The following is a 72,089-nucleotide window of genomic DNA, read 5'->3' on the forward strand; positions in this document are numbered from 1 at the left end:
ATGAATCAAATGTTTCCTCTCTCACATCATCTGGTAAGATATAGGTACCCTTCAAAATTAGAGTCTTCCATTTATACTTTGTTCCAGTTTTTAAAATTATTTTCTGCTTTTTTTGGATTGGAGATTTTCTGTGTTTTATTTTGTTATTGTTGTTGGGTTTCTTGGTGTTATTTAAAAATATGAATACATGATAGTTAAATCTTTGGGCACAGTAATTAGAATAATAGATTTTAGGGTTATGGCAAGAGACATTGGTAACATGAGTACAGATATGAAGACATGGTTCTGCAATCAGTTGTGGACATCTTTTTAATAGACCCAAACAATTAAATTGTTTTTAAAAGGCCCTGATATTATAGGTTGATGCATGACAAAATAAGGTGAGTTCACAATCTTGCCAAAGTCTGAAACAAAGGATAAGATATTGTTAGAAAGAGGACTTTGTAAAAAAAAAAAAAGATACAAATTATGGATATGGATAAAGCATAAAATTCTTATTAAAACTATACAGAGATTTAGGAATGGATTTGGAGCTCACACTTAACCCTAGTTCCAATCAAAGAACAGTTACAATATGCACCCTCAAGAAGGAAACATGGAAAATGCGGGTGGTCTAGCAAAGTGTGGTGAAGCATTTAGATGATGCTGAATTCTCAGAGAGAATAATGTCTGGGGCCTGAAAGGCTTGTTTTTAAGCAACCAGCCATCTAATGTCAGCTAAATCCACATGGAAGAAGCACGCCAGCATCAGGATTCAAGGATTATAAATGATACAATACAGATCTGAAGGAGGAAAGCGTGTCAGAGCTTCAACTGCAAAATTCTGTTTGCAGAAGGCTATAGATGACAGTGGAAGTGCAACCCATTTGCAGGCTCTGACAATAAGCGAAGGATGGGAATAACCTGGTTATCAGACAGAGTATTGGAGAGATAATATGGAAGAAAATGATACATCTGACTGGGATGGTTAAAACCTTGTCATTTGATCTCCCTTTTGATATACTTTGAGCTTGAACTAACTTTTACTATTTTGGTTTTTCCCCTTTAATTTGGGGCTTATCTCTGTTGTGGTTTGGTATTTGTTGGTCACATTCTTGACTCTGCTATGCATCTTTCTATGTTTTTCAGTATATGAAACCCAGCTTGGGTGAATTTATAGAGACAATAACTAGAATAAGGGGTCCTCGGCATTATTTCAAGGTAGGGGGTGGTAACGGGGATCTGAAGTCAAGGAGTACAAGGAGAGGGAACTTGTGTTGAAAATGGTTGTGGTAGCGATTGTACAATACTGCTTGAACTATTGAATGGTATGATGCCTGGATTATGTCTAATGCAATGACTACATTTTTTTACAGAGACTTCAGTGCTAACCTAGACCATTAAATTCCTGGCCTGAAGCCCCTGTAATGATGTAACCTAATGTATATTCACTTTGCAGAAACACAGCATCTTTGGTTAGACCCCAGCTTTGTCTCATCTTGTCTTCAGACAGAGACCCAGAGTCAGATACCTTGAGGCTGGGGAGAGACAACTGCAAAGTCTGAATAAGAAGAAAGCGGCGGCATCAGAATAAGTGCAAGTTTTTCTTTAAAAGTTTTTGGAAGTATGGGTGAGAGCTAATGCTGTGAATGGCAGCTCATGGAAGAAGTAAGCCAAAGACCATGGTAAAGAGGATTATCAGAAATTCTGGGTTTAATGTGCAAGTTTGGAAAAATGACCTCGATGGAGAAAGACAAGGCTTCCTACTCCTGTCAAGAGGTACAGCTTCAGAGACTCACAGGACAGTTCTAGTGTATCTATCATCTCGTATGGTTGCTATGATTTCACATTGGCTTGAGGGCAGTGAGTTTGGGTTTGGTGGTGGATTTAATATGTGCGGCTCAGTTACACACATGCACACCCGAACATGCGTGGATAATGGGTTCAGAGACCATCATTTTCACCAAGAGTTTCATAAACAAATTGGTCAGGGATGCAACAGCGTCCTTGGAAATCTCTTCAGTGGTTGCCCTCTGTGTGTCCCAAGAAAAGTGGGAGACGAAAACACTGAACTGGGTACCTTCTAAATTCAGTGGGGAAAATGGCATACTTAACTGATATAACTAAATCACCAGAGATAGGGGGTTTCATGGTCTATATGATTGGCAACAGGCCCAGTATGTTAATACATATGGATTAAACCAGAGAGATATTTGAAAAGACACCATTGTTGTTAAGATTCCTAAAAATTCTTATTAAGCACCCACGTATTCAGTAAAAACACTCTAATGGTAGAGAAAAGCAGTTTATCAAACTCAAAAATTTCTGCTATGATCTCTCTCTCTCTCTCTCTCTCTCTCTCTCTCTCTCTCTCTCTCTCAGGCAATTAATTATTTATCAGGATACCATACTAATTTTCAAATCAACCAGTAGCCCCTTTACCTGGAAAGCTGCGAGCAGGGTTAAAATGTAAAGGAGATTATTTTATTAAAATATCGGACACTAGCTCTGAGCCAACACTGATCTGAAAATGCCACTTTGGCTTGGCATCTGATCAGATGATGAATGAAGCATTAATCTTTTCTTTAAAATTACACACAAATCCATGAATCTATGCTGATTTTATTTCCTAGTTTCTAGGAGGCATGTTGGGAAAAGCCATAGCTGACAATTGGCAGAAGGTCCACATTAGTTGAGCACTGCATGTAAGACTGTTATGGTGTGATGGTTAAAGAAGATAATCTTTAAGTGTCTTGCTTATGCATTACTTTAAGGACCAATACACTCTAAGTGGACTCTCAGGGTCTGGCAATGCTATCACTATTGGAAGAATCAGGTACTGCAATTTCTATTACATTCCAAGTTATGTTTTAGACTGGGCAAAAGTTAATTATGTTTTAATGAGTGAATGCGGATTATTGTGAATATAATCAGTTGATGACTCCAAACACTTTTGCTAATCCCAATATGATCTCTTTTTGGAATTAAGTAACATAAATCCTGTCATGTGTGCCATGTTTGATAGGACAAATGAGTTTTCTTCAAAAACACATGATACAAGAGGTAGCTTCTTTCACCAGGCAGGTAAATCAGCACACAACACGTCTGTCCATTGTTCTTGTAGTTTTCAAGTTTCTAATGTCCTGCATTAAGTTTCTTACTGCTGAATTTCAATTAGTGGATTATTTTCTCTGCACTAAACCCCAGGACACAATGACAGAGATAAATCTTTAAACAAAAATACAAAAGAAGCAACAGTTTTTAATGTGCATAAAATTAAAGTCCTTAGCATTAAATTCTACAGATAAAGTGAATTCCATGAACAGACAAATGCCTCATTACTTTGGGCTTCAGTCTTGGAGCTCTGTGTAACATGATGAACTCTAAACTTGAGACAAAATAGTCTCCTTATGGAGAGAATTTTTCTAAGCTGAAGAGTTTTTTTAGAGCCTGCTTCATGTCCTTGTTTCTCAGACTGTAGATAAAGGGGTTCAGCATGGGTGTGATCACAGTGTACATCACTGAGGCGATTGCACTTTCTCTGGAGTTTTGGGTAGCAGCAGAACTAAGATACACCCCCAGGAATGTCCCATAGAACAAGAGAACGACTGAGAGGTGAGATCCACAAGTAGAAAATGCTTTCCACTTGCCCTCAGCGGTAGACATTCTCAAAATGGAAGATACAATCTTGCAGTAAGACAAAATGATACCAATGAGGGGAATGACACCCAGGAGTCCATTTGCAAAATATAACACCAGTTCATTGAGGAAGGTGTTAGAACACGCAAGTTGGATTACCTGATTCAGTTCACAGAAAAAGTGGGGAAGTATCGACTCTGAACAAAAAGAGAGTCTCAATATCAGTAAGTCATGCAGTAGAGAGTCTAGAATACTCAATAGCCAGGATACCAAAATCAAGAGGCCACAGAACTTGGAGTTCATGATAACTGTGTAATGCAGTGGGTGACATATGGCCACAAACCGGTCATAGGCCATCACTGTTAAGAGAAAGTTGTCTACTTGTCCAAAAACCATGTAAAAATACATCTGGCTAAGACAGCCTTTATACGTTATGACTTTACTTTGTGTCTTGATATTCAGTAGCATCTTTGGGACAGTAGTCGTGGTAAAACATATGTCTGAAAAAGAGAGATTAGAGAGAAAGAAGTACATGGGTGTATGGAGGTGAGAGTCTGTTTTAATGGCCAAGATAATGAGAAGATTCCCAATGAAGGTGACTAGGTACATGAACAGGAAAATCCCAAAAAGGAGGGACTGCAATCCCTCCTCTTCTGAGAGTCCCAGGAGGATAAATTCTGAAGCACGTGTTTTGTTTCTCGGTTCCATGTAGCTGATGAAGCTGGAGAAAAAGAGACAAGAGCAATGGAATTAAGCCTAAAGCAGGGATCAACAACATCACAAAATAGGTGTAATTGGTTTTGTAATATTAATTAGTAAATTTCTACACATGAGACTCTATATGAAGAAAAGAGCTGATCAGAAAATTTTGGAGGACAACTTGAAAAGACAAATTAAAGTATTATTATGACATGTGAAAAGACTTGCAGTTAGAAATCACAGAAGGAAGAATGTGCTTAGCATACCTGAAGCTGAAAGAACTGAAGAAATACATTCAAGCCTAGAGCTGTAACACAGGGCTTCTAAGGAATAAATATTGAACTGTGCAATACACATCAAAATAAATGGAAGCAATCCACAGTCACTGCACCCCAAAGAATTGCCCAACACTCAACCAGTTCCAGAGGCACCATAGAGACAAGAACTGATGATATTGAAGGAAGGAATCCAAGTTACACTCAAGGCATTAGCAACCAAGCAAGGCTCCAAGAATGAACAGGATACCGAATGAAATATAACAACAAACTAATGCATCCTGGGAAGTACTCAACGACTCAATGCAAGAATTTCTAGGAATTTGAAGACAGCTAGAAATTTGGAAAATAGCTACGTGGCCAACTTGGGGGGTGGGGATAGACACTTTTGCTCCTTCCAAAGAAAGATGACCCAGCAGGATGTGGAAATTACTAAACAATAGCATTAATAACACACCTAAGTAAATTTTTGTTGAAGGTAATTTAAAAATGGCTGTATCAGTACAACAGGAAGCTGCCAGAAATTCAAACTAGACTTTGCATCAAGCATTCCTCAAGAGGGAGAGGAAAGAGGGTTGGTATTGCTGATGTCAGATGAGTTATGGCTGAAAGCAGAACTATATTTACTTGTGTTTTATTGACTATGAAAAGGCTCTTGACTGTGTGAATCAAAGCAAAGTATTGATAACACTGTGAAGAATGGGAATTGCTGAACCTGTACATGACCTAAGAGGCAGTCATTTGAACAGAACAAGGGACACTGCAGGGTTTAACATCAGGAAAGGTGTGCGACGTGGTTGTATCATTTCATCATACATATTCAATCCACATGCTGAAGAAATAGTCTGAGCAGTTGGGCTTAAAAAAGAAAAGATTTTCACAGCACCAGGATCAGAGGAAGGCTTATTAGCAAGCTGTGATATGTAGTTGACACACCCTTGCTTGCTGAACGTAGGGACGACTTGAAGCAGTTGCTGATCAGGATCAAAGACTGCATCCCTCAGCATGGATTGCAACTCAATGTAAAGAAAACGAAAACCCTCTGAACTGGACTGATAGAAAATAGCTTGATAAGTGGAGAAAAGATTAAAGTTGCCAAGGGTTTCATTCGACTTAGGTAGACAGTTAAGGCTCATGGAAGCATCAGTCAGGAAATCAAATGATATTTTTCCTTGGGAAAATATGCTGCAAAAGACCCCTTTCAAATGCCAAGGAGCAAAGACAACCCTCTGAGAACAGGGGTGTGACTGACCAGGTTGTTTTCAATCCCTGTGTAAGCACCTGGAAGCTGGACAAGGAATAAGAAATACCAGGAGAGGTTGGGTGCATTTAAATTCTGGTGTTAGTGAACAATATTGGAAACACCATGAGCTTGCACAAGAGCAAACAAATCTGTGGTGGAAGAAATGGAACCAAAATGCCTCTCAGAATGGATAATTACGCGACTGCATCTCACATACTTTAGACAGTTAACAGGAGAGCTCAGTCGCTAGACGAGGGCATCATGCTTGGTGAAGGAGAGGGTCAGTGGAAACAAGGAAGCTCCTCCATGAGATGGTTGGTACTGGGCCACGCAGGGAGCTTAACCCATTTTTAAAAGATACTCCAACGAGACTAAGACAAGGATGTTACTCCAAGAAGGTGTCTGCAGCCACCCATGACCTCAGAGTAACAGAAATATGTTTTGTTTGGAATAAGCACATGCATGCAAGTATGAACCGGAACTGTAGGAACAATCTAGTTTTACTTACCCTTGTATCATCTCTAGATTTAGTGTCCTGTTGCTGAAAATGTCATGGCATCCCAAAGGGTGCATCTTCTGCTTGATGTTGAAACTGACTAGCCATCTTTGCCCCTAGTTCCAAGCATTTTACCAAGGCAATGTCATTTATTCCAAAGTTTCTGAGGCATCTTTTGGTTCATTCAACATATGTTTTTGACCAATTATTGTATGCCAGGCATTCTTAAAGGCCCTGAAAAATAGCAGTGAAATTCATTTTTAAAAATCATTTTTCTTAAATTTATTCTGGGATATTTGTGTGATAAGAAGAAAATAGAGTGTCAGTAAATTAGCAAGTAATATTTCATGGGAAAATTATTATAAGAATAAAACCATGTAGAATTAGTAACTTATAAGAGTAGAGAAGAAACTCTTCTTTATGCAGCCTCATTTGATTAAGAGGCCTTTGGATAGAAAGTAACGAGAGTGGTATACAAGAAGCTGTCTGTGAGAAAAGCATTTGTGAAAGAATAGTCACTTCTAAATTCCTGAGAGAGGAACATTTCTCAAAACATCAGGGAACAATAATGGAAACAATGTGACTGACTTGGATAAAACAATCAAATTGGAGAATGTAGACAGTGGGAGGTCAGGTCTCCTAACACATGGGGTCCCACAATGCAACTACTGTTTTTGGTATGTACATACTATATATCATATATATTAATGAGGGTACACATCATATACTATAATCAGTAATATAACAACACATATATGACACATACATTATAAAGATGGGTATTTGGGTTATTTAATCAATGTTGTTTTCACTGAGAATTTCCCGACATACCCAGACATACACATCACTATCACAACCGTCACCACTAGAGCCTGGATTATGATACTGTGTATTCATGAACTTGAGGCATAGCTGGTTGAGTCAGCAAAGAATGTTCAATAACTTTGAGTCAGTCAACTATCCTCCTTTCTGAGAATTGAATTTTATCATTCAAAAGTCCAATTAAGTAGTCATGGCTAGGGGCTCTCACGAACCAGGCAGACCTTGGGCAGTAACTGATGTGGTCATTTTATGCCATGTATATGGAGCAAAAGTGAAAGCTAGGCTACACAGAGAGAGCAAAGGGCAAAGGGTTGAGGAGGAAGAGATAATAGACTGAGTAGGGTTGTGAGAATGAGTAAGAGAGACTACACCCAGAAAATGGATGTTGTTATGATAATTCCAGATTATAGTTTTTGAGCATTAGGGTGAAAAAAATTAAATACTCATCTAGATATATATTTCCAAACTTTATAACTGTAAAGCACTAGTAATCATATAACCACACTGCCAAGATAACCTATAAATATGTCAATAAAACAATGAAAACTCATATATAAAAATGGATGGATTCAAAATTTTCCAATAATCTTTAGAAATACAACAAATATTAGAAGCGTTTTATTTTGTTAAAGAATCATTTTTAAGGTATTATTTAAATACTACTGGATTCTACAAAATAAGTAAGGAAGAAATGATGCCAGTTCTACACATACTCGCACCTCAAATAGATGCAAATAGAGATTAATATCTCTGAGTGTAGATGCAAATATTTCAACAAAATATTAGAAAATAGAATCCAACAATGTATGAAAGTTATATATTATGACCATGTTGGATTTATTTCAGAAGTTTGAGAGTGTTCAACATTCACAAATCAATCAATATAATCAATGATCTTAACACACTAACAAAGGAAAATCAAATGATCATATCAATTAATTTAGAAAAAAATTTAACACAATTCAACATCCACTCATGCAAAATTTTCTAAACAAATAAAAATAGAAAGGAACTTCCTCAACATCATTTAAAAAATTTTAATCTTTCAAAAGCACATCTAACATCTCTATTTTCTAAAACTAGATACTTTCTCCTAAGATCTGAAGAAGTAAAAGGTGTCCTATCCCACCACTCTTACTAATGGGTTTGTACATATTATTAGTCAGCAATTTTTTTTAATGCATGATGTCTCCCAGGTTCATTTCCCACTTCAAACTTCCACCTCCACCATGCTCTTTCCACTCCTAGCCAGCTCTTTATGACTTTAACAAGATAAACAATACGTTCTTTATGTTGATCTGCAGTATTTTTCTCCAGCTACCAACCCTGCTTGACTCACTGCTAATTTCAGAAGTAAGTAGCAACCCTGTAGCCACAATATAGTCCTAAACGTGCCTCAAAACCTCTTGCTGTTGCATTGTCTTTCTGGATGCAGACTGCCACATTTTTTATCTCATGGAGCACTTGGTGAGTTCAAACTACCAACCTTCTAGTCAGCAATCAAGTGCTCAGCCACCGCACCCCCGGGCCCCTAAAGTACAATTACAGGTTTATTAATCCCTACACTGACTTTCTCCTCCTGGAGCCCTTCTTCACCTTGAAGAACTCTGGCTTCTGACAACGTCAGACTCAGTATTGCTCTAACCCACTCTGTGAAACCCTTGTTAACCTCTAAGGGAGGAGGGGCTACTTTTAAGCCCAATTTGCCAGGGTCGCAGTGTCACATCGGGGTATAAATTATTTACAAAATAATCATTATATTAATTATTGCAAACAACAATATTAATACACAATGCATTAATAATATTAATCATCGATTATTATAAAATTAATTAAATATTGCATTTAACGGTTTCCATGTTTAATTCCCTGTATCAACTGTGAGCTCATCGAGAGATGGAAAATTATCTCACTCATTTCCTTATTCCCAGAAGATGACTTAGTGCCCTCACTTAGAATTTTTGAATAAATATTTATTGAATGACTAAAAGAACAAATATCTAATCAAGGTTAAACGGGTATTTCCAACAATGGAAGAAAAAGGAGAAGTCATGGAACAGAGAAAAATGACTACAAAGTGACAGAGATGGCATGAGATCAGAGAAACAAGATAGTTAGTGTATCCAAAACACTCTGCAGAATAAAGGGCTTTGCCTTAGTCAGACTTCCTAGAGCTTTTGTAACTTTGTGAATGCCCTTGAATTTAGTAACAGTACAATGAGTGCCATGCACTGTGCAATTTTCCTCAGGAGCAGTGAAGACGCAGCTCACCCAGATATTATCAAAGAAGACTCTTGAGTTCCCTGCTGCTGTTTCGTCTTGGATGATGAATTGAAACAGGAATTCTGTACCAGGAAAGAAAGGGAGATGGATCCACTCTGGAGAACTCTGGAAGATCCCACTTATTATTTAAACACATAAAGTTAATAAAGTAGACTTGAAATGATTAGGAGAAGCGTTTACACTGTTGAATTCTCTTGAGTCTCATTAATGAAGGACTCTCACCTCTTTGCTTCCTTAGAGATTTCTTTCTCTGGAGCATGAGTGCAAAACAAAATGCACACGTACGCCAGCTTCGACCATCGAGAGAGCACTAGGAAGCTCAATGTACATTTCTTATGCCATGGAAGCCCTTTTCCCAAGAGGAGGTCACTTTAGGTGTCGATTCTTGTCTTGCAGTCTGCCCATTAAGATGGTTCCAATTATTCTGAAGGAAAATTTGGGGAACATCAAAAGTATCTCTGGTTCTTAATCTGTTTGTTTTCTCTGGTGTTAGTTCCATGTATTGTCTATTGGTGCAATTGTGATGATTTTTGTTTTCTTTGGATTGGGTTGTAATTCTTAAGTGTGCCCAGTCCTTTTCATTTTTCACAAGAATGACTGTTAATGAATCATTCTTCAGTCGTACTGTGGAATTCTTCTTCATATAGTCCGGTTTGTTGGATTATATGATTACAATACAGATTGAGTACATATAATAGAAGGATAACCCTAGCAGATAACGTTCCTAATTTTAAAATTCATTTTTATTCTCAAAAGACTGCCTCTTGGTCTATGCATCAGTTTGCTGAAACATTTCCATTGATGTTCCATCAGTTACTGGAAGCTTTTTTTCCCCCAGCTAATACCTTCAGTGCAGCTGGGCCACCATCCCTCAGTATCATCATTCCTTGATCACTTCCTACCTCGTGGAATGGTTGATCATTAACCAACTGCTCTTGGTGGAGTGGTTTTGTGTATCCATTCCATCTTCTTTGACTGCTTCCCACATTCCCTCACTGTGTTTTCCATAGAGACTCTCCTACAGTTCATCCAGATGAGGAATTGATGAACTGGGTTTTTCCTTCTGTTTTTCAAACTCTGTGTCCTTGAACATTTCATTATAATACTCTACTTTTCTTCTGAAGCTGCCCTTTGAAGTCTTATTCATCTCCTTTATTTCATTGTTTCTTCCCTTAGCTTCAGCTACTCTAAGTTCAAAACCACATTACAGCTTCTTTTCTGACATCCACTTTTCTTCATTTGCTGTCTTTTTTTTCCTAAATTATTTTATTGGGCACTCATACAGCTCTTAGCCGAATGCATCTATCCATCCATTGTGTCAAGCTCATTTGTACATTCATTGCCCTCATCATTCTGAAAACATTTGCTCTCCCTTCACCCACTTTTTTGTTGTCCATCCTCCAGGGAGGATGTTATGTGTAGGTTCTTGTAATCGGTTCCCCCTTTCTACCCCACCCTCCCTTCACCCTCCCTGTATCGCCACTCTCACCACTGTCCCTGAAGGGATCATCCATCCTGTATTCCCTACCAGTTCCTACCTGTACCAGTGTACATCCTCTGGTTTAGCCTGATTTGTAAGATAGAATTGGGATCATGATAGTGTGTGTGGGGAGGGGTGGGGGGGTGGGGGGAGGAAGCATTTAGGAACTAGAGGAAAGTTTTATGTTTCATCATTGCTATATTGCACCCTGACTGGCTTGTCCCCTCCCCAGGACCCTTCCATAAGGGGATTCCAATAGTCTACACATGGATTTTGGTTCTCCACTCCATACTCCCCCTCATTCACAATGATATAATTTCTTGTTCTGATGATGGAATTCACATCTTGGTTGAAATCTGGAGCACTTGGTTGAAATCTGGTCCCTCTTTCCCTGTGGAGATATAAGCAGCACCCTCCCATTGGGTGGATTAATACCTTGTTCCCCTGCTAACTATTTATTATTTTTTCCTCTCCCCCCCCTTTTTAGTTGGCTACCAAATGTATCCCTGGATTTGGTCTGTCCCCTGCCATACTACCTGGTCCTCATCCCATGAATGTTTGTATACAGTAGCTTTTTCCCTATGCCCCTTATGAATTTTTTAAATAAAGCTTACCTCATATTTGCTGTCCTTTTATTGATCTTTCCCCCCCTCATGTATGATATTCCAATGTCAAGCATACTTGTCAGGTCCATTTATCATTGGTTTCAAGTGTCGCGTTTGTTCTTGTGATTCAACTATATTCAAGTCAGATCTAGTCAATATCACTTTTTGGTTCTCCTGGACTTGCTCTAATTTTCTTCAGCCTCAACCTGAACTTACATAATTGATTGTGTGTCCCACAGTCAGTCCCTGGCCTGGGTTGGGATGACTTTTCTAACCCTCTGAATTCTTTCTTAGGGTAGAGCCTCCCTTCTAATCTCAAATGGTTCATTATTATCAGTTAAGCACACCCTGCTTAGTCTTCTTGTGACTTTTATAGACTTAAAACTTGGCTGAAAATTTAGCCCTTGGGTGAGTTTCTTTCCATACCTGAAGCAAGAGCTATCATCTTGGGGGTTCCACTAGTCTCTACCCTTCCAGTAAATCTAGGTTTTTAAAAACTATGATTTTGAGTTTTGCTCCACAATTTTCTCTCATGGTTTCTCACACCTTCTAATGTGATTCCTTTCAGAGCAATTGACAGCTGAGCACCAATGCATTCTTCAGATCTCAGGGTAGTGGAGAGGGACGTTCATGTGGCCCATTAGTTCATCTGACTAATGGTTCCCATGTCTCCTGGTTCTAGCTCAGATGATGCACAAGAGGTGCCAATATCTGACCTCCTCCAACATCCTTATTGTCATGGAGCAGGGGTTGGACATACTCTCCACTCTCCAGCTTTATCTTATTCTGATACCAACCATTCCTCCCACAGCGTTCTACATCTATCCATTCTGGATCTGTTCATTCTTTTTAATGGCTACACAGAATTTACCAAGTTCACAATCAATGGGCTTTATTAGGGGAGTATTTGGGTCTTGGTAATTAATTCCCAGGTAAGAAGATATCTCATCATTGTTTTGATGTGTGTCTTTCTAATGACTAATGATCATAAACATTTGTTTATATATTTATTGGTCACCTAAAGTCTTCTTTGGTGAAGTGCTTTTCCATAATCTTTGTCAACTTTTAGTTGATTATTTTGGGGTAGTTTTTTCTTGTTGTTAAGGTGTTGCTGTTTTCCACGAATTTTAGAGATTAGTCAGTCCCTAGTTCAATACACCATAGACTATGTTCCTTACCTTATTTGCTCCTTAGGCAAATGGGAAAGGATCACCAACTTCCACGGCCCAAGGCCCGTGGGAAACACTGATGGCTCAACCACAGGAGCTGTTGATGCAGGGTCTGGTCTAACTCTCTGCCTGAGGTAAGGTGGACACTTTCCCTCCTGTTCCCTGGAAAACAGATGAAGCACAGCAGTCTGCAAAACATCAGTTACTCCCTGTTCCCGACTTTATCCTCCATCCCTCTCTGTCGACAACTTGGTTGATGTATTAATGTTTCTCGGTATACCTTCAAAGAATTGTCAACTGTCTCTTTGTGTGAGAACTTGTTACAAGATGCAGGCTACATGACAGGGAGTATACATAAACCTGACTCGAATAGGGCACACACCCCTGACCTCCGTGCACGTGCACTCTAACTGCGTATATTCTTTTATCTATACGTTTTCTCATAGATCTTGCCATCTCGAACCAGTTCATCTTATAAGAGAGTTGGACTCATTAATCTTACAATTGCCAACCCCCAGCTGCAGTTCAAGAGTTCTCTTTTTACTTTTAAGTTGAACTATGTTTATGTACATAGCTATCTATTTTTAGGAAATATCAGCCATATAGTTTATCTTCTACTGCATGTGTGTTTTCATTTATGTTTAATATTGAATTTATGCAAAGTAGTGTTGTAGGTACTATTGAGTTGATTCCAATACATAGATACCCTATGTACAAAGAAGGAAAAGCTGCTCAGTCCATGCTCATAATATGATGGGATTCAAATAATTTAACAACTGGTCACTGCCTTAATGACCATTTTAAGTACAAACATATATACACACATATTCACTGCAAAGTACTTTATTTCATACAGTTAATATTTAAATAAGAATAATGAATAAGAACCAAAGAGAACACAAACTAAATTATGTCAGGAGTTTAAAATATTTATGAAAATTTTAAGTAATACCTGAACCCCCAAATAAAACTTAGTTAAGATATTTCCATATTACTTATTGAATGGCATCCTTACTTGCAATGTTCTCCACTTGTATATGAGCATCATCAGCTGTGTGATTTACCTTCACCATCTTTTCACTGTAGGAGTAGGATCCTAGTCCTTTAGAGGTAGACCCATTAGACAATTGTCATTGTGTTGGTTAGATTGGAAACAGGTGACTCCGCTTCTCTGAATGTTATGTTCACTTTGTAGAAACTCCTCTCCATTTCTGCTGAACTTACAGCAATTGTTCGGAAAATAATTGTTTAGTTCTTTGAACACTTTCAGGAATTGCATAATTCACTCATAATGTCTTGCGTGAATTTGGAGCATAACTCAAAGCTGGAGTGAATGACAGTGCATCACCCTCTGGATGTGTCATGCATTTTCTCTTTATGTTATAAGTGAAAAACACACAATCAATAGTATAATGTGTCTTATGAAATGAACAAATCTACTTCACAGATAAATGGTAAGAAAGAGTAAGGAATGTAAATTTCTATGTGCACAGCTGTCCAGCCACCCACCTTAGAGAAAACCTTTTTACAAGTGCCATTTAAAAACTGGTTCACTGAACTCAACAATCAATTAGGTACTGGTTCTGCTTAACCTCTATGAACTGTTTGAATCCCACCACTGCTCATAATTGCTATTATGTTACAGTCGATTCATCTTGGTGGTCTTCCTTTTTTGATGAAAGTCTACTTTGCCAAGCATAGTGTTATTTTTCAGGGCCTGGTATTTCCTGATAGCATGTCCAAAGTCATGTCAGCCTCACTTTTAAAGAGTATTCTGGTTTTACATCTTCCAAGACAGATCTGTTTGTTCTACCTGTCAGTCCACAGTACTTTCATAATCACTAGTACCATACTTCAAATGTATCATTTTACTGAGGCTTTCCTTATTCATTTTTTAACTTTCATATGCCTATGAGGCAGCTGAAAATGCTATGCTAGCGTCAGACAGAAAAAGCCATTTTACAAAGAAGAATGTGGCATCAGGATTGTAATAAGGCTTATTAATAACCTAAGGTGTGCAGATAATATGACCTTATTTGCTGAAAGTGAGGAGGACATAAAGCACTTGCTGATGAATACCAAGGATTTCAGTTCTCAGTATGGATCACAATGTAATTTAAAGAAAATTTAAAAGCCTCACAACTGGACCAGTAGATAACGTCATAGAAAATGGAGGGAAAAAATTGCAGTTGTCAAGGATTTCATTTTCCTTGGATTCACAATGGAATCATCAGTCAAGAGATCAAATTGAATACTGTACTGGATAAATCTGCAGCACAAGATTTTTTTTAAGTGTTGAAAAGCAATGATTTTACATTGAAGGCTAAGGCCTGCCAGACCCTAAATGCAATAAGGGAGACCGCAGAAGAATTGATCCATTTGAATCATGCTGTTGTCGAAGAATGCTGAAAGTATCATGAACTATCAAAAGAATAAACCAATCTGTCTTGGAAGAAGTACAGCCAGAATGCTCCTTCGAGACAAAGATGGCAGGACTTCATCCCGAGCACTTTGAGCACGTAATCAGGAGAGACTGGCACCTGGAGAAAGACATCATACTGGTAAAGTGGAGGGCCAGTGCAAAAGAGGAAGGCCCTCGCTGCACAGTGACTGCAACAACGAGCTTGACTGTGAGAACAATCGTGAGGATGGTGCAGGACTGAGTAGTATTTGGTGTAACCTAGGAACCTTATGCGTCAGAAGTGGCTCAATGGTGCCTAGCAATACAACAAGAGCAACAAAGGGTCAGGCATACCTTGGTTCTCAACGCGACTTCCTTGCTCTTCAACATGTTAAAAGATCTCGTGCATCAGATTTACCAATTGTAATACCTCCTTTCATTTCTTGATTGCTGCTTTCATTAGTGTTGCCTCCTAAGTGTGTCCCTTTATTTTCATTGATGGTCTTTATAGCTGTAGGTTTTCTATTTAGGTCACTGATAGATGTTTAGTTCATTTTTATATGGTATAAGACATGGGTCCTATTTCATTCTTCTGCAAACTGATAGCCAATTTTGCTTGCACCATTTGTTAAACTATCTCTTCCTCCATTTAATCATTTCTGCCCTTTGTCAAAGATCGGATGTCAATAGGTGGATGGATTTACTTTTGGATTCTTATTTCTGTTTTTTTTTTTTATTTTAACAATATATTGGGGCTCATACAATTCTCTTCACAGTTCATACATATACATACATCAATTGTATAAAGCACATCTGTAAAGTCTTTGCCCTAATCATTTTTTTCTCTTTTCTTCTTTTACATTTTATTAGGGACTCATACAACTCTTATCACCATCTATACATATACATACATCAATTGTATAAAGCACATCCATACATTCCCTGCCCCAATCATTCTCAAGGCATTTGCTCTCCACTTAAGCCCCTTGCATCAGGTCATCTTTTTTTCCCCTCCCTCCCCATTCCCCCCTCCCTCATGTGCCCTTGGTAATTTATACATCGTTATTTTGTCATATCTTGCCCTATCCGGAGTCTCCCTTCCCCCCTTCTCTGCTGTCCCTCTCCCAGGGAAGAGGTCACATGTGGATCCTTGTAATCAGTTCCCCCTTTCCAACCCACTCACCCTCCACTCTCCCAGCATCGTCCCTCACACCCTTGGTCCTGAAGGTATCATCCACCCTGGATTCCCTGTACCTCCAGTCCTCAAATGTACCAGTGTACAGCCTCTGTCCTATCCAGCCCTGCAAGGTAGAATTCGGATCATGGTAGTTGGAGGAGGAAGCATCCAGGATCTGGGGGAAAGCTGTGTTCTTCATCGATACTACCTCACACCCTAATTAACCCATCTCCTCTCCTAAACCCCTCTATGAGGGGATCTCCATTGGCCGACACTTGGGCCTTGGGTCTCCACTCTGCATTTCCCCTTCATTTAATATGATATATATACATATATACATATACACATATATACACATACATACACACACTTATATCTTTTTTTTTGCATGATGCCGTTGTTGTTTCTTTTTTTTAATTAAATACTTTTACTGGGGGCTCTACATCTCCCATCACAATCCACACATTCATCCATTGTGTCAAGCACATTTGTCTATTTCATTTTAAATGTGTCTTTTATTGAATTGATACCAGGCTGTTTTGACTATCAGGACTGTGGAGTAGGTTTTGAGTTCAGGAAGTGTAAGGTCTTCTAATTCCTTCTTCTTTAGTATTATTTTGCTTATTTTGTGTCTCCTTCCTGCCCATATATAGTTTATAATAAGTTTGTTATTCTTTAAAGTATGGTATTGATATCTAGATTCGAGTTGAATTAAATTACTTTCTCCAAGTTTGCCTTTCATGCATAATACACATTATGCATGAGTTTGAATAGTAGAAGGTATTTTTATCATGTTTCTCTTTATTAGTACTCAAATCACAGGTACTTATAGAATAACACTAAGTTTTCCATGAAAACAAATTTATTTCCTTAGTTCTCACTGGGTCATTATTGTTACTGTATATTTTAGGGATTCCAAAGCAGAGTTTTAATGTTAGAATTCAGGACACTGTTTCTTTTGAGATAAATGTAGGATGGCATAAATAGACTAAATAAAGATCTAAAATTACATGGTTCAGCCATGAAAGTCTCTATGATTCACTCACTACTTCATGCTTTATAAATTTTGTCTAAGGAAGTCATGAATTAGCTAAATATTCTAGAAATAAACCAAGAAAAACCTTAGGGAATGTTGAGAGACATAAAATTACCTTCCCCTGAAACACACACAAAATGTAACAAAGTTTGGCATCCACCATTAAGTGTACATATTAACATTGTCGGGGGTAAGCTTGCCTGGTCCTCAGCACTCACTTTTCCTCGTTCTAGTTTTTGTTCCTGTACTGTACAAGATGGTGCTTATAAAGCTATTTTCCCAAGGCTCACTGAAAGCAAGGGATTCAGACTGATTTCTAGAGCCATAATCAGATGTAAATATGGTCAATTCCGAGACAATCATGAGAAAATGCTTGTTTCTGCCAATCTGCTGTCAATCACAGTTGACAAATTTCCACATTAAAAGTTTTCTAGGTTTAAAGAAGTGATGGACAGTATCCTTTATTAAATAAAGTCAGATTTAGCAGGTAGAGTATCTATGTAACCAAGGAAGCAACAACATTCTGCTCCTTCACTGCAGAAAATGTGATGGGTCGGTGGAGTCAGTAAGTCCCTCACCTTTCTAACAAGAGCACAGGTATCAACTGTCTTAGGCTGCCTGATATTCAATGTTCTTTTTTTTGTGTAGTTATTCTTAAAACTTTAAATAACATACCATCAACCTTCAAAAGGTGCTTCTAAGTGAAACCAGACTAGCTTATGTGAAAAATGTTTTTTTTATTTAAATCATTTTATTGAGGGCTTGTACAACTCTTATCACAATCCACACATACATCCATTATGTCAAGGACTTTTGTACATTTCTTTCCCTCATCATTCTCAAAACATTTGCTTTCTACTTGATTCCCTGGTTTTCACTCCTCATTTTTTTTACTCTCCCTCTCCACTCTCCTCCCCCCATGAACCCTGGATAATTTATAAATTATTATTATTTTGTCATATCTTACACCGTCCAACATCTCCCTTCACCCACTTCTTCATTGTCCGTCTCCCAGGGAGGTTATATGTAGAGAATAAGGATCTAATGATTGTTAGTATAGAAGGGTGTCAGAGGGTTTTTTTTAGTACATGAGAGATCTTTTAGAAAGAAAATGACAAACTGAGGATTTTAACTTTTCAGATAATGACACAATTATTGATTCAGAAAATATCTTAGACTACATGACCCAATCTCTTATTTAGCAAAACAACTGGTCTGATGTGGGTATGATTCAAAAGCAAACCCTAATCCTGCAGATTGGTCAATAACAAAATAAGTAGAATAAACAGTCTTGGAAAATGTCTTGAGTAAAATTTAAATAATTATTTGAAAGAGCTACTTTTGAAAAGAAATGGGCACATGTATGTGGATTTGAATAAATCATAAGACTTTGATCATCCAAACTACACAGCTCATTCAGTGCTACCCACCGTATACCTTTTCATCTGTCTGATGAGACAGGTAGTGTTTCAAGTGAAGATCCTGTAATGCTTTTCCTTAGTTCAGCGGTTCTCAACCTGTGGGTCGTGACCCCTTTGTGGGGTGAATGACCCTTTTACATGGATCGCTTGATTCATAGTAGTAGCAAAATTACAGTTATGAAGTAGCATAATTTTATGGTTGGGGGTCAGCACAACCTGAGAAACTGTATTCCAGCGTTGGGGCATTAGGAAGGTTGAAAACCACTGCCCAAGATATTGTCTGCCTCGCAAGAATATCATAGTGGTTCTTATGAGCTAGCTCTTCTTTCCTCATGACCTGAGAACTGCAATTAGACTCAGGGCCCAGGATGCCTCAACGAGACACATGCTAAGTCTGAATAAGAACAAGAAGACTAAAGTATAAAAGAAATACAAAATGCATCTATTATTTATTAGTATAAAAGGAGATTGTGTCAAATAATGGTTCGTGTGTGCCTAAGACCATAGGAAAATATTTAAAGCATGGCACATATAGTGATATGGTTCATTAACAGAGATTCTGGTTGCCACTTGATAGTTATAAAAAATGGACATAATTCTAAACTTTTTTCTCTGCTGGTTAATGTTTTGGGTTTATAGTAGTTGCTCTGAAGGAACTGTATGTCCCTCTCAGGAACATAGATATCTTATTATAATGCAGCTAGGAATTCAAAGGAAAAGGACATGGGATGTTGTGGGTTAATCATGTATGACTCAATCGCTCACCTACCATGTATGTTCTAGAACAGGACCCGGGGACCATTACATTTACCAGGATGGTGGGAAATACATTGATGAAGGGGCGCAACTCACTCTTTGGAAAGCTCTGTACCGATTATACTCTATGGGACAAAGCTAAAATAAGAGGGACTGAAATTGAAATGAGTGTCTCGTGAGGTCATTGGGGACACTGTCATCTTGAACTGGGTCATCAAACCACCAGAGGAATAGCCATCGTGGTAAGAGGCAGCCATCATGTAAGAGGCAGCATGCCCAGCATGCTAATCTATAGATTAAACTATAGAAAGTTTTGGAAATAGCAAGTTGTTCATGATATCCCCATAATACAAGAGATGGATAGCTTATTATGATCCTATCCAATCTATATAACTACAAATACTCCAGGTGTGCTGAAAAGAAACGTAGGTCACCAAAATGAAATATCACTAGCTCTCAGTTTATTCTCAGACCTTCCACATTAACACAGACCCCCAAATGGTAAGGACAGTTACCCATGTGGATGGACTATAAAACTGCCACAATTTAAAATTTCTGATATACTTGTACACTCTCTTTCGCCCTTATTCCTCCCTCCCTCTGTGTGTGAGCATGCTTGTTTCACTATTGTGTTTAAGAGACAGTGAAATACTTACCTGAACACCAGTACTCACCTGACTGTCACCTTTTACCTAGGCCATTGTGCAGTGGGCAAATGAAAATAATCACATAATTTTCTGGACATTTGGACACGAGTACAAACTAACACTCTTCGCAAGGGTTCACTCTATCTTACCAATCAAAATAGTGGACTACTGGTTCAGATGATGCATTAGCTTTAACTAAAGCATTCGCCTTACTCTGTTTTGCAATGTACAGTAAAGTCCTAACTATGTCCTCTTATTAGTTCCTATTTTGGGCACATGATTGGAAATGACATAGTTGGCAATCGGTAGACTACCAACATTACACTCCAGCATCGGGGCCATTGTGAGGATGGCACAGGATGGCATGGTGTTTCATTCTGTTGTGCCCAGGCTTGCTATGGTTTGCAATTGATTCGATGTCACCTAGCCACCACCACCACCACCATTGCTTTTGTGATTTGTGAGTGCATCTTTTGATAGGAAGCATCAAAGAGTATTTCTTAAAAGAATTCATGCCTGACAACATTTTTTTAAAGCACCAAGATACACAAGAATATATCAGAGAGATTAACGTCAACAAGAAAGCTTGAAGGAACAGAGGTTGTGATTTCTATTACATCTCCATTTACTGTATGTTTGGGGCTATGCAGACGGCAACTAGATCTTGGATAGCGAATGTGTACCATCATGAACTTAATCCAAGGGATGTTTCTACTCATCTAGAGCCATTTCTTTCTGGAGGTTATAACATAAACCCAGACAGATTCTTTGATAGGACAAATTATTTTTCTCCAATAGCAAAAAAATACATGAAGCAGTTGTTTTCATCTGGCAGAGACATCTGTACACTGTCATTCCTCCAGCTCTTTGAATAATTATTATGTAAGAACCAAATTTCTTACATTATGCTTTTTATGGCTGAAAAAGTCATACAGTCAATTCTGCTTTCTACTCCACATCCATGACACACAGCAAGGGAGTAGAGAAGTTGAAATGAAATGCAACAAAACAGTTGTTTAGAATGTATGAACCATCAGAGAGACTGAACTCTGGAAATAAGAAGGATGCGAGATTTGCTTCCTCTGATCAACTGAAAAAAGGGCCATGGCCTAGGGTGTCTTGACTTTTAGCTCTGTTATTCATGAGTAACTCTAATTCTGGGATAAATTCGCTCATGTCGATAACGTTTTGTAGCTGAAGAGTTTTTTTAGGGCTTGCTTTATGTCCTTATTTCTCAGACTGTAGATAAAGGGGTTCAGCATGGGTGAGATCACAGTGTACATCACTGAGGCAATTGCAGTTTTCCTGGAGTTTTGAGTGGCAGCAGCACTAAGATACACCCCAAGAAATGTCCCATAGAACAAAAAAACGACGGAAAGGTGGGACCCACAAGTGGAAAAGGCTTTATACTTGCCCCCCGCTGATGTAATTCTCAAAATGGAGGATACGATCTTAGAGTACGATAAGATGATTCCAATGAGTGGAATAATAACCAGAAACCCATTTGTAATATACAGCATTAGATAATTGAGGAAGGTGTCAGAACAAGCTAGATGGACCACCTGATTCAGTTCACAGAAAAAGTGGGGGATTTCTAACTCTGTACAAAAAGAAAGCCTCAGAATCATTAAATCATGTAACAGAGAATCCAGAATGCTTAATACATAAGATTCTAAAAGCAAGAGGCCACATATTTTGGGGTTCATGATGACCGTGTAGTGCAGTGGGTGGCAGATGGCCACAAATCGGTCATAGGCCATCACTGTCAAGAGAAAATTGTCTAATCTTCCAAAAACCATAAAGAAATATATCTGGCTGAGGCAGCCTTCATAGCTTATGGTTTTAGTCTTCATCTGGATGTTCAGTAGCATCTTTGGGACAGTGGTGGAGGTGAAACAGATGTCAGCAAAGGAGAGGTTGGAGAGGAAGAAGTACATGGGTGTGTGGAGGTGGGAGTCTGTGGCGATGGCCAGGATGATGAGCAGGTTCCCAGTGAAGGTGACCAGGTACATGGCCAGGAACAAACCAAAGAGGAGAGGCTGCACTTCTGCCTCTTCTGAGAGTCCCAGGAGGATAAACTCGGAAGCACGTGTTTGGTTTCTTGGTTCCATGTGATGAGACTGTTGGAAAAGGGACCAGAGCAATGCAAGTTAGGCACAAGTAATGGTCATCATTTGACCTATGTGCTGTTCTTTGCGTGTTAGACATGTTCAGTTGATCCACTCAGTATATTGTCTAAAGATCTAGTGTCATTTACTTGAAAATCACATGAACTGCCAAGTTCTCTATCTCCTCCTTGATGCTGAAACTGAATAGTCAGTACCTCAAAGCAATCTGGTATTCATTTAAAATTTTTCTGAAGCTTTCTTTCATTCAGTCATTAAAGTGTTATTGGGTACTAATTATTATTAAAGGAGTCCTGTGGTATAATGGGTTATGTGTTGGGCTGCTAACTGCATGGTCAGTGGTTCAAAACTACCAGCTGTTGGCAGGAGAAAAGGTTTTCTACTCCAGTTAAGATTTATAGCTTCCGAAACTCCAAGAGGCAGTTCTACTCTCTCCTATAGGGTCACGATGAGTCATAATTGACTTCATAGCAGTGAGGTTTATTTGTTCTTTGTTTTTGAAGTCTTGTTAAAGTCAATGGGGAAACAATAGTGAATTAAGTAAAATGTTACAGAGTATTATTCAGGTTGGATTCAGAGGGTTCATAAGAGGACACAAGACAAGGGATCTCATTGCTGATGTCCTGTGGATCTTGGCTCAAAGCAGAGAATACCAGAAAGGTGTTCACTTGTGTTTTGTAGACTGTGCTATGACATTCAACTCTGTGGACCATAAAAAACAATCAATGACCTTAAGAAAAATGGGAATTTTGGGACGCTTAATTGTCCTCATCCAGAAGCTATAAATGAAACAAGAGGCAGTTGTGTGAACAGAACAAGACAATACTGCATGGTTTAACACCAAGAAGGGTATGTGTCAGAGTTGCATCTTCTCACCACACATGTTCAATGTGTATGCTGACAAAATAATCTTGGAAACTGGATTATATGAAGAAGCCATTGTTTTCTGTGGTATCAGGATTGGAAGCTTATTAACAACCTGAGATACGCAGATGATGCAAGCTCACTTGCTGCAAGTAAGGACTTGAAGCACTCACTGATGAAGATAACAAACTGTGTCCTTCCATATGGTTTACAGCTCAATGGGAAGGAAACCCAAATCCTCACCACTGGATTTTGGTGAGAGCAACGAGTACTCAAAGTATTATTTAATGATGAGGATAAAAGCTACAGAATTCCATATGGATTATATCTCAACATAAATGAAACAAAGAGCTTAACTCCGGGACTAATAAATGATCTCACAATAAACGCAGACATTTTTGAAGATGTCAAGGATTGTCTTTTATTTACTGTGACTTTCCACAATCAAGGGCTCCACATTTGGGGGATGTTGTTGATGACATTTGAGCAATGTTGTTGATGACATCAAATGGTTTTTAACTGAAAGCAGGGAACACCAGAAAGATGTTTTCTTGGCTATGGTGAAGATTCAGAAATACAATGTCACAGTCAAGTATCTGTCAATGAAAGCCCAAGCAGAAGAAGGCACACATGACAGCAAAATGAGATGCCAGTAATTTGGAGAACCAGGAAAGGTGAATTAAGAAAATATATGACCACACATGGAAGCAGCTTCCATCTTCTTAAAGTTAAGGTTTAATCAATCCCTGTATTTGCTATCTCTCTGTCACTTTCTCTTGCCTCTTTCTCTATTTGGAAAGACTCCAACTCTTCCTTTCAGTCTTAGTGCCACTATAAGATTGGGAAGCCTTGGGTAACCTCCAATGGAAGAAGTGCTTTCAAACTCGCTCACTTGTAAAGTAAGGCAGTCCCACTTTAGAGAACATTGTTTCCAGGGTGCTTTCCCTATTTTGACTATGAGTATATTGGGAGAAATAACAATGGCTGACTGATTTCTTAATCTCCAGATATAAATTTGCCATGTGATTCTGGGAACATACAGTTACAGATGGACTACAAGAACAAATAGTTGGATAAGGCTAAAGAGATATTTCCAACTAGGAAGGAGCAAGGAGAATCGGTGGAGCAAGGAGAAATGCTACTGAGAGAAAGGTGCCCTGTGATGGAAAGCCAAACTTTACAGAAGACAGATCAGAGAAATAAAATATTTCAGGGTTTATAACAATCTCTCATCAGCACTTTGTATCATTATCCCTGTTGATGCCCCAAAGTAATAAGAAGGGACCTTATGCACCAGGGCGCATTCTCTTATGACTTTGAGGAAGCTGTGGCTTACCTAGCTGTTATCAGGGAGAACCTTGAGTTTACCAGCGCAGCTTTTTCCTTGGATGTTGAAGGAAGTCAGGCACTTTACACCAAGGAGGATAGGGAGATAGAACCACTCCTGAGGCCTCTGGAAGACATAATCATGTTTTCTAATCATCTGAGTTTAACAAATTACAATTGACATGATTAAGGGAAGAATTTAAACTGTATGTAGATGTAGGATATGAACTCCCTTGAGCCCAATTAATGAAAAAGAAAATTTTCACCTCTCACTTCCTTAGAGATGTCATTTTCTGGTGCTAGGAGAGAAAAACAAAATGCAAACTTGTGCTAGACTTGATCCTCTGGAGACATCTTCAGAGGCCCATGCTTAACTCTGATCTGAATGGAGCCCCTTCCTTCCTTTAGATGTGGTTTTTAGCATTTCTGAGTGCCCATCCCCTCACCCCCTTCCAGGATCACCACATTCCCTATTCTGAAGTGAGATTCTGGTTACACAAAAATATCTTCTACCTCCAACCTGATGTGGGATCTTAGTCATGGATATTCTTCTCAATGGCATTTTTTTATTTCACTCTTCCTTTCTTCCCCATTATTGAAACCTTATTCAACCATTTGCTCTTTTAGTCATTCAATAAATATTCACTTGGCAAGTGCCATATGGTAGGCACTAACCTATGCTCTAGGGATAATGGAAATATGAAAATATTTCTCCTCTGACGACGTTTGGTCTAAAGAGGGGAGGAGATGTGAAGTGTAAAAATGCAATGGAGTTATAGGGCAACCTAGAGGAATTGTATCCAAACATCATTGATAGTTCCTGGTGAGAAGGTGTTGTTAGCTACCCTTCAATTGGTTCCAACTCATCACAGCCCAATCACTCATTTTTCAGTTGGTCATACTGTAGTGGCTGGTGATGTTGGAATGTGTGCCACCAGCATTTCAACTGCTAGCAGGATCACCCATAGCGGACCGATTTCAACAGAGTGCCAGACTAAGACAGGCTAGGAAGAAGGGAAATACAGACCACTTCTGAAAAAATCAGACACTAAAATCCTTATGAATAGCAGGAGAACATCATCTGGGGAAGTTAGTGATGGTTTAATAGGAAAGCTGATTGATAACTCAGTCATCAGGGAGGATTTGTGTTCTTCCAGGTGGCGAAGAGAACACACCAGGAAGAAGCAGCTCTGGAAAAAAAATGTGAGCAGCTAACAAAATGTGTGATTAATGAAATCTAAAATATGATTTATTTTTGTAAAATGCTATCAAGCTGATTCTCACAGGGAAGCCACGACCCACAAAATGAAACCTTGCACGGCCCTGCGCCATCCTCACAGTTGACATGCCCATCTCAGTGAGGAGCTTCTTTTACACAGACCCCCCCCCACACACACACACACACATTAGCAAGCATGATGTCCTCTTCTAGGGACTAACCTCTCCGGATAACTTGTCCAAGTGCATAAGACAAAGTCTCACCATCCTTGCATCTAAGGAGCACTCTGGCTATCCTTCCTATAAGACACATTCGTTGGTTCTTCTGGCAGCCCATAACTCTTAGCTCACTGCTAGAGAGCCAGTTCATGCACCTTTCAGGATTCTTTGCTAACTGTATAATTCAAATACATCAATTCTTTGGTCTTTCTTATTCATGATTCAGCTTTTACATGCATATGAGAAGATTAAAAACACAGTGACATATATGCTCTTTAACACTCTAAAGAGTTCTTGTGTAGCGGATTTGCCCAATAAAATAGGTCCATTTGACTTTTTGCTGATGGCAACATATGTACAAATATGCTTGATATAATTGAGGTATGGAATGTTGTAAGAGCTATAAGCCACCAATAAAAATGATTTAAATAAATAAATGAATTGATATAGTAAAGAACATTAAAAAAGAATTGATTGTTGATCAATCAAAATAAAATCTTTGACAACTTCAATATACTGAATTCAATCTTTTCATTGTTTATCATTGCTTATCGTGATGTTGTCTATTAGTCTGGTTGCCAGGATTTTTGCTTTTTTTTCCCATTGAGGTGTAATCCACACAGAAGGCTACCTCAGCAGCTGCTTCAAGTTCTCCTCAATTACAGTAACCAGGCCTGTTGTTAATAATCTTCCTCAAATTCTGATGCTCTGGTCTTCCTCATGGAGTCCAGGTTCTTAAATTACTTTCTCAGCAAATAGACCAAATAAGTATGATATACATATAATAAGTATGGAGATAAAACTCTGGCAGAAGCCTTTCCTGATTTCACATTGTGGTATTCCTTTGCTCTTTCAAACAACTGACTCTTCATGGTCCATGTCCAAGTTCCACATGTGGACAATTAAGTCTTCTTGAATTCCTATTCTTCATAATGTTATTCATAGTTTCTTATGATATATCTAGCTGAATACCTCTGCATAATTGACAAAGCAAAACCAAACAGTTACCTGCTATACTCTGTTTTTTTATATATTTGATATTGTTTATAAATTTTGCATTCTGTTGGGTCACCTTTGTTTGGAATCAGTACAAATATGGGTACTACTTTCTCTTTCCATTAGTTTCCAAAGTAGCTAATGGTGTAGATGAGTGTTTCCAGTGCTGCTCAGGTTCTTGAAGCATTTTGATTGGTGTTCTACCAATTTCTGGAGCCTTGTTTTTGAGTAATACATTCAATACAGCTTGGATTTCCTCCTTCAATGCTGTAAGTATTTGGAGTGACCTCCTGAAATTATTTAACGCCCATCAATTATTTTGATAAGATACCTCTCCATCTTCTTCTGATGCTTCCTTCAAAATTTTGAATATGGAAACCTTCAATATTTTGCCTATAGATTGTTAACACCCACCTCCATTTCCATGTCTCCCCTTCTCCCATGTCCCCCTGGAACCTTTGGTCCCATTGTTTCTCCTCCAGATTGTTTATCCCACCTATCTTATCTAGATAGACCTGCAGAGATAATAATATGCACAAAAAACAAGACAGAGCACAACAGTGCAACAAAAGAAAAGAAAACAACAACAAACCAATGACAAAAAAGAAAAGCCTGTAAATAGTTCAAGGTCTGTTTGTTGACCTTTAGGAGTGTTTTCTAGTTTAGTCTGATGAGGTGCCACACCTGGTCCCAAAGCCTATTTTTTATATTCCCTCCAGACTTCTTCGCTCTGCTCCCCTTGCTGTTCTGTTGCACGCCCTTAGTGTTTTGCCTTGGTATGGTAGGGTCAGATCAAGCACAAGTCCCACATCGTGTCTCAAGTGCTGTCTCCCATAGGGCTATGTGTCAGTAAGGGATGTCATGTCTCATATTGGAGCCAGTCATATGGTCCTCTCTGTGTACTGGCTACTCTGAGCATGGATATCATCCTCAAGGATTGGTGGGCAAGGATGTGTTCCACTCCTCCCACCCCCCTTCATTTGCTCTGTGTGCTCCGATCAGATATGCCCATCTCCCTGAGCTGTAGCTTCAGTGCTGTCTTCTGAAGTAAATTCTTTGTGGGGAGGGACAGCTGTCCACGTAGTTGGGATTGGGGCCAGCCCCTCAGAGCTCTCTATTGGGTTCCTGTTTCATGTTGCATTCCAAGGACAAGGGAATAACAAGTGATCCAAAATCGATGGTGAGAAGGGTGTAGGAGGCCTGGTAGGGCTTGATCAAGGCAATGTAACTGAGAGGAATTAGTGAAACTCAAATGAAGACTGAACATGATACTGGGACAAGAGGAAAGTAAAAGGAAATAGAGGGAAAAACTAGGAGGCAAGGGGTATTTATAGAACTCTAAAAAAGAGGCAAGTATGTATGTAAATATATTTATATATGACTCTGGGAAATAGATCTATGTGCATATATTTATAAGTTTAGTATTAAGGTAGCAGATGGACATTGGGCCTCTACTCGAATTCTCCTTCAATGCAAGAACACTTTATGCTATTAAACTGGCATTCCAGTAGGCTCACTTTCCAGACATGATCACTGAAAACAAATGGATGCATAAGCAAATGTGTTGAAGAAAACTGACGGTGCCTGGTTATCAAAAGATATATCATCTGGGGTCTTAAAGGCTTGAAAATAAGCAAGCAGCCATCTAGCTAAGAAACAACAAAGGCCACAGGGAAGAAGCAAACCAGCCTGTGTGATCATGAGATGTCAATGGGCTCAGGTATCACACATCAAAGAACAAAAAATTATATCACTGTAAATGAGGGGTAGTGCAGAATGGAGACCCAGAGCCCATCTGTAAGCATGGGTTATCCCCTTACAGAAGAGTCATGGAGAGGAGAAGAGCCAGTTAGAGTGCAGAGTAGCAAGGATGAAATATAAACTTTCCTCTCCTTATTTAATACTCCCCGCCTCCATATCATGATCCCAATTCTACCTTACAAATCTGGCTAGATCAGAGGATGGACACTGGTACAGATAAGAGCTGGAAACACAGGGAATCCAGGATAGCTAACTCCTCAGGGACAGTGGTGATACCAAGAGGGTAGAGGGAAGGTAGAGTAGAAAGGGGAAACCGGTAACAAGGACCTACATATAACCCCCTCCCTGGGGGATGGACAAGAGAAATGTGGGTGAAGGGAGATGTCAGACAGTGTAAGACATGACAAAATAATACTAATTTATAAATTATCAAGCGTTCATGAGGTTGGGGAGGAAGGGGAAAAATGAGGAGCTGATACCAAGGGTTCAAGTAGAAAGCAAATGTTTTGAGAATGATGATGGCAACAAATGTACAAATGTGCTTGACACAATGGATTTATATATGGATTGTGATAAGCATTGTATGAAATAAAATTAATTAAAACTATATATTTTGCCTATAGAATCTTCAATATTTCAACTCAAGACTTGAAAATTTTCTTCATTTTCTGTTGAGTGATACTCTATTTTTCCCTCCACAAAAAAGAAGACAGAATATGTGAATAGAGGAGAATCTAGAGTCATAGATCTTTGAGGTAATGGCTGTACGTGGGCCGAACACACCTATGGGGAAATGAGGGAGCAGAATCCAGTGGCCATTATGGAATTCTCCACCATCAGGAACTGAACTGCTCTGCCTATAGTTCTGGGTGAGCTCTCTCCCTACAACCAGGAATGACAACTTCTATTTACCTCTGGGACAACTGCCCCAGAGGTATTTACCTTGGACAACCAAGTAAAACTAAGGAGAGGGAGGAGGACATGCCCTTTGACCCCACCATACACCCCCCAGGTGAAAGAGCAGTGACCTAGTTTTCCCCCACTGAGCGTGGTGTTGGTTGTTGTTTTTTTCATATATGGATTTTATTATGTCCAGAAAGTTCCCTTCTATTCCTATTTTAGTGTGTTTTGATAAAAATGGCTGTTGGAGATTGTCAAGTGCCTTCCCTCCTTTATTAATATGATCATGTGCTTTTGATAGTTTGCCATGTTTATGTGGTAGATTGATTTTTTTTTTTTTTGGATATTGAACCATCATTGCATCCCTGGAATGACTCTCACTTGGTCATGATGAAGTATTTTTTTGATACGATGTTGGATTCTATTGACCAGAATTTTGTTGAGGATTTTATCATCTAAATCCATGAGAGATATTGGTCTATATTTTTCTGTCTTTGTGGGGATTGTTCCCGGTTTTGACATCAAGTCAATAAATCTTAATGGAAGCAAAATACTTCATCCTTATCACTTTGAGTAGTTGATAGGTTCAAACTGCTAACCTAACATTTAGGAACCCAATACATAGCTCATCTTGCCACCAGCTTTCCTCAGAGGCAAACTTAAGGATCTTTCTCCATGACATACCTACACTGCCAAACTTAATGAAAAATGGAGAACAAACTAAATTACTGGGATCTTCTAAAAATTAGATGTTTATATTTATCAAAAGATCTCATCGAAACAATAAAAAGAGAACCCAGAGACTGGGAAAATTTTCAGCTTATTTTTCAACAACAGTTCTAATATCTAAAATTTACTCTAAACTTGGAACACCTCAATGAGAAAAGCCAAATAATCCAATTGATAAATTGGCAGAGTACATGAATATACACTTCACCAAAGAAGACATTCAGGACATCAACAAACATTCTCATGATCAGTTGCTATTTGAGAGATGAAAATCAAAACAATGATGAGATATCACCCCATACCATGAGTAACAGTGAGGTAAAAAAAGAATGTTCTGGTTGTTAGTTGCCATTGAGTTCCAACTCATAGCAACCCTATGTACAACCTATGGAATGTCTTCCTGGCCTACACCATCCTCACAATTGTTATGATGTTTGAGACTATTGTCCCAGCCACTGCGTCAATCTAGCTCCTGAGGACCGTCTTCTTTTTTTCTTCACCTCCACGTTTCCAAGTATGATGGCCCTTCTGATAACATGTTCAAGGTACACAAGACAGAATCTCATCATGCTTGGCTCTAAGAAGCCTTCTGAATGTATTTTTCCCAATAAAAAATTTTGTTCTTTTGACAGTCCATGGTACCATCAATATTCTTCACCAGCACTATAATTCAAATGCATTGATTTTTCTTCAGTCAATGTCCCATTTTTACATGAATATGAGGAGATTGAAATAGCGAGGCGAGGGGCTACACCAGAAGGACTTAACATAGAGGTCCAGTTGAATGAATTGAGTCCTACCTCGTAGTTGTGTGCACCCTTGGACTGGAGGACTGAGGATTCAGATGGGACAGGAAGCAGAGAGTGGCCACCGGGGACAGTGGAAGTGGTGGCCATTGGACCTTGGGGCAAACCCCTGGATCAGGGGATGTCCAAAGGAAAAGGACCCTGAATCATCATATATTTAGTACCACAGAGTGCAGAGTGCTGTGTTATAGGGAAAATTGATGTCGTCGGTACAATCACCTATATACCAGGGGAATGATTGACCATGTTGTACTTCTTGCTTACATCGGTTGCTTTCTTGCCTTTAGTTTCTTTTTTTTTTTTTCTCTTTTACCCTTTTTGTTTGATAATTTGTTTGCTTTCTGGTTGTTGTGTTACTGGTGCTGATGTAGTTGGTCCTATGGGGGTTGGATTCTGTCATAGGATGACTGCCAAAGTAAACATCAGTCATGAATATTCCATGGACAAGTAGATGATGGATTCTGGGTTACTACTTAATCTACCCTCAATCCAAGAACAATTAGTTCTGATATCATGGCCCTGCTTGATGCTTTCCTTCATGAAATGATCACTGAAGAATAGGGTGCTACAGCAAAGAGTGGTGAAGAAAGCAGATGGTGCCTGGCTATCAATTGGAATAGTCTCTGGGGTCATAAAGGCTTATGTTCAAGCAAGGATCCATCTAAGTGAGGAGTCAACTAAGTCCACATGGAAGAAGCACACCAGCTTCTGTGAGCCAAAGTAGACAATAACAAAATTCAAATATGATGAGGGAAAAGTATCAGAGCTAAAATTATGAACACCCAATTTGTAGAAGGCTGTGGAGGACAGTGGGAGCCACAAACTCAGAACATCTAGTTACACTGAGCCACTGGCCACAAACAAGTGTCTGGAACAGCCTCAGTATCAAACATAGATCATTGTAATCCTTATTATGCTGTGCTGGATCAAACTTGATGCGTGACCAGTGACCTCCTCCTAGACACAACCCGTATTTGTTCTAGGTACAAGGACCACTTGCTTGTTCCATGACAAAAATGCCTTCCTGGCTTTTAAAATGTTGATTGAGGTCTTTTCTTCTTGCCCATTGTTGGTATTTTTATCTTTATATTACTATTGTTTTCTTCTTACGACTTCATTTCCTTTGTATTCGTTATGGTTTCTGTTGGGTTTCCCAGTTTGTTAAGCACAGAAGCACCGGATGCGTAGAGATAATAAGTGATGCAGGGGTGTGTAGGGGATGGAGGGTTGGAACGGGGGGAGATAGACAGCATGAGGGAATTTCAGGAGGAAACAGTGAGGGCAGGAGAGGGAGGGAGCATTATAATGAAATGTGATTACACAACTCATTTTAAAGGTGATTTAATCATGTGGTGGGGGGACAAGAAAAAAACTGTTCTGAAATTGATTGTGGTAATGATTGTACAATTCTTCTTGACATAATTGAATGATTGAATTATATGATGTGTGGATTATGTCCCCAAAAAAACTGAACAGCAACAAAAAAGAAAATAGTGGCTTGAGCCAGGAAAAACATAGTCCGCAAAGTAATGTCCATGTTTTTCAATACTTTCAAGAAGTCGAATGCTCTGAAAAGATTACAATACATGGTCCTTTATATAATGGGGGGAAACGAGGAAGAGAACTCAAAATCCTAAGGCTTATGTGTTGCAAAGAGACCAGTGAAGCCTTCAAGATTATAGCCCTTAGTGACCTCTCAGAGCTGGAACTAAACTCACCCTCTTAGGAGAATAACTAATAATTTCAGATCTAAAGGGCAGCATTCACCTAAGGAAAGAGGATGGCATAAGGGCGGTACAGAAGTAGAACACAGGGAGAAAATGGCACGTGTTATGGTACATTCAAAGGGATGAAATGGATGAGTGGAAATAAACTCTATCAATATCTGAATGCAAAATTATGATCTGTGCTATAAAACTTGACCTAAGAAACAAGGAAAAGTTTTCTAAGAGATTAAATGGCTAATTTTATATGCTATTATTGTGTTACATTATTATTTGCACTAAAAAGAGGAGATGTCTTAGAATAGTAGACCAATAAAATGGCAAAGTGATAACAGTCTCCATCATATATCATGGTCTAAAATCATACTCTTTCCTTTAGTTTGTATTTCTGGACCACCAAGTACTACTACGCAGTGCTATCAAGTGATTCCAACTCCTTGAGCCGAGCTGCCTGGTAGAGTTTTCAAGACTATAAATCTTTAAGAGAACAGATTGTCTCTTCTTTCTCCCTGGGAATAGCAAATAGGTTTGAAACACCAGCCTTAGAGTTAGCAGCTCAACACTTAACCTAATGCCCGAATAGAGCTGCTTCCTATGCTGCAGAGAAAATATAGGACATTATTCCCAGGATCACTGAAGCCAAGAGTTTCACATAGAATAACTGAGATGCTAAATAGATTACAGAGACCCAGATGGTAAAAGTGAGACAGATGCTTTGGTCCAGCCAAGTATGTGACCAAGCATAATCAGAGAATATTGGGTTATTTGGAATAAATCAAAGGCAAAATCTAGTAGCATCATTGTATAATCTTTGTTAAACATGTTCGTATCTACTATCGAGTCTTGAAACTATCAGTCATGAACTAACAATTCTAACAAAAGATTCCTACTACCTGGACTGCAGAATGCAGCATGTTTGTGGAGTTAATTTCAGCAGTCTTCTTGGTTCTACCATCTTTTCTGATCATAGAATAGGTGTCAAAGTAGCCAGCTGGTTTTGTTTTCACTGCTGTTCTGAAGTCACTTTCAATACTTAAACATAACACCAGTGCTTTTCAAAATTTAATAAGAACATGTTTACAGAGTTTTGTTCACAATACTTCACAAGAATTCAGTTTAAGGAAAATAACCTAAGTGGGTGAATATTCCATGCCACATCTGATCTCAAGTAAAAGTTTACAAAATAGGAATTTTAAATTTTATATCTCAGCTTTTTTAGGGTTTGAGGACAATAATGGAGCTTTTGCTATGAGATAATTGTATGCTAGTATTTTATGCCTAGTAGGAAAAGATCTAGTTCATAATAAAATCTGTAGTAAACTTGAGCAAAAGACATTTTATAAAGAAGTACACAGGAATAAATGCAGATTTTGTCTTAAAAATCAAGGAGATTGAATTCTGGGCATAATGCAGATGTATGAACTGATGAATGTATTAGTCTGGTTTTCATTATGTTGAGCTATGTTTCTCACAAGTAGCTCTCTAGTATTGAGTATGTTTCTCAACTGAAATGTTTCCTTAGGGCTTGTTTTATATCCTTATTTCTCAAACTGTATATAAAGGGGTTCAGCATGGGTGTGACAACAGTGTACATCACTGAGGCGATTGCAGTGGCCCTGGAGTTTTCAATAAAATCAGAACTGAAATAAACCCCCAGAGCTGTACCATAGAACAAGAAAACGACAGAGAGATGGGACCCACAAGTGGAAAAGGCTTTATACTTGCCCCCAGCTGTAGTAATTTTCAAAATGGAGGATACAATCTTCATGTAAGATAAAAAGATTCCAAAGAGTGGAACAACACCCAGAAGTCCAGTTGCAAAATACGTTACTAAGTCAATAAGAAATGTGTTCGAACAGGCAAGTTGCACTATTTGTTTAAGGTCACAGAAAAAATGGGAAAGTTCCAATTCTGTACAAAAAGACAGTTGCAAAACCAATAGACCATGTGCTAGAGTGTGTAGAATTGACAATAACCAAGCTACCAGAAGCAAGAGACCACAGAACTTGGGGTTCATGATGACAGTGTAGTGCAGTGGGTGACAGATGGCCACAAAACGGTCATAGGCCATTGCTGTCAACAGGAAATTGTCTACATCCCCCAAAAGCATGAAAAAATACATCTGAGTGAGGCAGTCTTCATATGTAATAACTTTGTTCTGCAACTGAATGTTCATCAGCATCTTTGGGACAACATTGGAGGTGAAACAGATGTCGGTAAAGGACAGGTTGGAGAGGAAGAAGTACATGGGTGTGTGGAGGTGGGAGGCTGTGGCGATGGCCAGGATGATGAGCAGGTTCCCAGTGAAGGTGACCAGGTACATGGAGAGGAACAGTCCAAAGAGGAGGGGCTGCAGCTCTGCCTCTTCAGAAAGCCCCAGAAGGATGAATCCTGAAAAGCGTGTTTGGTTTCCTAGATCCATGTAATGGAGGAAACTACCGGGAAAGAGAAAAGAGCATTGCAAACTTAGCCATGAACGAGTAAGAATAGTTTAACAGACACGCTGTAGTGGATATTTTAAACACAAGTAATTCCTATATTATGTCGATAGATCAAGTGTTCTTGAATCTCAAATGCTCAATCGTCTCCTTGGTGCTGCGATTATGTAGCCCTCCTTGCTTCTACTTCCATCTTTTCCCTCAAGCAATGCATTCCTCTACAAAGTCTTTAAGATTTTACTTTGTTCATTCAACAAATGTCTTTGGTCAATTATGTTATGTCCAGGGTTCTGGAAAGTGGCAGGAGCCTCAGTGAAATGCTTGAATCTTTGTCCTTATTTGATGAGGAGTGAAGCACTGGGGTGAGGGAACAGCCGTAAGATCCAACGACTGGGCTCTTCCCTTGCAGAGGTAGGAAGAGTGATGGAATTTAAAGACACATGCAAACAATTGGTCCAATGGACTCATGGACATGCAAACAGCAGTCATGCCTGGGACAGAACTCTCCTCCTTGTAACTATAATCAAACAAGTAAGAACAAAAGGACAGCACCTACCAGGAATAAAAATCAGAGCGTTAGGCCAAAAGGAAGAATGGAAATGAGGACCAGAGAGGAAGTGGGATAAGTGATGCTACATCAGGCGCTTGCAATGGAAGAGTTAGATCACAATGCATGTGAAATGTGGAATGTTGGACTGCTCTGTAGACCTTCACAGTAAGGTTTACCTCATTCACACCAAGAAGTACTATATATATATGCCAAGTTTTTCAGGACATTTTTAATGCAGTTTTTGTGGTAAAAGTAGGTGCCTTGAGTGATATTCGGGTCGGCTTATGCTCAAGTATGTATGGTAAGTTACAGAGTGAAAAAGATAAGGCTTGTTTGTACAATCATTTCTGATGAAGAGGCCCTCAGCAGCAAATATGAAGTCAGTTCGGTTGTCAAAATGAGAAGAATATTTTTAGCAAAGATAGAAGCGGTGCAATGCCCCTGGCACAGGAGTATTGCTCATGCCATCTGACAGCAGAGCGAATGGTTTAAATCAATTGCAGAAAGGAAGCTGTGTTGAGCTAGTTTAAAGTGAACACAAGACCAGATTAGTGTGAGGTTTCTGTAGACCCCATGTTATGGGATGTTGCCCTTGGTTTCCTGTTTTGTATATGTTATTATATCTCAGCACAGCACAACCAAGAGCAGCACCACATGGCACAGCACCCCACAGGACACCACATCACATCATCCATATTGTCTGATACCAAGCTGCTAGGAGGTGCAACAGGTAAACACTCGTCTGCTTGCTAAACGGTTGGTAATTACAACAATTCCAGAGGAGCCTGGTGATCTGTTGCCAAAAGTCACAACCTTTAAGATATCAGAGTGCTTGTCACCACCAGAGAAGACTAAGGAGCTCTAGAAAATAAATGCAATGTTCAATTCTGGATGGAGTTGATATTAGGCATCCACGTGAGTGGTTTTGAGAAAAGTTTGTATGGTGTATGTAATGTTTCTATAACTAAAAAAATTCTCAAACACTGAAGTTCAGTAAAACTTTTTATAGTAATGAGCCATATGAAAATAAAAAACTTGAAAACAGTAAGCTGTGACCTTCACCCTGAGTCCACTACCTGCTTTGCAGAAGACAAATCATCTCCGTGACTCCCCTGTTCTTCTCTTGAATCAAAATTCTAATCCCAACTTTAAAGAAGAGCTAAAACATTAAATAATGTTTTTAAAATGTCAAGCTGCCACATATCCTAAGTGGATTATTGGATGCCTTATAATTGAAAACCTCAGTTTCATCCCCGTCTCCACTGTGCTTTTTCCACTCTTCATCTCTCTATGCTTTTCACAAGAGCATAGACTGTTCTTAACTTCGACCAGGGCAGTGTCTCCACAGGGCAAGTCTGAGCGTTGACATCTTCTGCCACAAACTCTGCATTGACTCTCCACTAAGTGCAGAATTGCTTGTCCTGCAGGCAGACTATGAGAATCTCTGTTATCTGGCTGCTGCCTACCTGACACACTCAGACTTCACTTTTTATTCCTTACTTTCATTGTTCATCAGCTTTGAACTCTTATGAGCAATCTCCTAAGCAAACCTTATGGTTTTAATAATTTTAACATTAGTCCCAGTCTGTGGTCAGCAGGTCTGTAGGAAGAGAGCAACAATGTAGCTCATTTCACTGGGATTGTAGTGCCATCTTAAAGTATCGCATTTATTCATGGTCTGCTACTTTACACAAAATGTAACATAGTTCCCAGAAGTGGCAATGTCTACTCATTTGTTTCCAGAGTATCATTTAGTCTTAAATAAGTGTTTTGTGAGTTACCCTATGAATAAACATTTGAATGAGGTTAACAGACATGTTGTTGAGAGGAGACTGCTTGAATGAAAGCTGACACCATAGAAGACAGATGAGAGAAAGAAGACATTTTCATGCATCCAGAATCACCGTCTGTAAACAGGGATTTTAAAATAGCAGGACTTAAGATCATTACATTTGCCTTTATTTGTTATTCCTGTTGCTACTTCTACAGATACTACCAATAACAAAAGGCCCGTCCCCTGGCCCCCAACACCTGTGATGCTGCTGCGGCTCATCCGGGTATCATCCGAGAAGAGTCTCAAGTCACCAATGCTGGTTCTTCCTTGTACTGCTGATAAAGGGACATGCTGTTCCGGCAGGAAGAGCATGGAGATGGAACCACTCATGAGACCTCTGGAAGACACAATCACATTTTCTCATCAACCGATATTAATCAAGTACAGTTGAGTTGATCTGTGAGCGTATTTACAATTTTATGGCTTTAGTGTATAAATTCCCAGGTGCCTCATTAATGAAGTATTCTTAGATCTTATGCTTTCTGAGCAGTTGTTTTATTTAGAATGAAGAGAAAAACAAAATGTATCCTTTTGAGCCTGCGAGACAACTTGTAGTTTCGTTGACATCATTTACCCCATGGGCCTCCTTCTCCCCAAGAGGCGATGCTCCTAATTTTGTTGTGTTTCCAGCATGCAGGGTAACTCATAGTGTTTATTCTAGGATGCATTTCCTACTCCAAAGACCTGAAGAGCATAGTGGAATGCCAGCCTTTTATGAAATACTGCTAAGCACATGCAACCCCACAGAGGCTCGGCACTGTGTTTTTACCATGCCAGGGGCCCTGGTGGTATAGTAGCTACAAGTTAAGCAGCCATCAGCAATTCAAAACCACCAGAAGCTCCTCCGGAGAAAGCCAGCATTTCTATTACTAAAATAGGCTGTCGTCTCTTAAGCTACAGGCCATTCCACCTCATCCTGGAGGGTCACGATGAGTCAGCATCAACTTGATGGCAGAGAGTTTTGAGTTTTTATTTCAAGTAATAGACTGTAGGCCCTGAATAAATGTAGAGCCAAACTTATTCAAAAGGCTATTGGAAGATAGGATTATAGGATAACCTACACATCTACAGGTCACAATTGAAAAGAGCCCAGAATTACAAGGTCCATCAACTGTTTAATACATAATGTTTAAATTTTATTTCTTAATATCATCATATAACACAGTGGTTCTCAACCTTCCTAATGCCACGACCCTTTAATACAGTTCCTCATATTGTGGTTACAACCCAACCATAGCACTATTTTCGTTGCTACTTCATATCTGTAATATTGCTACTGTTATGAATTTGGGCGACCCCTGTGAAAGGGTTGTTAGACTCTGAAAGGGGTCATGACCCATAGGTTCAGAACCGCTCATGTAACACAATGCATCAGATAGCATATAATTTCACATAACGTATCATAACTTAGTCAAAGGTTTATATTATTGATTATAAGGATGATTTGCTAATTCAAATCAGTGACACATGTTATATGTTGTGTTATCTGAAAGAGCAGGTGTCCATCTGGAAGTTTTCTATACCATGAATGGAAAGTAGAGAGAGATTTGCCTGCATATTACAGAAGGATCCACTCTTCAACTAGACATTAGGCGAGAAGAGGGAAAATGCAATATACGGCAATAGATGTAGGAAGGGAAGTGGAAGTGTCCCAGAGAAGAGGCTCCTCTGGCCTGATTGTTAACTACGGCAGTGGGCTCAATGTGATTTTCACAGCTGAACTTGAGAATCCAGTCTTCTGTTTGGGTGAAGTAGCTACAATGAAAGGCATACCTATCTGATCAGTTCATGGGAAAATTACCAGACACATTGGTGTGGGCTCCATCCCAGAGACTAGGTATAGTATGAGGTAAGGATCTAATATTAAAGAGCACTCAGTATTTGTAACTGAATACCCAGTGCATTGTACTCTGTGCTGATTTTAATCCTGCAATTGATTTGTTTGTTTTGTCTGACTTTATACTTTAATAAATATTAAGGCACTTCAAAAAGTATGTTGAACAATTGAATTAATAGCTAATGGAACTTTTCAAATCCCTCTCATATAGGGCCCTGAAACTATGGGTAGGGTTGGTTCTTAAAACACTAAGCACGGATTAAGCAAATGACCAGTTACTAAACTGCTAGATATTAATGAAAAAGAATTCAAAAATGGGTATTTAAAAATATTTGTACATGAATGTCTATTGAAGCAGAATTCACAAATACTAACTGGTAGAAAACTCAAATGTCCCTCCGCGGATGAATAAAATGTGGCGTACACCAGATGATTGTTCAGTCATTGAAAAAGAGTGAAGTTCAAGTAGAAAGCAGGTGTTTTGAGAATGATGATGGCAACATATATACAAATGTGCTTGATGCAATTGATGTATGTATGGATTGTGATAAGAGTTTTATGAGCCTCTAATAAAATGATTTTAAAAAGAAAAGAAAAAGAGTGAAGCAATTATACATGCAACAGGATGGATGCATCCTATAAACATTACGTCTAGTGAAAAAAAGCATCATCAAACATGGAACCAATTCATACTCATAGTGGCCTTATGTTGTCGTTAGGTGCAATTGTGTTGGTTCCAACCCATAACGACCATATGCAGGACAGAACAAAGCATTGCCAGGTCCTGAGCCATCCTTACAATTAGTACCATGTTTGAGCTCACTGTTGAAGCCATCTCGCCAATGCACATCCTTGCGAGCCTTCCTCTCTTCCATTATGCCTCTACTTTACCAAACATGATGCCCTTCTCCAGAGAATGGTCTCCTGGCAACCTGTCTACAACATGTGAGAAGAAATCTCACCATCCTTGCCTCTGTGGAGCACCGTGGCTATTCTTCCAAGACAGGTCTGTCTGTCCTTTTTACTTTTAATATTCTTCTCCAGCATCACAAAAAAGAAATGCATAGCTTGTTATTCTGTCATCATTATTCAATGCCTGTTTGTACATGCATATGAAGTTATTGGAAATATCATGGTTTGGCTCAGGCACATCTTAGTCCTCAAAGTAACCTCTTGAGTTTGCGTACTCTAAAGAGGTCGTGTGCAGCAGGTTTACCTAATGCAGCTTGTCTTTTTGTCTCTTGACTACTGCTTCCAGGGGCACTAATTGTGGTTCCCAGGAAGACAAAATCCTTGACAACTTTAATTTCTTCTCCATTTAGCATGATGTTACCTATTGGTCCAGTTGTGAGCGTTTTGGTCTACTGTAATCCATACAAAAGGATGCAGCCCGTGATGTGCATCAGAAAGGCCTTTAATTCCTCCTCACTTTCATCAAGCAAGGTTGTGTTATCTGCATAGTGAAGGTTGTTAAAAAGCTTCCCTCCAACCCAGATGCCACATAACCAGCTTCTCTGATTATCTGTTCAGTGTACAGATTGAATGAGTGTGATGAGAGGATAGAGTCCTTTTGCACACCTTTCCTGATGTAAAATTATGCAGTAATCCCTTGTTCTGTTTGCACAACTGCCTTTTGATCCAGGTATAGGTTTTGCTAGAGGACAGTTAAGTGTTCTGCCATCTCAATAGTTTTTTAATGATCCACCCAGTTGAATGACTTGGCATAGTCAATAAAGCACAAATCAATGACTTTCTGGTATCCCTGGTCCATTTGGCATCAGCAAGATATCCCTTGTTCCACAATCTCTTCTGAATACAGCCTGAGTAAGCTCTTTGACTTCATCAGTTCTTCCATTGGTCTTAGCTACTCTATGATTAAGAGTAAGTTTCAGAGTCTCTTTTGAACAATCTACTTGGATGTTTTCTTTCTTTCTTGTGTCTTTAATGACTTTTATTCTTTCTTTGTTGGTGATGTTTTTGATGTCCTCCCACAGCTCATCGGTCTTAGTCATTGCTCAATTCAGCATTTTTGTTCTTGAGATATTCTTAAACTTCAGATGGGGTAGACTTAATGTCCTAGTTTGCTTGGTGAACTTGCTTTAATTTTATTAAGCTTCAAGTTACATGGAATGATATTAAAAATGTTTTTCTCCTTCTCTCAAAAATGTCCCCTTAAGTCATCTTAAAATTACCCTGCCTGTCTGAACATTGTACTATTTTAACACTAGTCTATGTGGGATCATATTTATAATATACATTTGAAAGATTACATAGAGGCCCTATTGGGAAATGAGTTTGTTAATGAGAGAGGGTGTAAATGACTACACAACTAGAAGAATGTTATCAGTATCATTAGATTGAGCATTTAGAAACTATGTTTACTCTCAAGAAAATAAAATTTGAAAAATCTTCCCCTTTCAATAAATATATAAACTGTTGTCAAAAGACATGAACAGACAATTCTCAAACTATCCATCTGAGAGTTGCAAACCAAAGCCACAATAATATATTACCTTACATCCACAATGATCATCTAATTGATAAAAACAGAGACCAACAGACGTTTGAGAGAGTGTGGGGATTGGAACTCTTAGATACTGCTGTTGGACCTGTAAGTATGCACAACCATTGTGGAAAATGATGCAGCCATACCTAAAGCAATGGGGAGTAGAAATACCACATGACCCAGCAATAGGTGATGGCAAGGGAAGATGGGAAGAGATGGGGAGCTCTCAACAATGTGTATGAGGAGAAAATGTTCAGAATTTAGTTGTAGTGATGAGTACACAAATCTTAACTACTTGAATCATTAAATTGTATGATATATGAAGTATATTCCAATACAACTATATTTGAAAAGATGAATTGGACTCCTTTATGCTAACAAAGAGAGCTCTGGAAAGGAACCCAGGAAAATAATAGAAATTACAATAGTCAGCCCAGAGATGAAGTGCTTAAAAATAAATATAACTAGAGAAACAACAAACCTCAACAGGAAACTATAAGAGACCAATATAAATGGAAGGACATGCCATGCTCATGGACAGGAAGAGTAAATATTATAACTATGTTATTATACTATAAATACTATCCAAAGCAAGCTACAGATATAATTGAACCCCTATCCAGTTTCTAGCATGGTTCTTTAAAGAGATGTAGAAACTAATCATCACTTTTTAGTGAATGGAAAGGAACTCAGGATAACAAAGAAGAAGAAAGTGGGAAACATTTCATTTAGGGATTTCAAAACCCACTACACAACCACAGTCGTGAAAACAACATGGAACAAATACAAGAATAGATATATAGGCCAGTGGAACAGAGTTGAGAGCCAGGAACTAAATCCATCCACCTACAGAAAGTTGATGTTTGGCAAAGGACCAAAATCCTTACATGGGGAAGACACAGAATAACGAATGGCACTTGCAAAACTGGTTATCCATTTGGCAGAAGAATGAAACCCCAGATATAAAAATTAGCTCAGGGTGGACCAGAGACCTAGATCAATAAAGAGCATCAATGAAACAATTGGGAGGTACTTTAAAAACTCACTGCCATTGAGTCAATTCCCATTCATAGTTACCCTACAGGGCAGAGTAGAAATGCCCCTTTGGCTATGATTTTTTCTGAGCACAAAATGCCTAATCTTTATCTCGGGGGAAGAGGGCGGTGTTGGAGGGTTCAAAATATCCACTTTGTCTTAGTAGCCCAATTCATAACCCACCTTACACCTGAGGGTCCTCAGGACAAATTTAGAGGCCCAATCACATTCACACCACCTTGTCAAACATAATGAAAAACAGCGAACAAGCTAGATAACGGGGCTCTTCTGAAAATTACACACATATTAATAAAAAGATATAACCAAAACAGGAAAAAGAGAACCCATAGACTGGGTAAACATTTTTTTTGCAACACCATATTAGAAAATAGCTAACATTTATTAAAAACTGAACATTTCAATGAAAAAATCTAATAACCTAAATGAAAAATTAACAAAGGACATGAGTGCACGTCACCATACAAGACACACAGGAAGTCAACAAACATATGAAGAAATGCTCATGTTCAGTTGCCATTTGAAAAACACAAATCAAAATAATAATGAGAGATCATCCCATTCCATGATGTATACTGAGGTTCAAAAAATTATTGGTTGTCGTTGTTGCTTGCCATCTTGTCAGTTCCAACTCACGGTGACTCTCTGCACAACAGAACAAAACACTACCCAGGCTTTAACTTTCCTCACCGTTGTTCTTATGTTTGAGCTAATTGTTTCAGCCACTGTGTCCATCCGTCACATTGGGGGCCTTCCTCTTTTTTCCTGCCCCACCGCGTGACCAGGCATGATGACCTTCTCGAGGTCCTGGTGTCTCCTTATGACAAGTCCAAAGTACATGAGATGAAGTCTTCCTATCCTTGCCTCCATGGAGGTTTCTGGCTCTACCTCTTCAAAGACAGATAGGTTTTTCTCTCTTGAAACCCTTTGTACTGTCAACATTACTTTCCTACATCATAATGCAAAGGCATCGATTTTTCTTCTGTCTTTCTTATTTAACATCCAATTTTCACATGCCTATGAGGACACTGAAAATAACATGGCTTGGGTCAGGCACACCTTAGTTCTCAGAGTAACATCCTTGCCTTTCAACACTTTAAAGAGATCTTGTGCTGCATATTTACCCAATGCATTACATTGTTTTATCTCTACAAACAAACAGTAAAAATAGAGAACAACAAATGCTGGCAAGGCTTCAGAAACCCTGGAACACTCTACACTGTTGATGAGAGAGACTGTGAAACAGTGCAGCCATGATACAGCACATCCTCAAGCAGCTGGAAATAGAACTATCTTATGACTTATAACCCCACTAGGTATATAGCCTACTTGGTGTATATTCTAGAATAAACGCGAGGCAGCACAAATCAATGAACATACACCCAAGTTCTTTACTGTGCTCTCCACAATAGCCAAACGGTCTAAGGGTCCTTCTGTGGAAGAATGGATAAATCAAACTTGTTATATACATGCAATTGAATATGACTCAGTGCTAGAGACTACTGATGAATCTGTGAAAACCTCATACAACAGATGAATCTGGAAGACATATGCTGAGTGAAATGAGTCAAATGCAAAAGGACAAATATATGGTACCGGGTTATACAAAAGTCAACTCAAGGTTTTCAGGCAAAAAGAAAACTTATTTGATGGTGACCAGGAGGATATTTGTGGTGGCATAGTGGTTACACATTGGCCTGTTAACCTCAACCATGAGATACTTTGGCAGGAAGAGGAGGCGTCCTACTCCGTTAAGAGCTATAGTCACAGAAACCCACAGGGAAGTGCTTCCCTGTGCCATAGGGTCACCATGAGTCAGACTCGACTTGATGGTCGTGCATCTGAGTCTGAGGAGTGAGAGTATGAGAAAGTCACGGGCTATAGGACAGACACTTGTTATCTTGGCTGAATGGGAAATGTATATACACAACAGAAGGGAGACTAGAAAAATGATGGAAGAAGATTCCGATAGGCTTGTAAGAGTGATAGGCACCAGACAAATACTCTTCCAGACAATATTATGTGATAGTGGTGAGCTACGGGTGCTTATTGAACAGGTCTCGGAGTCTTGGACCCTACCATGAATATTTATAGGATTGAGAGATGATTTGTGCATAAATGTATTTTCCATTGTTACAAATGTATCTATAAATGTGGAGCATACTTTTAAAACTTCAGACCAGCCAGCGCTTCCTCTTAGTTCTCATTTTGAGCCTCTCTCGTCTGTAGCCTCTGTGAACCACGTCACCAGGTAACAATGGAACATGTCCAAATCAGCCTGTCTCATCTCTGCTGCATTCCCCCCTACTTCCACTCATTAAATGAACCCAGGTGATTTCCGTAATGAGCACACCAAATTCACAGACTCCCTTTACCTTTCAGTGCTAGAAGGGGGCTTTCTCTGGTGGGCAAAGACTTTCCTCCTTTGATGAAACACATAAAGACATGAAAGAATTAAAGTTATGAAGACCTCTTAGACAGAAAAAAATACCTTGATGATAGCAGTCCCTGAGCCTGGAGGGTCAGAACCATTGTCTTGGGGGACACCAAGGTCAAGTGGCATAGCAGAGTTAACAATGTTCTATATTCCAATTTGGTGAGTAGAGGCTTGGATCTTAAATGCCCATGAGTAGGCATGTAATGCACAAATATTTGTCTCTTTCCATCCAAGGGAAATTAAAGTTATGGAAATTGAAAAACACAAGGACACTATTAGTCCAGTGGACCTACCTAGGACCAGGCAAACCTTGGTCTCCATCATCCTGAGACGAGGATACTGTCCAGCTACCAACACTAACCACCGTGAAAAGGATCACATTAGAAGATCTTTTATACACTGGGAGAAACGTGTGGATTGTAACTGAGAATCATAAGGCTTCTTGGTTGGGTAGAGACGGTGGAAACTGTCAAGGTTATAGCTCTGAGTGACCCTTCAGAACTTGGACTAAACACCCCACCTTTGAATAACTACTTAAAAAGTAAGAGGGTTGGAAAATAAAGAGGAATATAAATAGGAACATATGGAGGAAAGGGCGTGTGAGGGTACATTTTGAGGATATACACAGATGATTGGCAAACTCAGTGTAAAATTTTGAATGTAAAATGAAGATCTACTGGGCAAAACTCGACATAATCACATGGAGAAGTTTTCTAAATGTTTCAAATGGATAATTGCATATCAAATCTTTTGCCATGATATTATTGGTACTAAAAAAGGGAGTATCTAAGAATATATGACAGAGTTGGACTGTGATCAGTTTGGTCAGCAGTTCGAAACCCTTAGCTGCTTTATGGGAGAAAGATGGGGCTTTCTAGTTCTGTCAAGAATGACAGTCTCAGAAACTCACAGGGTGCTTTAATCCTTTCCTATCAGGTGGCTGAGCTGGCATCAACCTCGTGGTATTGAGGTTTTTTTTGTTTGTTTTGTTTTACCATACACTCACTTCATGCTTAACAAATCATCCTCTCTAAAGAAAGTGTGAAGTAGTCATATACCTTAGAATGAATGCATCTTAAGGAATTTTGAATTGACTCAATCTAGTTGTTCACTCAAGGTATCAGGAAGCATGGCATTCTCCTGGTTAAAGTCCTAGATCAGTAACCAAGGGTGGGGAGTTCAAAACTACTATCTACTCCCTGGTAGGAAAAATATGACAGTCTGTTCTATAAAGATTTACAATATCCGAAACCCTATGAGGCAGTTCTACTCAGTCCTGTCTGTGTAGTGAGAGGTGGACCCCATGACAGTGGGTTTTGGATTGAGTCTACATTGTTCACTGGAGGAATAGAGTGGTTGGCAATCATCATTCCTGTATGACCAACTCACTACACTGCTATCAAGTGATTCTGACTCATTGAACCGAACTGCCTGATAGTTTTTACAAAGCTTTAGGTCTCTGTAGGAACTTACTGTCTCATATTTTCTGGTCAAGCATTATTGAAAACCATGAGGTTATTTGTAAAAAACAAAGGCAAATTCCCAAGTATCATTGATACCATGAAGTAATATCTATACTTTGCCAAACAACTTGAGCTCTAACAGCATCGGGAAGCCAGGAGTCTTGAACTTACAATTAAAGCAAAACATTCCTACAGTCTGGATCGCAGAAGATTAATTATGTCCAAGAAGTCAAAAATTTTCAGTATTCTTGATTCTACCATCTTTCTGATGAGAGGAGAGATATCAACGTAAGGTTGTCAGTATGATTCTGGAAGTCATTTGAATACTTGAAAATACCCTCATTGCTTTTCACGATTCAATAACAATATGCTTATAAAATTTATGCTGAAAATATGTAGCAAGACTTCAGTTTAAAGAAAAACTAACCCAGATAGGTTGAATGTGTCATGCCAGATCTGATCACAAGAAAAAGTTATCCAAAATAGCAATCTTAAAATTTATGTCTCAGTCTTTTAGGGTTTCAGGATAATAATGAGCACTGGTCCCTCAAGATGCGTGTATGATAATGCTGTATGGAAATGAAAATTGTTTTGTAATGAAATCTGCATTCACCCTGAATGAATTGCTGGTTGAAGGAAAAATTTGGTTAAGTAAATACATTTTAAAGAGATACACAATAAGTAATTTCATATTATATCTTAAAAATCAAGATTAAATTTTTGAAAAAAAATGAACGTTTAAGAATGGAGCAAAGTATAATCCAGATTTTTATTGTTTTGCATTTTGTTTTACACAAGTAGCTCTCTAATCTCAAAGATGAGTTTCTTTTGTATAGGATATTTCTCAGCTGAAAAGTTTTCGCAGGGCTTGCTTTATGTCCTGGTTTCTCAGACTGTAGATAAAGGGATTCAGCATGGGTGTGACTACAGAATATATCACTGAGACGATCGCAGTGGCCCTGGAGTTTTGAGTCGCAGTAGAACTGAGATAAACTCCAAAAGCTGTCCCATAGAACAAGGAAACAACAGAGAGGTGAGAACCACAGGTGGAAAAGGCTTTATATTTGCCCCCAGCTGATGAAATTTTCAAAATGGAGGACACAATCTTTGTGTAAGAGAAAAAGATCCCAGTGAGTGGAATACCACCCAGAAGTCCAGTTGCTAAATACATCATTAAGTCATTGAGGAATGTGTCAGAACAAGCAAGTTGGACAACCTGATTATATTCACAGAAAAAATGGGAGATTTCCAATTCTGTACAAAAAGACAGTTGCAAAACCATCAAACATTGTAATAGAGAGTCAAGAAGTGTCAATACCCAGGAGGCCAGAAGCAGGAGGCCACAGAATCGTGGGTTCATGATGACCGTGTAGTGCAGTGGGTGACAGATGGCCACAAACCGGTCATAGGCCATCACTGCCAAGAGGAAGTTGTCCAGTCCTCCAAAGAGCATGAAAAAACACATCTGGGCGATGCACTCTTCATAAGTAATAACTTTGTTCTGCATCTGGATATTCAGCAGCATCTTTGGAACAGCAGAGGTAGTTAAACAGATGTCTACAAAGGAGAGGTTGGAGAGGAAGAAGTACATGGGTGTGTGGAGGTGGGAGTCTGTGGCGATGGCCAGGATGATGAGCAGGTTCCCAGTGAAGGTGACCAGGTACATGGAGAGGAACAGTCCGAAGAGGAGGGGCTGCAGTTCTGCCTCTTGTGAGAGCCCCAAAAGGATGAAATCGGAAATGCGTGTTTGGTTTCCTGGATCCATGTAACTGATGACAAAAGAGCATTGAGACCTAAGCCATAAACTGTTAAGAAGAGTTGAACAAATGTGCTTTAGTTTGTATTTTAAGCATGCTTCATTATTAAATCCTCTATTATGCCCATGGATCTAGTGTTCTTGAATTCCAAACGCTCAATCCTCTCCTTGGTGTTAAAACTATATAGCTGTCTTTGCCTCTAATTCCATCTTTTCCCTAAAGCAATATATCCACCTACAAATTCCTTAAGGCTTAGTTTTGCTCCTTCAATAAATGTCGTTGGCAAGAATTGTATGTCAAGAGTTCTTGAAAGTGGCAGGAGCCTCAGTGAAATGTTCAAATCTTTGTCCTTTTTTGTTGAGGAGTGAAGCACTGTGGTGAGGGAACAGCTGTAAGAGCCAACTATTGGGCTCTTCCCCTCCAGAGGTAGGAAGAGTGATGAAAATGGAAAGTGGAAACATTTTGTCCAATGGACTCATGGAGCGTGCAAACATCAGTCATGTCTGGAACAGAACTCTCCTCCATGTGCCAATGTTCAACTATGTAAGTTCAAAAGGACAGCCCTTGCCCAAGAACAAGATTCAGAGGGTTAGGAAGGAGGGAGCAATAGAAGCAGGAAACCCAGAGAGGAAGTGGGACAAGTGATGGTACATCAGGTGATTGTAATGGATGAGTTAAATCACAATGTGTGCGGATGTGGAAGGTTGATTTGGTCTGTAAGTCATCAGCTAATTCACAGTAAGAAGAAAGGAAGTTATAGAGTAAAAAAGAAATGCTTCTTTGTGAAATCACTACTGATAGGGAGGTTTTGACCAGGAAATCTGAAGGCAGTTAGGATTTTAGCCACTAGAAGCACAGTTCAGGCAGAGATTGAAGCAGTGCAAGCCCCAAGACGGGAGTATTCCTCATACCATCTGACAACAACCGTGAATTGTTTAAGGAAAGTGCCCAAAGGAAACTGGCTTGAGGTAGTTTAAAATGAACACAGAGACCATATTATTGGAAGGCAAGAGTAGACTTCATGATATGGGATATTAGACTTGGTTTAATATTTTTGTATATATTATTCTATCACATCATTCATATTATATTATACTGAGCAGCGAGGTGGTGCACATGGACAAACAGTTGACCACTATCTAAAGTTGTGCTAATTATAATGAATTCAGAGGACACTGTTGATCTATTTTCAAAAGTTACAACCTCGAAAATATCACTGTGACTGTCGCAGCCTGAGAAGACTAAGGAGATATAGCAAATAAATGTATTGTGTAATTCTGGATAGAGATGATATCAATCAGAATCTATGTATAGGGTTTATAAGAAAAGTCAGTATGATATTTTTAATTTTTCTATAACTGGAACAATTTTTTTCAAACACTAAAGATCAGTAATCTTTCTATTAGTCATATGAAAACAATAAGCTGTGAGCTTCTCCCAGAGTCCGCTACTTGCCCTGCACAAGAAAAAAAAAATCACAGCTACAACTCTCATATTCTTGATCCCTTGAATCAAAATTATACTGCCAATTTTAAAGAAGAGTTAAAACATTAAATAATGAATTTAAAATCTCAACTGCCTTGTGTACTAAGTGGATTTTTGGATGCATGACAATTGAAAGCCTCATTTTCCTGCCCGTTTCTACTGTTCTTTCCCCACTCTTCATCTCTCTGTGGTTTTCACAAGAGCAATAGTGTGTTCTTCACTTTCACCGGGGCAAGGTCTCCACAGGGCAAGTCTGCGGATAGACATCCTCTGCCATACACTCTGCATCGGTTCTCCACTAATTTCAGAATTGCCCATCCTGCAGGCACACTATAAGAATCTCTGTTATCTGGCTGCTGCCTACCTGGCCACACTCATGTTTCATTTCCATACTGACTTTCATTGTTCATCAGCTATTAACTATTATGTGTAATTTCCTAAACCCACCTTATGGTTTTAATAATCCCAACAGTCGTCCATGTCTGTGTCCTCCTTCAAGGCTCAGGATGACGATCAGCTTCTCCATGAACCTTCCCCAAAACTCGCTAGGAAATGGGCAACAATAACTTCATTTCAGTAGTATTGTAGTGCCATCTTTGAATATAGCATTTACTTATCATCTGTCACCTGATGTAAGATACTTGCAAGAAGGGGAAATGTCTACTAATTTCTTTGTTTCAAGACTATCATTTAGTGTTAAATAAGTGTTTTGTGAGTCACTATATGAACAACTAGTTGAACAAGGTTCACAGACACATTAATGTAGTCAAGCAAAGATAAATGTTGTTGAGGGAGACAGCATGAATGAAAGCCAGCGACAGAGAACACAGATAAGAGAAGGAAGACATTTTCAGGTATGCACAATCACTGTCTGGAAACAGGGGCTTTAACTTAGCAGGATCTTATATCAATAATTGTCCTGTCTTTGTTATTCCTGTTGATACATCTACTGATGTTACCTATAACAAAGGGCCCTCACTCATCATTGAACCACAGCACCTGTGCTGTTGCTGCTCCTCAGCTATTACCAGGAAAGAGTCTGAAGTTACCAATGCTGTTTCTTCCTTGTCCTGCTGCTGAAGTGAGATGTTGTTCCCCCAGGAAGGGCATGGAGATGGAACCACTCATGACGCCTCTGGAAGATACAATCACATTTTCTCATCTCCTGAAATTAGTCAAATAGATCTGAGTCAATTCGTGGAAGTATTTACACTTCTATGGCTTTAGTATAAATTCCCATGTGCTTCCTTAGCGAAATAGTCTTTTGTCTTACATACCCAGAGGCATGTATTTCTCTGGAGCAAAGAGAAAAACAAAATGTGTTCCTCTGAGCCCTGGGAGGTAGCTTGCAGCTCCACTGGCAACTTTTCTCCCACTGGACTACGTTTCCCCAAGAGATGATGCCCCATTTTGGTGTGTTTCTAGCAAACAGGGTAATTCATAATGATCGCTCTAGGCTGCATTTCTTACTCCAAAGACCTAAAGAACATAACTGAACATAATTCACCAGGATGCCAGCATTTTGTGAAATACTTCTGATCATATACAACCCCACACAAACTCACCACTGTATTTGTACCATGTAGGAGCTTGGTATCCTAGTGGTGATGTATTGAGTTGCAATCTTCAAGGTCAGCAGTTCAAAACTACCAGCAGCTCCTCAGGAGAAAGGCAGGGCTTCCATTCGCCAAATAAGTTGCAGTTTCGTAAACCCCTAGGGCAGTTCTACCTTACCCTATAGGTTCACTATGAGTCGGCATCAACACAATGGCAGTGAGTTTTGAGGCTTTATTTCAAGTAATGAATAAATGTAGAGACAACCGTATCAGTAGGGTAGTGGAAGGTAGGAGTATAGGGCATTCTCCACACCGACAAGTCACAATAGATACAAAAGACTAGGCGTCACAATGTCCATAAGGTGGTGCATGCATAGCATTCAAATTTTATTTCATAATCTCATACTATAACATACTACATCAAATAGCATAACATTTCATGTAACATATCATAACAAATTCAAATGGCTATATTATTGCTTATGAGGATGATTTGCTCATTGGCATGTACTTTGGTGAGTTTCCTGTACTTTTACAGTTGAGCTCCACCACTCACTCTTCTGGTTTGGCCAAGTAGTGCCAAGTAGCATCATTGATTGTCATACCTACTGATCAGTCCATGGGTGGTAAACAAACACACATAGCCTGGGTATAGTATCACTTAAGGATTTAACATTAAAGGAATGTGAGCATGAGGGTGGGAGTTAGGAAGGGTGAGGGGATTTCAGGAGCAAACAATAAATGAAGGAGAGGTGAGGGAGTATTTGAACCGGTTGTGATTATACAATTCTTTTTAAAAAATGTTAATACCATTGGGGGATGTTGAAAAAAATGTGGTAATGGTTATGCACTACATCATGATATGATTGAAATGGATTGTACATGTGGACTATGCCAATAAGATTGAAAAGAGAAAATATTCTGAAATTCATTGTGCTAATGATTGCACAAATCTTAATATAATTGGAAGATTTTATTGTACAATGTGTGAAAAACACTATTATGAGCTATCACTTTATAATTAACAATAGCGAACACAAACAAATCTTGGGGAAAATGTGGAAAACAATTGTTTATGCAAATTTATGTAAACCCATTTTTTGTAACAAACTGTTTAGATACACTTTTTGACTGGATATTTTCTACATGTTATTTTGTTATTGTTATTGAGGTATTTGGTTGTTGTATTTTTCTTTATAGGCTATCCAAAATGAGCAGATTTATGGAGACAGTAACTGGATTCATAGCTTTTTGGTGTTGGGAGAAATGGGGAGCTGATAACAAAAAGTAGAAGAAAGAAGAATATGTTCTAAATATGATGATAGTGATGCTTGCACAACTCTTTTCCCTGCTTCAACTATTGCACTCTATGTGAAACATGCCAATAAAATTGTTTTTAAAAAACATCAAAGAAGACTCAGTATTTGTCAATAAATACCTCTTTCATTGGACCCTGTGCTGTTTTCAGTTCTGGAATGTGTTAGCTATTGTGTATGATCTTATACTTTTGTAACTATTAGGGTGTCTCACAAAGTATGTGGAACCATTTGATTAGTAGCTAATGGAACTCTTCAAATCCCTGTCATATATTTTCCTCACACATTATTGGTGGGAAAAGAAGGTGTTATAGCCCTTGTGGAGAACAGATGGTCCCTGAAACACTAACCATAAATTTAACAAATGACAAGTTATTCAACTGATGGATATTAGTCAGAAAAAAATAAAAATGGACATTAAAAATACTTTATATCAATGTCATATTAGCAATATTCACAAATAATAACTTCTAGAAAAACCCAAATTTCCCTCAGTAGATGAAGAAAATGTGTTATACACTAGATGATTGTTCAGTCATTGAAAAGGAATGAAACAATTATACCCATACAACATTGATAATATTATTTTTTTCTAGTGAAAAATACACAATAAAATTCGCTGACATGACATCAGTTAATACCCAGAGTGACCCTATGTTGCTGCTAGGTGCCCCAAAGTTGGTTGCAACCTTATGCAGTCCAGGACAAAGCGCTGCCAGGTCCTGCACCATCCTTACAATTGGTCCTATGGTTGAGCTCATTGTTACAGCCCTATTCTCAATCCGTATCCTTGAGGGCCTTCCTCCCTTCTGCAGCCCCTCTGCTTTACCAAACATGATGCCTTTCACCAAAGAATGGTCTTTCCTGACAACATGTCCAAAGTGTGTGAGAAGAAATCTTGCCACCCTTGCCTCTAAAGCTGGTTTGTCCTTTATGCTGTCCATCTTAATATCAAGGTTTTTCTCTAGCACAACAGAAATGCATAGCTTCCTTTTCCAATGTCCAATTTCCACATACATATGAGACAAGGGAAAATACCATGGTTGAGGTCAGGTAAACATTATTCCTCAGAGTAACCTCTTGCTTTTCAATACTCATAAGAGGTCTTGGACATCAGATTTACCTAATGTATCTCATCTTTGAAGGTCATGACTGTTGCTTCCCTGAGCACTCATTGAAGACACAAGCAAGACAAAATCCCAAACAACTTCAATTTTTTCTCTGTTTATCATGATGTTGTTTATTGGTCCATTTGGGAGGACTTTGGATTGCTGTTATCCATACAGGAGGATGCCATCATTGATCTTCATGAGAAAGTGCTTCAATCCTAGCATACAGATTGACTAAGGATGATGACAAAATACAACCATCTTGCACAACTTTCCTGATTTTAAGTCACATAGTATTCCTTTGTTCTGTTTGCAAAACTGTTGCTTGATCCATGTACCGGTTCTACGTAAGTACAATGAAGTGGTCTGGAATCCCAATTATTTTCAAGTTTATCTTTTGATTTTTATGATCCCACACAGTACAATACCGTGTCATAGTCAGTAAAGCACAAACAAACACCTTTCTGGTATTCACTCCTTGAAACAAGTTTCATCTGATATCAGCAATGATATCCCTTGTTCCACAACCTCTTCTAAAACCAGTCTGATTCAGTTCTTTAACTCCATCAATTCTTCCATTTGTCTTAGCTACTCTATGACTAAAAGTAAGTTTCAGAGTCTGTTTCGACAAATCCACTTGGATATTTTCTTTCATTCCTGTATTTTAATTACCTTTTCCATTTCTTTGTGAATGATATTTTTGATGTCCTCCCACAGCTCATCAGGTCTTCTGTCATTAGTGTTCAATGGGGAAATTCTGGTTTGGAGAAGCTCCTGAAATTCAAGTGGGGTATAGACTCAAGGTCCTCTTTTGCTTCTTGTGGACTTGCTTTAGTTTTCTTCAGCTTCAACCAGAATTTGATAATGAACAATTGGTGATCAGTTCCACGGTTAGACTCTAGACTGGCTTTACCTGCTGATATTGAACTTCTCCATCATCTCTTCCCACTGATGTAGTCAATTTGATTTCTGTGTATTCCACCTAGAGGAGTCCATGTTCTGTTGTTGAAAAAAAGTATTTTCCATGAATAAGTCTTTGATTTTGCAAAATTCTATCATGTGATCACCAGCTTTGTTTCTATCATCGTGTCCATATTTTCCAAGTACTATTCCTTCCTCTTTATTTCTAACATTTACATTCTAATAATAAATAATTGACGCATCTTGTCCATATTTAATGAATTTCTGAGTGAAAACATTGGTAGAATTCTTCTATTTTTACATCATAGACATTGATAGCTGGTGTTCCAAATTAAATAATAGTTGTATTCATTTGATTTCCTTGTAGGTGGATAGATATAATACTATCAAAGACAGCATTTCACTTCAAGACAGATATTGTAATGCCCTTTTGACAATGGATGACATGTCATTCTTCTTGATTGTGTCATTATTTTCATAGAAAACCATATAATTTTCTGATTCAAAATGGCCAATATCAGCCCATTGCAGCTCACTACTGCCTGGAATATTTAACTTTAGACCCACTGTTTCAGTTTTGACGACCACATTTTTTTCAGTTGGAAACATGCAAGTTCTGACTATTAGTAGGCTTTTGCAACTGCTTCCTTTAACATTGAGTTGTGTTGCCATCAGCAAATGAAGCCCCCAGAGCCTCCACTCTCACAGGCTGTGTTTATCCCATTCAAGTCTCCACAGTCGCTTCCACCCCGAGGAAGCATTTTCTCTTCAGTCACATTTCTAGTACCTTCCAACTGGAGTGGCCCATCTTCTGGCACTATCTGCAACAATGTTACCTGTCTATTCACTACACCTTCAATATCTCACAATGTTTTAAATCAATGCATAAGGTTTCCTGTGGCTACTTCCTCCAAGGTGGGCAGCCAATTCCTTTTTTGTAGTCTGGTCTTAGTCCAAAAGGTCTGTTCACACCTGTTCATTTTCAGTGACCCTGCTGGCATTTAAGTACCAGGGACATAGCTTCCAGCATCACAGCAACATGTAAGTCACCAAAGTATGACAAACTTACAGACAAGGGGTAGCTCCAAAAATTATGCGGGAAAAATTGGATCTCCCTCTGCAGAAGAATGAATCAGGACACACACCTTATCCAATATACCAAAACAAATCAATATAGAGTCCTAAATATAATTCCCAGCGATACAAAGATCATTAATGTGGATATTGGGAAACACTTAATGGTCCTATTGTAGGACATATACAGATTATAACAAAGGAAGCAAGCAGAGGAAGATAAAATAGATATTTGGGACTTATTAAAAATAAAACTCTTAAAAATATAAAACACGTTTGCACGTCAAATACTTCATCAAAAGAATAAAATAAGAATCCATGAACTGGGATGGCAGGCATGGAATGGGAAATCGTGAGCAATGACACAACAGGGAAGGAACAAATTCCTAAAATATAGAATCCTGGAACACTCAATAAGAGGAAAAGAAATAACCAAATTAAAACGTTGGCAAACAGGAGCAGGACTTCTCGCCTTCATTAGCTCCGCCCTGTGTCTGTCTTAGGTGCTTAATGAAGGTCCCTCTGTGGCGAATGAGGTCCATAATATGGTAGTTACATAATTTCACGTCAACTTCAAGATATATAAAAAGTGTATATATGAGTGTCGTTCTGCATCCTGAGTTATTGCATGTGTCTTCATGAATCTCAAGAGGGACTTACGGATGAGTATCAGACATATGGGCTTGAGTTGGACTAGGCTGGGATTTTTTTTTGATATGTGATCATGTCTTGATATAAACATTTTATTAATTAACTGCTCAACCCTCTATCTGGTTAGATTGATGACTCCTTTATTTTCTACTTTCACACTGAGATTTTTTTTAGGATTATACTTTTCGATTGTTATTATAATTGATAATTTCATTACCAAATCACTTAGATTCCCTTTAACTTGTGAAAGTTCTCTTACCAATACCAATCATTTCCAGTTTACTTTTAGTTATTGTCAGTTATACTTCCATAGCCCGGATCTCTATACTCATTGTAAATTATTATTGTATATGCACTCAGGTGGTAGTTTAGCGCCAACACTCTGGATTTGGGGGTTTGCATAATTCTTTCAAACTAGTGAACCCCCTTTATTTAGTATTTCTTGCAGGGTTGGTCTGCTTGGTTAAAAATCCATTAATTTCTGTTTATCTGGGAAAATCCTAATTCCATCTTCAGTTTTGAATGATCATCACATTGGAAATATTAATCCTGCTTGACAGCCTTTTCTTTCAAGGGTTTGCATATGTTTTCCACTTCCTGTCTGCAACTTGCAAGTGAGGTATAAGTACATATTTTTAAAATAATTTTATTGGGGACTCTTACACATCTTGGAACAATTCATAAATCAATTGTATCAAGCACACTTGTACGTATGTTGCCATCATCACTTTCAATATATTTTCTTTCCAATTGAGCCCTTGCTATCAGCTCCTCTTTTATCCCCTCTCTCCTCCACCCTCATGAATCCTTTATCAATTATATATTATTGTTGTTATTTTTGTTTCTTACACTGCCCACTGTCTTTCTTCACCCACATTTCTGTTATTGATCCTTCTGGGGGCAAGATTATATACCCATCATTGTGATCATTTCCCCTTTCTCCCTCTTTCCCTCTCCCCCTTCCCCTAGCCTCATGGTGCCACTACTCCCACTACTGTTCCTGAGTGTTTGTCTTTCCTGGATTCGATGTGTCGAGAGCGCCTAACTGTACCAATATATGTACTCCTGTCAAGCAGGATTTGTATGGTAGAACTGAGGTCAGGTATTTGGGGCTGGTGGGCCCATGGTGGGGTGGAAGCATTCAAGAACTAGAAGAATGTTGTGTGTTTCCTTGGTGTTATACGACACTGTGGCTGAACCGTCTTTTCTGTGTGAAGTTTCTGTGAGGGGATGTCCAATTGTCTACAGATGAGCCTTGGGTCTCCACTTTGACACCCGTCGTTTGCATAGATATAATTGATTGTTTGGGATCTTTTGATACCTTATCCCATCAGCACCTCATGCTCACAAAAATACCTTCTGAAGTAGTAGTGAAATATGGGTGTTTGTTGAAAGGTCTGGGGTCTTGGAATGGATCATGAATATTTATAGGTATGACACATATGTATATAAGTATGTTTACCATTGTTACAACTATATCTATAAATGGGGAATATATGTTTTAAACTTCTGACCCGCCAGTCCTCCTCTTAACGATCACCTTTAGCCTCTGTGAACCACGTCAACAGGTAATAATGGAACATGTCCAAATCAGTCTTTTTCATTGCTACACTTCCCCTGCTTCCACTCAATGGTGAATCCAGGTGATTACTGTCATGAACACACCAAGCTCAGCCTCCCTTTAACTTTCATTCCTAGAAGGGGCGGGGGTTTCTCTCCTGGGCAAAAACTTTTCTTCTTTCACGAAACATATAGGGACACAAAAGGAATATATTTTTGAAAAGTTCTCAGGCATAAACTAAAACCTTGAGGAAAGGAGCCCCTGAGCCTGGGGAATCACGAAGGTCAAGTGGCATAGCAGAGTTAGCAAGCACAATATTCTGTGTTGTGATTTGGTGATTAGCAGTTGGGGTGTGAGGTGCTCAGAAGCAGACATGTAATATTTAAATATGTGTCTCTTTGCATCCAGAGAAAACAAAAGTGATGAAAACTGAAAAGCACATGGAAACAGACCAGGGGACCAAGAGGCCATGGAAGCTTTAGTCTCAGAGTTAACTCCTCTGAAAATGCACCCCCTAGAAGGTCCTTTAAACAGGGGAGAAGAATGTGGGACAGAACTCAAAATTATAAGGCTTATTGGTTGGATAGAAACTGGTGATCCCACCAAGATCATAGCCCTTAGTGATCTTTAAGAAATGGAATTTATCTTCCTTGACATTAGAATAACTAACAATTTAAGATCCTAAAGTAAGAAGGCCTCACAAAGTAGGAGGAATAGAAATGGGAACACGGAGGAAATGGCATAAGTAATGGCAGGAACATTAAGTGGTTAGAAATGGATGAGAGGAAATAAAGTATGTCAATGTTTTAATGTGAATGGGGGATCCACTCTGTAACACTTGATCTTATCACAAGGAGAGGTTTTCTTCATATTTCAAATGGTTAATTTTATATTATATATTTTGCCGCAATATTATTTGTCCTAAAAAACGTTGAGTATCCAAGAACATGTGGCAGACTTGGACTGTGCTCTGCTAGGTGAGCAGTTCGAATCCACCAGCTGCTGCATGGGAGAAAGATGGGACTTTCCCCTCCTGTAAAGAGTCCAGTTTCAGAAACCTGCAGGCAATTTCATCCTGTGCTTTAGAGTTGCTGAGCTGGCATTGACTCCAGAGCTGAGGATTTGGTTGTTTTTTTGTTTCATCAAATACTCACTTCATGTGGCACAAATCAATCTTTGTAAAGAAATCATACATGAAAAAGACACAATGTATAAATTATCAAGAGTTCTTCAAGAGGGAAGGTGGAGGGGGAGAGAACATTAGCTGATACCAAAGGATCAAGTAGAAAGAAACTATTTTGGAAAAGATGATGGCAACACATGTACAAAAGTGTTTGATACAATGGATGGATGGATGGATGGATGGATGGATGGATGGATGGATGGATGGATTGTAATAAGAGCTGTATGAACCCCCAATAAAATGCTTTTTGGAAAGAAAAAAGAAATCATGAACTAGTTATATATAATAGAATTGAGACATGAGCAAATGTTAAGGACGTTTGGATACAATCCACTTGTGCACTCATGATATAAGGAAGTTTGACAGTTTCCTGATTAAAGGTAGAGATTTAAATGCACTATGTGCTTCCTGGTTGAAAAGCGTGACAGTCTCCTCTGTAAAGAGGTGCAGCTTCAGACAGGCTCTGAGGCAGTTATTCATCACTGTCTGTGTAGTGTGAGGCGGACTCCATCCATGACAGTGGGATTTGCATTGAGTCTACATTTTACACTGTAGGAACAGAGTGCTGGCACGCACCATTCCTGTGTGACCTACTCACTACTCTGCTATCAAGTGAATCTGACTCGTTGGACTGAACTGTCTGATAGGGTTTATGGAGCTGCAAGTCTCTATGGGAGTATACTGTCTCATCTTTCTCCTTCTGAGCGCGGATAGGCATGAAAAACAGCCTTCCAGTTAGTAGCCCCAAACTTACCTCAACAGAGCAGTTTCCTGTGCTGCAGAGAAAATATAGAGCACAGTATTTTACTGGATCATGAGAACCAAGAGTTCCTCATGTTGAGATGTTGGCCGCATTATTTGAGATGTTGGCTGGATTGCTGCGAGACACTCAAGGGCAAAAGTGAGGCAGATGCTTTTGCGCAGCTGATTCTGTGGACAGCATAATCGGACAAAACTGGGTACTTAGGAAACAATAAAAGCCAATTTCCAGTAGTATCATTGATGCCAAGAAGTGATGTGCACATCTTTGCTGAAAAAATTGAAGTTTGCAAAGATCTTGAAACTAATGGTTCTTAACTAATAATTACAACAGAAATTCCTACTATCTGGATGTCAGATGTTTAATCATGTACAGGAAGTCAATAATGTCAGTCTTCTTGATTGTACCATCATTCTGATGAGAGGAGAGGTGTCAACCTGCTTAGCTGGAATGGTTTTCAGTGAGATTCTGGAAGATTTTTCCAATACTTGTTTATACCAACAGTGCTTTTCACAATTTAATAAGAGCAAGTTTATAAACTTATGCTCAACATGTTTAAGAAGACTTCACTGTAAGGAAAGTAAACCAGGTAGGTTGAAAGTTTCATGCCAGATGTGGTCACAAGAAAAAGTTTTCTAAAATAGGTATTGTAGAATTTCTGTCTCAGTAATTTATGGTTCAGGATAATAATGAGCACTGGTCCTTTGTGATAATTGTATGCTGTCACTCTACAGCTAGTAATGTAAAGTCTACTTCCTAATGAAACCTGCAGTCACCCACAAAAAAATGCCTGTTGAAGCAGAGAATTGGTTAAAATAGAGATATATCAAAAATACACAGGAAATAATTTCATATGATGTCTTCAATTTTTCATATTATGTCTTAAAATTTGCACAGATTGAATGATGTACATAAGCACTATTAGGACTGAGGAAAGTTAAACAGAAATTTTTATCATTTTGAATTTTGTTTTTCACAAGTAGTTGCCTAAACTTAATGAAGAGTTCTGTAATGTGGATGTTTCTCAGCTGAAAAGTTTTCGTAGGGCTTGCTTTATGTCTTTATTTCTCAGACTGTAGATAAAAGGATTCAGCATGGGTGTGGCTACAGTGTACATCACTGAGGCGACTGCACTGGCACTTGAGATTTCAATAGCAGCAGGACTGAGATAAACCCCAACACTTGTACCGTAGAACAAGGAAACCACGGAGAGGTGGGACCCACAAGTGGAAAAGGCTTTATACTTGCCCGCAGCTGATGAAAGTCGCAAAATGGAGGACACAATCTTTGTGTAAGAAAAAAGGATCCCAGTGAGTGGAATTACACCCAGAAGTCCAATTGCTAAATATAGGACTAAGATATTGAGAAATGTGTCAGAACAAGCTAGTTGGATTACTTGATTAAGGTCACAGAAAAAATGGGAGATTTCCAATTCTGTACAAAAAGACAGTTGCAAAACCATTAAAGCATGTAATAGAGAGACCAGAAGAGTCAATACCCAGGAGGCCAGAAGCAGGAGGCCACAGAATCTTGGGTTCATAATGACCGTGTAGTGCAGTGGGTGACAGATGGCCACAAAACGGTCATAGGCCATCACTGTCAAGAGGAAGTTGTCTAATGCCACAAAAAGCATGAAAAAAAACATCTGAGCGATGCAGTCTTCATATGTAATGACTTTGCTCTGCATCTGGATGTTCATCAGCATCTTTGGGACGGTGGTGGAGGTGAAACAGATGTCAGCAAAGGAGAGGTTGGAGAGGAAGAAGTACATGGGTGTGTGGAGGTGGGAGTCTGTGATGATGGCCAGGATGATGAGCAGGTTCCCAGTGCAGGTGACCAGGTACATGGAGAGGAACAGTCCAAAGAGGAGGGGCTGCAGTTCTGCCTCCTCAGAAAACCCCAGAAGGATGAATTCTGTAATAAGAGTATAGTTTCCTGGCTCCATGTAGCTGATGAAGCTACTTGGAAAGAGAAAAAAACAATTCAAACTATGTCATAAGCTGTTAGCAACGGTTTAAGGATGTGCTGTCATTTATGTTTTACACAGTCAATTAATTAATTCCTATTTATATTTGTATAGCGCATGTTCTTGAACTTCATGTTCTCAATATTCTCTTTGATGCTGAAATTGTCCAGCTGTCCTTGCTTCTAATACCATCTTTTCCCAAAAAACATTTTATCACTCTGCAAATTCATTAAGACTTTGACAGTTCAACCAACAAATGTGTGACCTATTATTTAATGCCATGTGTTCTGGAAAGTTTTGGGAACATCCATGGAAAAATGAAAATTCTTACCCTCATCTGATATGAACAGCATAAAATGCAAATTTTGAGCTTGTCCTTTACAGAGGTCAGAAGAGTGATGGAAGTTGAAACTCACATGGAAACAATTGGTCCAATGGACTCATGGAGCACAAAACAGTGGTCATGCCTGGAACAGAACTCTCCCCCATGTACCAATAATCAACTATGTAAGTTCAAGAGGGCAGCACTTTGCCCAGGAATAAAAGTCAGAGGATTAGGAAGGAAAGAGGAAAGAAAACAGGAAACAGAAATAGGCAGAGGGATAAACTATGGCACATCAAGGAATTGCAATGGACGAGTTAAACACGAATGTGTATATTTTGAATGTTGCTAGGGTCTGTAAATTGCTTAATTCACAGTAACGAGTAATAGAGTAAAAGTAAATTGATCATTGTATAATCACTTCCTAAGAAAGAGGCCTTGTGCAGGAAATCTGAAGGCTGTTAGGATGTTAGGCAGGAGAAGGACCTTTAGGCAGATATAGGGGCTGTGCTCCCCCTGACGCAGGAGCATCCTGACCCCCTCTGACAACAAGGTGGATGTTGTGACTGATGTGCAAAGAGAAATCTGGGTTCAAATTGTTGTTATAAGTGACAGGAATATGAGATTAGATTGTTGTGAGTTTGAAGACTCCCTGATAAAGATAAACTGTTAAACAGTAAAATTAAGTAAAAATTTACAAATTAATCTTATGCAAATACCTTGTAGACAAGCTGTGAATTTCACCTATATTCCACTACATGCCTCAGACCAGAAAATTCAGTTTTCACTTGCATATTCTTCATCATTTAAACTCAAATTCTTATGCCAATTTCATAGAACAGTTTGAAAAATAAGTAGTTTCAAATGTCATGCTGTGTAATATTAATCGGTGGATATTTTGAGACATTATAATCCAAATCCTCACAGATTCATCTCCCCCTTTTACTGTGATTTTTCAACTCCTTATCTCTCTACGGGTTTCCCAGGAGCACAGTCTGCTCTGAACATGGACCAGAGCAATGTCTCCAAAGGCGAGTCTGATCGCAGACAGACTGTGCTGCTAATTCTGCCTTGACGCTCCGCTAATTTCAGAGTTGACCTTCCTTAGCCAAAATATGCAGCTGTGTGTTACATGGCTGCTGCCTACTTGTCTACACTCATGCTTCACTTTCCATTACGTGCTTTCCTTGTCACAGTTATTAATTATTATGTGAAATTTCCAATGCACACCGTATGGTCTTAATAATCCCAACAGTGCCCCCCTCCTGTCTACTCCTTCAAAGCTCAGTGTGACCGTCACCTCTCTGTGAAACCTTCCCTAAAAGTCCCCAGAGAAGGGCAACAACATGATGATCCATTTCAGTAGGATTGCAGTGCCGGGATAGGCACACACTTACCGTCTGTTACCTTATGGAGAATGTCAAATACTTGCAAGAAGGGAAAATGTCCATTCATTTTTTTCTTTCCATGGTATAATTTAGTGCTAAATAAAAGCTTTGTGGGTTACAATGGGAACAAATAGTTGAAAGAGATTAAAAGGCCCTTTAATGTATGGAGAGAAGTAGGTTGAAGGAAAGGGAGCCAGGACCAGGGAAGACAGATTAGAGAAAGAAGACATTGTCCTATAGTCAGAACCAGGGACTTTAACATAACAGCACTTTATGCCAGTAAACATGCTTTTATTTTTTATTTCGGTTGACTTACCTATAGACACTACCCAGAAAAGAGGGCCTTCACACATCACCAGTCCTGCAGCACCTGTGATGATCTTGAAGCTCATCCAGGTATAATCAGAGGAGAGTACACCAGTGCCGCATCTCCATGAACCACTGTAAAGTTAAAACTCGTGCCCCAAGAAGAGCAAGGAGATGGACCCATTCATGACGCTTCTAGAAGGCAAAACTGTGTTTTCTCATCCCCATAGATGGAGCCAGTAGATCTGGGTCAGTGTAGAGGATGTATTTACAGTCCTTTGGTTCTACAGGATGAAATCCCTTGTGCCTCATTAATGAAGTATTCTTTTGTCTTACATTCCCTGGGAATTTTCATTCTCTGGAGCTAAGAAAACAAAATTCAGACTTGTGCCTGTTTGTCCTTTGGGAAGCAACATGGAGCTCCGTGTACAGCTCTATCCCACTGGACTGCTTCTTCCCAGAAGGCGGTCATCTCTATTATGATGTGTCTTCAGCAAGCAGGGTAATGTCTAATGATCACTCTGAGATGCATTCCCTTCTCCAAAGACCTCAAGAACACAGCTGGACATCATTGACCAATATGCCAGCATTACATGAGGCAGTTATGGTCACACACAGCCCCACCACATCACTACTGTATTTTACTATGTTTTTTATTTCAATTAATTGACAATAGACCCTAATTAAATGGAATGACATTTGTGTAGGGAGGGTGTTGGGAGATTATATGATAGGATATTCTCAGTGAGTGTCTACACATCTACAAGTCATAATAGATAAAAAGCTCATATGTCACAATGTCTATAAGATGGTCCAGAGATAATATTCAAATATTATTTCATAATATCATAAAATACAATAATGCATCATACAGTTTAATAACATTTAACAAGCCATGTAAATATATTCGAAGGGTTATATTATTATTATATTTGAGAATGATTTGCTAATTCAAATCAATTGCACCTGTGACATGCTACATGTTATGTGAAAGGGAATCTGTCCATGTGGTAGCTTCCTATTCTGTGAATGAAAAGAGATATTGCAGAAGGATCCACTCTAGTTGAAGACGTGAAGAGAGAAGAGGGAAATCTTCCTGAGAAGAAGCCACTTATGGCAATAGATGGAGGACGGGAAGTAGAAGAATTTCCCAGGGAAGAGGCTCCTCTGGCCTGATTGCTATCGGCTTCAGGGAGCTTTGTGTACTTTTTACAGCTGAACTCTACAACTCCCTCTTCTGGTTTGGCCTATTGGCATCAATGAAAGTCATACCTATTGATAACTCCATGAGATGATAAACACATGTGAGTGGATCCCACCACAGAGCCTGAATACAAGCCTAAAATTAAGGATACTCAGTATTTGTACATGAATACCCAGTGCATTGCATCCTGTGTTACTTTCTACTCTGCAAATCTTTTTTCTGTTATTCAAGATATTATACATTAGTAACTATTAGTGTGATTCAAAAAGTATGTGAAACACTTGAATTAATACTTAATCGGACTTTGCCACAAACTTTTCAATCACTCACATGTAGCCCTCACATGTTCCTGATGGGGGGAGCAGGGAGGGAGGGGAAGGGTACAAGTATTGTGAAGAACATATCTTTGGTTCCTCCAAATGCTATCCCTAGGTGCAGCAAGTGACCAGCAATTCCACTGCTAGATACTGCCTACAAAGAATTAAAAAGTGGTATTTAAATAAACACTGGTAAATGAATGCTTACAGAAACAGAATTCACAAGAACTAACTGATAAAAACAATCCAAATGTCCATCAACAAATGAACACAGTGTGGCCTTGACATGCAATAGATAATTGTTGATCATTGAAAACCCTGGGAACAGGATTAAATGATGCAGAATGGGTGATTCTTGGAACCTTACACCAAGTGGGGAAGAAAGCATATCCAACTCACTGCCGTGAAGTCAGTTCTGACTCAGAGTGACCTGGGGGGTAGAGCAGAACTCCACAGAGGTTCCCCAGGTCGGGATCTTTATAACACAAAGTGCCAAAGCTTTCTCTGATCCAGGAGCTGGTGCCTTTAGATTTCAAAATACTGAAATGTAGGTCAACAATGTGTTAATTTGGTTTTGGGTCAACGTGGTTGGGCCAGGATGCTTAGTAGTAGCAATTGGTATTACCCCTGATGTGACCAAACTTAAGCAACTCCATGATAGTATTTACTGTGAGCGGTAAAGCAGATGTAAGAGGATTAGGGAGGAGACTGCCTCATCACCCAAGTCTTAGCTCTGGTGCAATTGAAAAAATAGCTTCCTCAGGGGTGTCACCCACTCTTATGTAAGCAGACTTAGTGGGCAGACTTGCCACTTCTCCTTTGCTGGATCTGGATCCTACATCTCTCTCATTGATCCTGGTGTTTTGACCTTGAGCCTATTGTACTGCCTCACAATCTGGGAGCTATCATTGACCTGCCATAATGACTACCAACCTTGGATTTTTTTTAACTCTGCAGCCAGAAGCTTGATCTGTTGACCTTGAATTTTTCTGCCTTTACCTCCATCAGCTTGTGGTATTCCTGCTTCTTGGGGGTCTTGCTTCCTGGTTTGCCTACCTTAGCAGTTACTAGCATATATTATGTCTCCCATTAAATTGTGACCCCTAGATTTGAGTCAGATTGTACTTCCTCCCTCCTACAATTGTGTGAACCCTTACCTTCATATGTATTTCTCTATCTATCTTCATGGAGCTATAGATATATAGATATGCATAGAAGTATAGAAAGGAAGAGAAATAGTTATCAAAGGAATTTCTCACACAAGTTTGTAAGTGATAAATAGAATGATAGATAGATAGATAGAATTATATATATGAATAGATAAATACATACTTAGATAGATGGAGATATCAATATATCTTGGTTCTTATTTGGACTGAGGTTTCATTCTAGCTCCCAGATGAGTGCTTAACCTCAGTGTCATCAGGGATCGAGGGGCCATGGTGGAGTGAGGGTGGGGGAACACAAGAGTTCATATCATATACTCCCATTTATATAAAATATGCCAATCGCCAATCATTTTCAAAGCTTTTTCTTTATTATAAATAAATTATTTCATTGGGGGCTCTCACAACTCTTATAACAATCCTTACATCAATTGCTACAAGCACATTTGTACATATGTTACCTTCATAATTTTAAAAATATTTTTCTTTCTGTTAAACCCTTGGTATAAACTCAATACCACACCACACCCCCAACATCATAGACCCCCAGATAAACAATAAATTGCTATTATTTTCATGTCTTACACCACCGTGCCCTCCCTGCATCTACATTATTTTTGTTTGTCCCCTGGAGAGGGGGGTAGACTGTTTGTCACTGTAGTCAGTTACATGTTTCTCCCCATCACCACCACCCCCACCTTCCCGCTACCCTCAAGTATTGCTAATACCATTGTTGCCCCTGAGGGGTTTATCGCTCTTGGATACCATGTGTTGCAATCTCTTCTGTAACAGTGTGTGGGCTCTAGTCTATCCACAGTTTTAGGTAGAACTGGGATCATGATAGTGGGGAGGAGGAAGCATTAAAAACTAGAAGAATGATGTGTGTTCCGTCGATGCTGTGCTACACCTGGCTCTCTCATTCTTTCCTTGTGACAATTCTTTGAGGGAATCCAATTATTTATAGATGGACTTTGTGTCTCCACTCTGACTCACATCATTTACATTAGCATATTTGTTTGTTTTGGGTCTTCTGATACCTAATACATGATCCCGTCAACACCTTGTGATCACACAGGCTGGTGCGCTTATTCCATGTGGGCTTGTTTCTCCCTGATAGATGGTCGCTTGTTTAGCTTCAGCCATTTAAGACCCCAGACACTATATATTTTAATAACTGGGCACCATCAGCTTACCTAGCCACATTTGCTTATGCACCCATTTTGACTTTAACAGTCCTGTTGCGAAGGTGAGCATTACAGAATGGTAGACTATTTGAACTTCCTGTTGCGACGGTGAGCATTACAGAATGGTAGACTATTTTCTTGTATCAATGCTTCTTAATTGTATGTTTGGTCCATTTCAGACTGAAAGCATTGGCAGAATTTTTCAATTTCTTCATCAGTAACTCTCATGGTCAGTGTATAAATTGGATCATTAGTTGTATCGCTCAATTTCCTGGAAGAGGGATAAATATAATCACAGCATTGCGCTTCAAGATAGATCTTGAAATATCCTTTCTGACAATGACTTAAATACCTTTCCTCTTGTTTGTGTTTCTCCTGGCATAATAAACCATTACTATTTTCTGATTCAAAATGGTCCATTTCAGCTCACTACTTTCTGGAATCTTAATCTTTGTGCTTCCCTTTCATTTTTTTGACATCCAATTTTCCTAGATTCCTACTTCATACATTCCAAGTTCTGATAATTATGTGATTTTTACAGATATATTTTTCCATCTGAGCCACGCCCCATCAGCAAATGAAGCACTGGAAGGCTCTACCCTGCAGCGTCAACACCGTTCCTTGACAATGTGCATGCCTCTACTTGGAAAAGGCAGCTCTTCCTCTGTCACGTTCTGAGTGCCCTCTGACCTGAGGGGCTCATCTTCTGCCACTCTGTCTGACAAAATTCTCCTTCTGTTCAGTAGGCCTTCATTATTTTACAGTGCCCTGATGGTAAACATAATTATTTTAGTGGTCAATTCCTCTGAAGTGGATAGCAGATTCCTTCCTTGTGTTCTATTCTCCGTTTGGAAGCTCCCCTGAGAGAAACCTGTTCTGTGTGGGTGACCCTCTTGGCATTTGAAATTTCAATGGCATGTCTTCCAGCATCACAACAACACGCAAACCCTCACAGTGTGCCCAACACGTGGGAGACTTCCATTGTAGAGATATTATTAGTATTTTATTGGGAAAGTATAAATCATCCCCTAGCATATGTGATAATTATATTGATAAGATATTAATTAAGCTAAAGTAAGAGAATTTGAAATACTCTTTAGAAAAGCAAAGTATACATGACAGAATTTTTGGACCAAAATACATCAATTGTGGACCTATACATATCAAAAATTCAAGTGTTTGGACATTATATTTACAAAAACTAGGGTTGGAAAGGGTCAATTAATAAGGGTCATTCACAAAAGAAAATCCATGTCTGCTAGAGTAAGATATGTCACTAAACAGTAAAGAAAATCTGATGAATTTCCAATCATCCATCTCTTCTCACACTAGGGCACTTCTGCCTTGCGTCCAAGAGAGTCCTTCTGTTTCTTAAATGCACCATAAGCAAGTATAAGACAAACAGTTTCCTTAGTGGGGCTTCAAATCAGAGCCTTCCATTGTGACCTGTGAAGGATGTTGTGCTTGTGCATCTCGAAAGGACAGAGTCTATAGTCCTGGGTTGCCAAAGACTGGATAAAAAGTAGATCATTTTGTCCAATTAGAAACATAATACCAAGCATATTCCCACTTTGGGTGGGGGGTTTCCGTATGAGTTATGTTGAACCCTTTCCCAATGACAGATTGCCCACTAGGTTCCTAGCAAATGTATGTATGACTACCTTCTCTAACACAGATCCACCCAAGCTTCTTTACTTAAATTTCCATTGCGGTTAACTGCACAACCTGATAGGAGTGTCTGTTGATCTGGGTTGATCACAGAACAATGTCATATGACAGGAGATGACGTGTCTTCTCCTTTCCTCAGCATGGAAACTGACTGCAGCTGAGGGAGGTCTCTGTCAAAGTGGTTATTAAGTCGTACAAATAATTGCATGATACATAGATTGGCAACATTAGCAGACACACTTCCACATTACTTGACAGAATCCAGTACAAGATTGCGTGACTTGAGGACAGAAGTCTTCTTTCATCTTGGTCTCTATCCTTAGAGTAGTGGAGAACACAACATGTATACATATTTCTTTAATGATTGACTAACTTTACTTAGTATAATTGTTTCCCGGTTCATACTTGACATCAGGAGATTCCTGGTTTCATCACTGTTTTTCAGGGATGCACAGAATTCCATTTTTTATCAGAGATTCTTTATTAATTCTTCCACGGAGGAGCATTTGAACTGTTTCCAGCTCATTATGATGAAATGTGCTCTGATAAACTTGGGAGAGCACATGTCTCTTTGTTCTGTGTCTGTTTCTTCTTTGCCATATCTACTCAGCAGAGGTATTGTTGGGTTGTATGGTATTTCTATATCTAGTTATTTGGGTTAGAGCGATATGAGTTTTTACAATGGTTGCACATGATTACAAGCCCACCATCAGGGTATAAGGGCTCCAAATTCTCCATACTCTCTCCAGCAGTTTTTTGGTTTCTTGGTTTTGTTTTTTTGAAGTAAGCTATTATTGTAGGTGTGTTGTAGCTATCTTCTAGGTCCTTGACCTATACAAGTGAGTACTTCAAGTGCTTCATCAGTTGTTGAAGCATTTCAATTGATATTCCACTAACTCCTAGGGCCTGTTCTGCACTAATGCATTCAGTGCAGGCTAGACTTATTCCTTTACTGGCATGAGTTCTTGATCATATGCTGCCTCTTGATATGGTGAAGTCTCAATGAATTCTTTTTGGTATTATGACTCCATGTATTCCTTCCATCTTCTTCTGAAGCTTTCTGTACCATTCAATGTTTAGTTTATAGAATCTTTCAATATTTCAACTTGGGGTGTGAATTTTTTCTTCAGTCCATTTTGCTTAAGAAATATTCAGCTCATTTTTTTTGGTTTCTAGCACCAGGTCTTTGCACATTTCATTAAATTATTTTGTCTTCTTGAGCTGGTGTTTGAAATTTTCTTTTCACCTCTTTTACTTCATTCCTTTCATTTGTATCAATGACACTATATTGAAGAGCTAGTTTAGTAATCTATATTGACACTTAATTTGACTTTTCTTTCTTTTTAAGTGATCTTTTAGATGTGTTCGTGTGTGATATTGTTGATCTCATCATCTCTAAATCATGTGGTACATACAAGCACAGGTTGTATTTTGGCATTTGTGGGCTTATTTTAATTTTGTTCAGTGTCATCCTTATCTTCTATGTGAGCAACTGCTGATCTGTTTGACATTCAGTGTCAGACTTCATTCTGGATGCTCATGTTGACCTTCTCCATCCTCTGGTCTGGAAGATAGAGTCAATTTGATTCCAGTGTAGTCATTTGGCTAGTTTGATTTGTATCATTGCTGTTTATGTTGTTGATAAAAAGACATTTTCAATGAAGAAGGCACTGGTCTCACAAAATTCTTTCCTGCTTTCTGAATTCACTTCTGTCACCAGGGCCATATTTTATAACTAGTTTCTTCCAATCTGTTTTCATATGTTGCCTACCAAATTCCCCCAAATTATCATGCATTTTGATTTCATGATTAATCAATCTCAGACTAATGAAATTAGGAGAACTATTCAATTTCTTGATGTCCAAAGTACATGAGATGAATGTAAGGTGAACATCTCAGACCATGGTTGAAGAAACTATTGAATTCAAAGTCAGTAAGTGAGATGATAAGGTTGATGGCTCCCAGGACCAACAGGCAATGTGGCAGACCATTGACCAGCTTCAGTGTTTGGTTCATAACTTTGGATATTATTTATATTAACTGGAGCTCCTTCTGGGTAAGTAAATATTATACTATCTCATGCAGTACTGTACTTAGAGTGGGGATATGTTTTATACAAGGGGTGTAACACCTTTGCTCTTGATTTTGTGGTCTCTAGCAAGCCACCAAAATAGGACAAGTTGACTGACAAATGGTGGAAGAGACTGAGAAGGACTTGGTGTAATGATGTAATGATAAGGACATTTCCTCAGGATGAAACATAATTTCTATATAAATGTA

At 38.9% G+C, this 72,089-nt stretch overlaps 5 protein-coding genes across 5 annotated transcripts; all 5 read right to left on the minus strand.

Annotated features, from left to right (window-relative positions):
- Window positions 1-3,387: 3,387 nt before the first annotated feature.
- LOC142451225 (olfactory receptor 7C1-like) lies at window positions 3,388-4,329 on the minus strand. Its single transcript, XM_075553155.1, has one exon. It carries the CDS (start codon window positions 4,324-4,326, stop codon window positions 3,388-3,390), a length of 939 nt encoding a protein of 312 aa, XP_075409270.1. The 5' UTR covers window positions 4,327-4,329.
- Window positions 4,330-21,300: 16,971 nt separating this feature from the next.
- On the minus strand, window positions 21,301-22,364 carry LOC142451329 (olfactory receptor 7A17-like). The gene is made up of 2 exons (XM_075553210.1): window positions 22,335-22,364; window positions 21,301-22,248 (listed from the first exon to the last, which is right to left on the minus strand). The coding sequence occupies exon 2, from the start codon at window positions 22,237-22,239 to the stop codon at window positions 21,301-21,303; it is 939 nt and encodes a 312-aa protein (XP_075409325.1). The 5' UTR covers window positions 22,240-22,248; window positions 22,335-22,364.
- Window positions 22,365-34,298: 11,934 nt separating this feature from the next.
- Window positions 34,299-35,219, minus strand: LOC142451435 (olfactory receptor 7C1-like). Its single transcript, XM_075553263.1, has one exon. The coding sequence runs from the start codon at window positions 35,217-35,219 to the stop codon at window positions 34,299-34,301; it is 921 nt and encodes a 306-aa protein (XP_075409378.1).
- A 12,540-nt stretch (window positions 35,220-47,759) lies between these two features.
- On the minus strand, window positions 47,760-48,680 carry LOC142432236 (olfactory receptor 7A17-like). Its single transcript, XM_075537363.1, has one exon. The coding sequence runs from the start codon at window positions 48,678-48,680 to the stop codon at window positions 47,760-47,762; it is 921 nt and encodes a 306-aa protein (XP_075393478.1).
- A 12,632-nt stretch (window positions 48,681-61,312) lies between these two features.
- On the minus strand, window positions 61,313-62,272 carry LOC142432247 (olfactory receptor 7A5-like). Its single transcript, XM_075537371.1, has one exon. The coding sequence runs from the start codon at window positions 62,231-62,233 to the stop codon at window positions 61,313-61,315; it is 921 nt and encodes a 306-aa protein (XP_075393486.1). The 5' UTR covers window positions 62,234-62,272.
- Window positions 62,273-72,089: the final 9,817 nt, after the last annotated feature.

This window comes from Tenrec ecaudatus, chromosome 1 (assembly GCF_050624435.1).
Source record: "Tenrec ecaudatus isolate mTenEca1 chromosome 1, mTenEca1.hap1, whole genome shotgun sequence".
NCBI lineage: Eukaryota > Metazoa > Chordata > Mammalia > Afrosoricida > Tenrecidae > Tenrec > Tenrec ecaudatus.

Coding starts and splice junctions, on each gene's coding strand:
- LOC142451225 (XM_075553155.1), bottom strand. CDS start 4,326: ATGGAACCGAGAAACAAAACACGTGCTTCAGAATTTATCCTCCTGGGA.
- LOC142451329 (XM_075553210.1), bottom strand. CDS start 22,239: ATGGAACCAAGAAACCAAACACGTGCTTCCGAGTTTATCCTCCTGGGA.
- LOC142451435 (XM_075553263.1), bottom strand. CDS start 35,219: ATGGATCTAGGAAACCAAACACGCTTTTCAGGATTCATCCTTCTGGGG.
- LOC142432236 (XM_075537363.1), bottom strand. CDS start 48,680: ATGGATCCAGGAAACCAAACACGCATTTCCGATTTCATCCTTTTGGGG.
- LOC142432247 (XM_075537371.1), bottom strand. CDS start 62,233: ATGGAGCCAGGAAACTATACTCTTATTACAGAATTCATCCTTCTGGGG.